The following is a 67,432-nucleotide window of genomic DNA, read 5'->3' on the forward strand; positions in this document are numbered from 1 at the left end:
TAAAGGAATATGAAAAAGCTAAAACGTTGAACTTGAATTGTAATGTCCTCGCAGTACTGTCTAATTTTGCTTTCTTCGCTGTCAGTCGAACAAACGAAGACTAAAGCGTGAATGACGTTCTGTATACGATTTTAACGCACTATAAGTTCGGACACTTTTTAGCGCGGACCCGACGTCCATATAATTGTAAGTCAATGATTTATTTAATAAATTGGATTTTTCGAGAGGCAGAGAATTGTTAATTAAATTCTTCACTGGTTTTGTTAAATGTACTCGTATACTATAGTATTATGATTGTGAGTAACCTCGCCAACAAACGCTCTTTCGCAGTTTGGTGAGAAATTGTATCATGTTCTCTTGTAAGCCTTGTTTGTATGAAATCAATAAAAAAAAGACGTTTCACCAGCACCCTTACCTTTCTAAACCGGAACGCAGTAATGCTCACTTTACTGCTTGGCGGCAGAAATAGGTAAGCTGGCAGTGCTTCCCTAGACGAACTCTTTCACTTGACTGCTGCTTGTCTTATGTAGGTAATAACAAAAATAAATAAATTAGTAAGTGTAAAAAAAATCAGAAAAAATTGTAATACAAATTTATTTGTTGTAATACAAATTTTTATTGAATTGATATTCAATTATTTTTTGTGAAATTACTCCACTAGTTTGTTATAATTATTAATACATGATAAATTAAAAAAGAAAAAAAAACGGGTGATAAATCTGTAATAGATTTCTCATAGATGGCGCTATGACTAAAAAGTCGTTGAAAGACCAAGTACAAAGACACGACGCAAGCACATAGAAAAATTCGTGAGGTCCGTTGGTTCGTTCCGTGGCTTAGTTGGTATAGCGTCTGGCACGGTATACAAGAAGACGTCGGCTCGAATCCGACCGGATCGAAGGAATTTTTTCTGAGTGTTCGATCTTTGTATTAATAATTATAACAAATTTATTTATTTATTTAGACCCAATAACAGCTTGCAACCATGTAAAATAAAAAATAAAATAAAATTTAAAATACAGTGAATAACGACATCTCTCGCCAGGGCTGGTAGATGTAAAGGTTTATCTAACTGGGTGATAAAACTTTAATAATTTTCTCATAGATGGCGCTACGACTAAAAAGTCGTTGAAAAACCAAATACAAAGAGACGACAACAAGCACAGAAAAATTCGTGAGGTTCGCTGGTTCGTTCCGTAGCTTAGTTGGTATAGGTACCACGAGTTTGGACTCAGTTCTAATTTTATGGATATCTTCTTAATGCAATTATGAATATTTTTATATTTGAGTAAATACACTGTGATGTTACCACAGTCATGATACCAGTCTCCTTAAACTTGTCTCTAAGATAAACCCGAGAACCTAAACGGTACACAGGACGACGTGTTTTTTTTAACCAGGGAAGTATGAGGAAATCCCAAACCAGGGAAGATGGGTAACTGTTTTAGAAAACATTATTTGTCTTTTTTTGTGAAAACAGACTTGATATTTATAGTCAACTGACGGAGGAATCGACGTACCCTAGCTCTTAGTGCTATTACGCACTCAATGTCATAAGTGACCATTACCACGATGGGCGTGTAATGCATGAACTATGTTTACTATGGTTAACTGTTACTTAACTGTATTACGGTTATTTCTTGAAAGGGTCGAGTAGCTTTACGTATTACAAAGGCATACGTATGAGATCAGATTAGAAACAATTCTTATTGATCATATCAGTATGACTTCATCATAAAATACGGACAGTAATGACAAAGAAAGATCATGGCCCACCAAAGTATAAAAGCTATACCCACAAACGACTTCAATCTATAGACAACGTCGTGTAGATACAGATACGAAATAAGGGCCATCCATCACTGGCAACACGTCCATCACTGGCAACACGTCAGGCAAATGGGCCTTTATATCATTTTTAAATATCAACCCTCGTTTGCACTGAAATCACAAATTAGAAAGCCGAAATAGTACAGCGCCAATAACTGACCTGTGTGTACGTCTCCGTATATTCCAAAAATGTTTGAATGAAAAAAATGTTAAAATTTTAGCATCTCGCAATCAATCGATAAAAATGTCGACAACAACTACATGACTGTTTAAATTTTTATTAAAACTGGCAACCGTACAAATGACAGGCTATAAAAGTAAAATACAAAAATTCCATTAAAATATATATTTCTGTTCTTTTCAACATCTTTAAATAAATTACTATTTTTAATTTATAAGTCGAACATTCGTGGATGTAATAAATAATATAATTATGTTTTTAGATGTAATATATATTTCGAACCAAGTAAATAAGCGCTCAGAAATATTCTATTTTCATTTACTTTGTTCAGAATGTTAAACACTTGCCTTATTATACAGTAAAAAAATTATTTTGTTTTACAACTTTAAAAAATTAGCTATATATTACATTTCTTTTTTCCTGTTATTTATGTGGAACATAGGCATTATCACACAATAATTACAAAATAATAAAATTAATTAACTATCAAAAATGGATACAAGTTTTTTTTTAAAGTTATGTAATTAAAAATTGCAAAATAAGAGGTGTTTTATGCATGGCCACGTAACACACGTGTAGGTGGTTTGTATAAAAATGTAGGTGGAATTATCCACATCGGCACACGCACACACACATATCCGATGAAGTATATGACAATGATGTTGCAGGACTTATATGACAATGTCTTGTGAAATATGTGCTACTACAGGTAGGCAGCTTTGTAAATATAAGCCTATGTTCTATAAGATGTATAATTAATATAATTTAAACAGCTCCAAAAATATTAAAAGCGTTTATTACGAACTTACGAAGTTTTTTAAATTTTCTAAGAACAATTTTGTCCTCGTCGTTTATATGTGTTCATAATGACCGTGGAACACGTGATTATAGTTTTTAGGAACGGTCTGAGTCAACCATTGTTCAGTACAGTAGGGCTGGCACCACGCGACATAATGCTATTCCTGCGCTTTACACAAACACTCTATCGCGCGTGATATAGCATCGTGCGCGATTGAGCCCACATGTAAGATGTTTCGCGCACGATTGCGCGTACAGTCTTTCCCGTGTGCAATCCTGTACGCTCCTAATGACGTTCGATAGAGTGACTGTAAAGGGGATTATTCTCGCATACGCTTTATGTCGCTCTCGCGCTTTATGTCGCTATTTAAGTCGCACCTAGTTGTGCTAGCCCTACACAAACGGGTTAATATGATTTTTCAAAAACACAGTACTTAATTTTAAAATTTTCTTAATATAAATAGTTTAAAAATAAAACTATACAATAACAAATATTAATTATGACCGCGAAAATCTTACAAATTATATATTAACCCCCTAAGGTCCAAAATATGTACATCGAAATGTACTTAATATATGAAGTGATTCCTATGACCATGTAAATGTGCATTGTAAATTGTAATGAAAATATGGCATTCGAATTTAGCGCCCATACATTTAGGGTACATACTTCCTTGGGCGTGAAGCATGTAATTAAATTTAAAACTTTATAATGTACATGTGTGCTTAGAAATTTTCCTATAATAGTTTGCCTAGTCTTTGATCAAGAAGTTATATTTGTTTGTTAGGACATTTTGTATAACACGCCACCATACATATTTGACAATATTACATTTTGTTTATATGTTTATAAAAGTTATTAAAGAAAATTATTTGTTCAGTGTTTTTATATATTTTATTTATTATTTATCAATGTTTTAAAGTCTTGCTATGTTAATGGCGTGTCATCTCTTATTAAATAAAGTTAAATTACCACCTTGCTTTTTTAATTAATTGATTAATTAAATAATAGTTTCCCTTAAAAAAAATGACAATGGAAAACATATCTACAACGCTCAATTATCAGTGAACCACATAATTTTCTAGATAGAGCAGAGGTAACGGTAAAGGTAAAACATGAACAAAGTTTTGATTATGACATGCCTATTTCAAATGAATTAATTATTAATTACTATAATTATTTTAAGCACACTGTATTAGTTCATCACCAATGAACTATATTGTTGTTGTCTGAATAAATAACAATTATTATTGTACACCTTTACTGTTTTTAAATTATTTATATACGTGTCATTATATTATAATTAACACAGCTTGCGTATTCTTACTTTAACATGCTTTATTTCTGAAATTTGTTAATTATTGATATTTGTATAAAAGTCACACACATATTATTATTTGGGATTTGTTTTTTATTTCATATAATTTGCATCAAAGGAGATGACAACACAAACTATTGATTTATAAATTACTTGAAGTGAATTGTTGATTTTTATCACCGCTCTGTAGAGCTAAAACGACTGGCCGCGACTTGCGCGAGAGCGACTTAAAGTTTTTTGTCACTCTCGCGCCATGTCGTGCTAACCCTACTAGGTCGTGGTTGCTTCAGCGGTGTCCATTGCCGTCCAGAGAGGTAATGCTACCAGTACAATGGGAACTTATGAGCGGGGCTTGATGCAGGGCGGGATTTTTATTAAGTTTTGAGTTTTAGAATTGTTGAAATTGACGCAGTCTAGTGCTGATCTTTAGATTGTATATTTAATAATTACACATGTAACTTGTTAACTTATGAAATGAATAAATTTTATCGAACTTAAAATGCTGTCGCTAAAATGTAATAAACATTTTGTTCAGGAAATAATATAATGCATATGTCAAATATATAACTCTGTTAACTGCTGGGGGACTTGGAAGTTAGGGCTAGTTAACCAACTAACAATCTGGGTGTTAATCGCTTAATAAATGGTGAAAGAGGACATTATGTGCTGTGCCGTGAGTTTTTAAAGTTAAGTAAATGCGTGTAGTTTCTATTATGTTAATTTGATAATTATTAAAAAAAATTTATTAAAAATATTCGAGATATTTTCAAATTTCATAACATTCTCGAGTCGATGAATTTCTTTCATTTTTTAACCAATACACTGTAATATCAAAATCAGCATTTTGAGAAAATACTGCAAAAAGGATTTTCAACTTTTTGGAATTTTCAAGGTTAATAACATAAAATGAGAAAAAAATAATTCTTTCCGGCCATTATAATTACTGTGCAAAATAAGCTATTTATATTGCAAAACGAGTAAATTCCTTTGCCTTGTTTATATTTGAAAGATTCTTGTAATGAAATTGCAAAACACTATATTGAGACTTGCAGTGTTCTGGTTTGACACGGTAGCACTGATATTCCTTAAATGTAGAGGCACTCAAAACAAGGTGATAAGTTTAAATTTTTCATTATTTTAATATTGTTTTTTTATTACGAAATATCCTCAATAAATTAAAACTTTTATTTGTTGTAAAAATCGTCAAAATCGTTAAAATCTTTAAATCGTTTCGTTAGTTTTTATATTTTGTATATTAAGTAAATCTTCCCTAACATTTTCTTTATATCGCGCCCATAATAAAAAACTAACGAAATTCCGAAAGGCGTTTCCGGGAAACTTTTGGTATGTAGCATCAACCATATATGCCATTTAGCTGGTACCAGAAAACGATAAATTAGTTTTATTATTGTTGAAAAAAAGTACTTCGATTTGGCTGGACTCAAACCTGCGTCTGTTGCCATGCCGGGACCACTTTTCGTAATAAAATTAACTACAAACAGAGTCAGAAGACCTTACAAATTTCTTTATGCGTTTGTAGTTGGGGTGAGAGTCGCTTTGTCGTTTGTCGATTGATGCGCTGTGACAGATATTTTTCTCAAACATTAATGCAAACGCTTTTAAACGTTTCTTCTACAGGCATTGACCTAGGTCAATGTCTATAGGCTATTAAACGAATGTAATAAATAATGATAATGACGTCAACAAACGACGACGTCTATATACCGCCCGCCGACGTTGGTTGCGCGTGTATGGCAGCGATCATTGGTGTTGAATACTTTGTATTTTTGTAGTTACCCGACTGCGGGAGGGTTAGGTTTTTCAAGTGTATGTATGTCCATTTCTATGTTTCCCTGTACAGCCTAAACGGCTTAATGGATTTTGACACATGAGGTGTCGTTAGATTAGCTTTGATTGTGGGAATGTAATAGGCTATAAAAAAAATCAAAATAATGAGGGGGTTAATTTTTTTATAATCTTTCCAAGTAAATAATTTTGCAGTTGCGTTTTTTTTTAAATAATTTTAAGACTTGTTTTTTTTAATTTTAATATATTAGGATAAGTAGATTTTTCGTCAATTTGTTATAATTTTTGAAACTAGGCTGAATTTGCATAAATCTAAGTTATTTTACTTGCTTGCCTTGCCTGCTACAATAAACCGCGTTAATTTTCAAGTCTTGTTTTTATTCTAAATTAGAAAAAACAAGTAGCAACTAGCCCTCTACACTTAACAATGGGTAAGTGCTTACTTAACCCGTCAAATTTCTCTTTTGGTTCCACCAGTGGGTCCAGTAGGACCACGGTACTGCGTGTCGCTAGAGATTCAATATGTTGATATGTAGAGTAATAAGGTCAGTATTAAGATTTTGTACGGCCAAATAACGTTCCCTTACGTTCTCCAATGAAATAAAAGAAAGTAAATTAATAGTACATTGTTTTACATCACTTACAACTGTTTGGTGCGGCATAGTAAGCAGCTTGCATGAATGTGTTAAGCCTGTAAATTAAAATTGCAAAAATGTATTTTTAAATTAAACGTTTTCGCATATTATTCTAAGTCTTTTACATGATTTTATGTCACCAAACTTATCTACTATTGTATTTTTTCCACAAAATAAAAAACCGACGGGAAATAACGCCATTTTATTTACTCTGTATATAACGGAAAATGCGTGTGTTCATTAAAAAATCAGCGAAATAATTTCTTATTGACTACACTTTTTTCGTTGTGTGAAAAAAAAACGTTCCAACTAAATATTTATAATCCTTCATAAGTAGATATATCAGTGGCTTAATATTTTTTGCAAATTTATATACAAAATATTCAACTTCCAAAGCGAATCTGACAACAGCGCACGTAACATTGCGAGCTAAATCGAAAACTTTCTGTTCGATCTTATAAAAATTTAATTTGTATTTTTTTAAATTAAAAAAAGAATCCAATTTAAAAATTTTCAAGAACATTTAATCAATGTATTTTGGTTTTTTTTATATGTATAATATAAATATATTTATTATTAATTCTTAATATAATTTTTTTCCATGTATAACTAAAAATTGAGATTACGATTCTGTCGCATACATTTTCTAAATAAACTAATTCGACAATTCGTGTCACGTTGAGATTATACCCAAAGTATACAGAGGTACGATTATTACTCAAAAATATACTAATATGGAGTGGATTTATTTCATATAACCGGCCACGGAAGCAAACGCCATGACGGACACATTTATAATACTTATGTTGTATAATAATAAAGTTGAACTCCAAAATTCAATGTTATTATTTTCTTGTAACGTAATTTTCTTGTACTAAACTTGATTATCATGAAATTGAATCACAGCGAATGGGTTGCTCAATGATTTGGCAATTAACTAATAGCCTTACCTTTAAGGGACTCTATAGCGAGGATCGGTACCTTGTGGGACTCTACAGTTTGAAGCGCGTACCTTGTGGGTCTCTAGAGTCGGGCCCGTACCTTGTGGGACTCTAGAGTCGGGACCGTACCTTGTGGTACTCTCCAATCAAAACCTTACCTGTAGGACTTTATATTCAGGACTTTACCTTGTAGGACTCTTTAATTCTTACAATATTAGCCGTAATAATTTTACTGGACATCGCTTGCAAATTGTGCTCACTTGCAAAGGACAATACATCTTACTGTGATGCTGCTCTAGTCTCTTCTAGCTAATGTAGCTTGTGTTTTTTTAGCTGGTATCCGTTTTCAACACGGCTTAACCTTGTAATTATGAATTGTTTAGTCCATGACTGGAAAAGTTTAGTACGGCACTAAAGAGACGAAGTGAAATAAAATTATTGCGAGATATTCCAAAATTCTATTCTATCAAACGTGTAGCATGGTGCGTGAGAAAATGTAGTATGATGGAAGTGCTATGGTATGCTATGTTAAACCTGTAACAGATTTTGCCACGTCACGCAAAGGAGGAAAATTTTGTACGGCGTAAAGTGTCAGAAGAAACCAGTCCGATCAATAAAATATCTAAAACTACATCTTAAAAGGGAACAATTTTAGTACTTTTGACATTAAGTAAACTAACTAAAATAATAATATCCAACACTACCATCTGCGCAACCAGTACAAGTCTCCCCCAAAAGACCAAGTTTATACCACTATCGGTAACACTTATTTGTCTCCCTTGTAACGTGACACAATGTGTAATTCAAGTTTATTCATATGACACACCGCTCTAGTGTTTACGAATTGCAGTAAACTTACCCCTTCGGAGAGCAAGGTTGTCTAGGGTACGCCTGACAAATGCTTTTATGTATTTAAAAAAAAAACAGTAAAATCGTTGCAAATTTTTGTTACTTCTACAAAAGTCTTATTATATGTAAAGAACCCCTTTTAAGAGGCAATTCTACCCCAGATCCCAAAAGAAACCACATCCGATTTGTTAACAATTTTACACACATTAACAAAAAAGGAATCATGAATGGCTTTCTCTATAAGTGCAATAGAGAAAGTTTTTCAGAAGTATGACTAGGGCGTAGGTACTCCATGATAAAGAAGTATTTTTTCTAAATGCCCCTAGCCAATAACCATGCAATGTAAAGAAATATTCAACCTGTATTACATAATATTCGTTATTAAAACTAATTAAAAAATTTCGAATTATGATACTGGTCTTTTTATGAACCGATTCTGGTAATCATCAATTGATGTTTCAGGACGTAATATTGAACAAAACATGCATTTGAATACGATAGATTTCGCATGGATTTGTTTGTCGGTTACCAATGATGATAATTTTTGGTGGTACATTGCAAAAACATTAACTAGCTATCCCAACCAAGTGGATAAAGGGATTATTTTGTATTCTTTCAGTTTCATTTAACCTAAACGTTTATGCGTTTAGAAATTCAAGGATTGTGTAAATTTTTCAAAGAATTCCTGAAATGCTGACTTTCGAGTTAGAGAAAAGATTATGTGTGAAAATATCTTCCAGACACTTCTACATTATACTTTTTGGAAATGGAGACGCAAAATGACCCCATTTGCGAATTAATTTATTAGAAGGTAACGACTATGTAATATTTTACAGTTGAAAGAAATGCAATATTACTTTCCAACTCGAACAAGATAGCCAATTAGAATAAACGATATAGCCAAGTAAGTCAGGACCTAAGCGTAAATCTAAAATTTTCTATATTGTATTTATAGGTAGACCGCATAAGTCCGTCCTCGCCCACGACGCTACAAGAGCGCGGGGGCGGGCTTACGTTGCAATGTGATGCACATGAGGTGAAAATTTTTGTGGACAGATCTAAAGATATGTCATGTTATGATTATGTTATATTCAACGAAGCATTAATGGTATATTTACGTACTTAATGTACTGTATAGCGCGGATGAATTGGATGTACCGGAACGTTTAATTTGAAAAAAAAACATGACTTCTATGGTCTTTACACTTGTGACCAGTGGTAAATTGTAAAACTATAACCAACCGTATGATCATAACAAGAGACTGATGGCGCGTTTAAGGTGATTGTCTATCGGCGATCCGAGACGAGGTTTGAAATTTATATGGCAAAAATTTTAATTCTTTCCTAGCGTATCTTCCGTCTCTTCGGTATCTGGATTGACGAGGATGTGCGAAACGAGAATTGAAATATTTGTTTTTGTAATATTGACTGTATTGACAAAGAGTTAATCTCTGCAATGGAAACACTATTCACGCGACGCCTCTCGCGTGCTTGCAATGGCTGTTAATATAAATTGATTAAAGATTTAAAAAAAGTAAATGGCTTTCCTTGGCAAAGAGTGAGATACAGAGCGCCCAACAGTCGAATTTTTTTAAATTTTCCTACCAAGTAAGTTACTCTATTGGTATTGAATTCCAACAAAGCGGCAGTCGCATCGCACCTGGATGCGCGTGCTGAGGGGGCCAAGGAATAAAATTAAATAGTCACGCGATTAGTTAGTTGAACTTCGGTGGCAGTAGGGTCGATGTAAACACGCCATCAGTTTTATTATCTAAAACATTATTAATTAAGAGCAATTACCGGTAGCCGCATTCAAATGACGTTTTAGTAAGTGAGAAAGAGAAAGCGGTCGCATTCCAATTGCTCTAAATACAACAGCCAAGAGTTGCAGATAGTGCTGCTCAGTGTCGGCTTTACCTATGGTGCATGGTGTTAAGGTGGTTTTCCACCGGCGAGGCGAGACGAGGATTCTCTCGTGGCCCATCTTGGGAACAATTGCTTCCCAACATCATTTATAATTGCACCATTTGCACTCGAATTTCTACTACCAGAGAGCGCACGGGTATTGATTACACCCGGCGCTACATTCGCTAGCGCCGAGACTGGTGCTGTTTTGGATTTGTCGAATTAGTTTACTTATACAAATGTAGCGACAGAATCAATTTGAATTAATATTTTAATAGCATATCCTGTAACGGGTCTTCACTTGTAAAAGGGGCTGTTTTTGTTTTTGAGGTAACCAAAATTACGATGGTGTTATTTAATCTGATATTTTATGTCTATTGAGCACTTAGTGGTTTGTCGGATTGTTTTGGATGTCATATATTTTATCATTTAAGTCGATAAAAGTTCATTCTTGTTTTTTTAGCAACATTTTTGTCTTTGCGGGATGGTCTTCGACTATTTTTGCCAAATAAGCAGCTGATAATAGTTGTGTATTATGACCTAAATACATTTGATTCTATTTGTCCTTAACCACCTATTTAGAGTTATAATTTTCACTACAAACTAAACATTTCTGACTTGTGGGTTCAACAAATTTCAGTCCAGAGAAAATCAATATTATAAGCTCTTTCTTATCAGTAACTTATCCGCAGCTTCTGACCACTTCTCTTCAATATTGTTGATGTATATTGCAATTCCTTCCTCTCGTATATTCTTGCCAATTAATTTGAATAAGAATCGTAAATTACTTCCAATATTATTGCCTAAATCACTACCTTACTAAACACAGCAAGAGATAATTATTTCAATGCTTTATTATCAGAGGTATCTGCAGATTTGGTTTCGTCGTATTCGTCAAAAGTAGATAAATCCGCATTCTTTGCACTCCTATCGTTTAGTTCTTTAAAAGGAGGCGTTTTGAACTTGGAGTCGGGAAGTATTGTATCCAAGAAAACACTGAACTCTGATTGAATATCATCAGGCTCGATGATCTTTGGACTTTTATGAGATATTTTAGATATCTTTCGAGAAATCGCCGACCCTTTTTGTGATATTATCGATCCTATCTTGGAGAGCTTTGAGCTTTTTTTGGCAATCGGCATTTCCGTCCCTGTTCCGCTTGATCCTCCATTTGAACTTGGATGGAGAATATCTGATTCTTTCTGGGACATTCTAAGCGTATTATCCAATTCCACTCGTTGCACGCAGTACGTTCCTGTAATTTTCGATGCTATGTGGTAGTTTGGCGACTCGGTGTCGAACCTTGATGGCCTAACTATGCATCCACAAGATATTTCCGGCTGAAGTCCGTCAGATTCATTATCGGACCATGGTGATCTGTTGTCCACTTCAACCTGTTCAATACACACTTGTAAGTTGTTCATATTAAATCTGTCATCTGTAAAATAGAAATAAAGAACGTGTCAACATCATCATCATCAACTCATTTTATATATCCCACTGTTGGGCACGGTTCTCACGGTTGGGGATTTCACACGCTTTCCGAGGGTTGTAAACCTTCTTCAACGTAAACGTTTAATCACGATGTGTTCCTATACCGAAAAGATTATGGTAAATTTAAAATTAAATTTCGCACATAAAATCCGAAAATCTCAAGAGGTGGCGGCCCCAGATTCGAAGCCACGACCTTTGCTTGAGAAGTGGTAGGTCAAACTATTAGAAAAGCATGTGTAAATGAAAAAAAAATATTATTATAAACACATAGTGTCAGTAAGACGCGGAATGCTGCAAAGCCCCAATTTCTTATATTGTATTTTTTTTATATAATTTGCGATGCAAACGAAACATCGATTTTTTCGAACATCGATATATCGTCCATGATGTTGAAACCCAAAACATCGTTAATCATGAGCCATATTTTATGAACGATGTTTTATCATTACGCCATCTTCCGTCCCGTCCATGATCTACAGCTACACATAGAAACAGATACTTCTCTCAGTCACAACCGTAGATTTTTCTGTTTTGCGTTTCGTTCGCTCTGCAATGCAAATTACGCACGCAAAAACTTTCTATAATAATATAAGTTTGATTATTGTACTTATTTATATAATTTCGGTTAAAAAAGTAGTATTTATTCGATATATGTCACCGTAAAATTGTAACGTGAGACTATAAACTAACGGCAGGTTAGGTTAGATTGTAATCTATCGACGTGCGATTATAAACTGACGGAATACACAATTTTACGATATATATATATATATTTAAATAGTGACAAAAACATAGAAAAAAATCGATACATCGTTCATAAACTTCCATGTTTTTAACATCGATGTTACACTTTTAAAAATATCGTTGTTCTAATATGTTGACCGATGTTGCATCCCTATATATATAATCAAGTGACGGTACGAACAAGTCGTGCTGGTGACGTTAAGCTACACGCCTGTCCATAACAATTGCAGTGCCACCCAGAGCTTTAAATCGCAAAGATCTGAGAGGCATTGCCACTGGGCCCATCACCCGGAGATATAAGTTGACAAGTCTCATGGGCAGAAATACGTAAGGAGCTCTACTGCTGCTTTGTTTCTCTATCTATCTATTTCTTGTTTTGTTTCTTGTTTATTTTAAATACTAACACACATGGACTCTTGTGGTCTGAATAAATAATTTTAATTATTAATACAAAGATCGAACATTTAGAAAACATTCCTTCGCTCCGGGATTCGGACTAACATCTTCTGGCAAAAAAGTAGTTTAAAATGGAAACAAAGATCTCCAACAAACACATGGAAAAGTTGGTGAGGCCCGTTGGTTCGTTCCGTGGCTTAGTTGGTATAGCGTCTGGCACGGTATGTTAGAAGACGTCGGTTCGAATCCGGCCGGATCGAAGAAATGTTTTCTAAGTGTTCGGATCTTTGTTGTTAATAATTATAAAAAGTTTTAATTTAATTTTAATTTTTGTTTATTTTTACGCGATTACTGTCGACACTTGTGATCCGATTTCATATCCGTAGGGGGGTGGAGCTCAATAGTGAACCCATTCGAATTTGAAGAAAATATCACTTCGGGTTGCAAATTAAGGGATGCAGCCGGTTTATTGGATTTCACCCACATTCCGTTAGCCAATTTCAATAAAACTTGGCAAATAGAAGATGTAAATATCACAAACTTTTGAAACGTCTTATTATACAAAAGTTATTAACTATATGCATGAAAAATGTTAATGGCCATACGAAGGCAATTAGTGTTACCTACATGAGCACACATTACGTCTGGAGCAATTATTTTCAAATTCAAGTTCTTCCAAATTAAAAATCAGGGATAGTGACACGTTTTGCAAAAAAAAAAAAAACAATTTGACCACCACAACAACAACGTTAACGTTTACGTCGCCGTTGAATGTGTGAATGTGTGCAAAGGTTTACTCGCTGCGCGTGTAAAATACGCCGTGTGCATGACTCTTAGCGCGCGTTTATTCGACACGGCAAAATATGCTCTATTTATTTAGCTTCTACGTTTCAACTTAAATGAGCGTATCGGACGCGCGGGTCTTGGCGTCTTCCCTTTCATAGTGCCAAAGCGGCTACAAGCGGGCAGATAAACACTTCGAAATCGCAAAGACTACACTAACAATTTGAAGTGAAACGTTGGGAGACAGCAGCTCAAACCTGTGCTATGAGTTTCGTGGTTTTCTACACCTGATCACAGCTGCAGAGGGCTTACTATAAGCTCTTAAAACATTATTACTTTAATCTTACATTGACTTTTCGTAACATGACTATGATGTGGTGGATTATTGAAGATGACATAGGCAAAAATAAAAGAAGAAGTATCTAACATATTTATAAAAAAAAAAATTCTGAAAACTTTGTGGTGCCATCCATTTGCCAAGTTTTATTGAAAGCGGTAACCGGAAATTGCGCGAAACCGGATTCACCCCTAGTTTCTCACACTTACAGGTGGAATATTTTCTTCAAATTTTAAATGGGACCAATACTGAGGTATCCTCTGTTCAACAAAAAAAGTCTCGTCAAAATCGGTCCACAAATACCGGAGTTATTGCGTAACATACATACAAAAAAAAATACAATACAATTTTCTCAATTCCTCAATCTCCTACATTTTTTGAAGTCTGTTAATAAAACCGTGAGCATTGGTTTTCGAGATTGTTACACTTTGGAAATGAAACCGCTTTTAGCCGACTTTAAAAAAAGAAGATTCTCAATTCGTTTGTTTCTGTGTGTGTAAGTTAAGTGATTTTGTGAATTATTTTTTTGTTGAGAAGAGGGTAGGTACCCTCTTACCCTCAGTAGTGGTCCCATTTAAATTTGAAACACTGTGAATAAGACCTTCGGTCTTCTTTGACGGTGTCCGCGCGGTTGTATTTGTAGTGTATTTATGAAGGTATTTCTGTATAAAGTGATGTCATTCTACCATTTTGTTTACTCAGGGTGATTTTAAATAAAACAGTAATTAACCAACATTCGTGTGTTTCACTACAGCGACAACGGTGCGAGTGTTTAATTGATTCACACCCTTTGGCCGGTACCAGTTTTTGCGCCTCCCCTACTACTACTACCCTACTATTTAGTTAAATTGTCATAATTATAAAAACTATACGTTTTCTAGCATACCGTGCCAGACGCTATATAAACTAAACCACGGAAAGAACCTGCGAACCTCACGAATTTTTCTATGTGCTTGTTGTCGTGCCTTTGTATTTGGTTTTTCAACGACTTTTTAGTCGTAGCGCCATCTATGAGAAATCTATGAAAATTTTATCACCCAGTTACCTTTACAGCTACCAGCCCTGGCGTGAGATGTCGCTATTCACTGTATTTTAAATTTTTATTGAATTGATATTCAATTATTTATTGTGAAATTACTCCACTAGTTAGTTACTTTGTTTTTCTGAGTGTTCGATCTTTGTATTAATAATTATAACAAACTAGTGGACTAACTTCATATAAAAATAATTGAATATCAATGGAATAAAAAAAAAATTAAATGTATACTACTTAAATTAGTAAACAGATCGAGTTCTTAGGTTTTCGCGATTGTTACACATAGGAAATGAAACTATTTTTCCGGATTTAAATCGCGTATATTTGTTTTTTCAAACAAACCGACGTTTCGGGCCCTTTACAAATATATTTCGTGAAAACTTTCGCGTCATGTAACTGGGCGTTTAGGCTTCGCTAACCCATCGAGTATCACGGATTTATATATTTCTTAAACTGAGTCGCGCACTTCGGTATACCAAAATTACAAATTTACACCTTATTGGGTTATTTATTTATTTATTTATTTATTTATTTATTTATTTATTTATTTATTTATTTATTTATTTATTTATTTATTTATGTTAAAATGTATTTTAAGTAAAAGTAAAAAACCGAGCCCCGTGAGATAGCTAAGTAGTGGTCTGTTTTGTTTTTTATTTATTAAGGCTTTGGCAAAGCCATCAGCCTAAACATGAAGTTTAAATATGTTTCTGTAAATATGGCCGCCACAAAGAGGATAGGCAATTTGAGGCGGCGTGTTTTTATTGACTCGGGATTCCTTAAAACGGGCCGATACGGGTATTGTAGTTCGAGATTCGTATAATTTCGCGTTTTAATCTTCGATTAAGGCACAATAGCACTATCCTATTCCACTTTAAACTAGATTTCACAAAATAATTGAAAGTCAAAATAAAAACGACACTTTTCCCTCCAAAAGGTCCAGAGCGAATCTCCGTAGTGGTCTGTCCTTGTTTAACAAGTTGCCAACGCTAAATAAAATCTTCTTAGGTAGTGTCTAATCTATTAACTTTTTTAAATTTTGGTTAATTAAAATTAGGTTAAAGGTTAATATGCTTTTACTGTAATAATACAAAGAAAATATATCAACAATAAAACCTTATATTATGAAGTAGCATATCAAATAAGTATACTAATTTGTATTGTGATATAATATTAGTAATTTCAGTCATCCATAAGCGGCCACATTTTCTGTAATAATCTTAGTACAGAGTACTATAAAACCCGACCTCAAAAGTACGTGGAATTACGTCTATTTGCTAAGTTTCATTGAAATATCCCCTAGTTCGCCACTATACAGGACTTGACACTGGAGATAATAAAAATCGGTTCTCACTACGACACTACTCAAAGTATATCGAGAGAAAAACGCCTTGAATTGGAGAAATAGCAAAATCAACTAAATAATTGCTAAAAGTAATTGCTCCTAAATTAAAGTTAGGCGCTATTTATAAAAATGAATCTGCATGCGTGAACAGCCACCCTTTGAGGTGGATGGTTTTCTTCAAAATGAAATGGGACCACTATGGAAATACCCCCTTTCCAACAAAAAAAGAATCATGAAAATCGGTTCACAAATACCGGAGTTATCGCGTAACATACATACAAAAAAAAGAAAAAAGAAAAGAACATACAGTCGAATTGAGAACCTCCTCCTTTTTTGAAGTCAGTTAAAAATTAAAAAGTTACAAACAATATGGCTGGCTGAAAAATGAATGAACACCCTGTTAGAAAGAGATGCATCACTAATTTGAAGCCTCTCACTCGCCTCGTTTTATTAACTTAGTACGCGGTCCAGTTTAATATACAAGTCCGTGTCGAGTATTTGTAAAAAAAGAAAGGTACTATACCTTTGGGTACTTTGTTATTGCTTTTTCGATCGCTGTCGTCATCTCTTTTATTTGTTTTCGTGCCGTTTTTTGACACGAATATATCCTTTATTGATTGACGAACAGTTTCTGCAAAAGAAGGAGTTGCAATGCAAAATTCAGTAATTTTCTTGATTTTTTTTTCTTAGTGTTCCACCTATGCACAGCAATTTCCATTGTAGTTTAAGTAAGGCAACATTGATCGTTAGTGATTGAATAAATGAATGCCATTCCACTGACACTCTATAGAGCCTCAACAGCCTTTGCAACTAGATTTTAACAGAATAACAAATATTATCATAAATGCAATATTATCTCAATGGAGTCTTATTAGAATTACAATGATCAGTGGTTTCATGAAAGTTAGAAGAATTGAGGCCCTGTTCTCTATTATGGCGCATGTACACGCTAAGAAAAGCCCCGGGTCTATGCAAGAATTCGTGTCGTTTCTACACACGAACTGTGTACAGTGCCTCGGACAAGAAAAAAATCTTGTCTACAACCGTGAAGGTCTAAAACTCGCCCGGATTATTTAAAAAACTCTTTACGATTAAGTCTGCACAACTATGGAACGAACTCCCGTCTGAAATCCGACATTCAAAGTCGCTTCCCATTTTTTAACCGACTACAAAAAAGGAGGAGGTTCTCAATTCGACTGTATGTTCTTTTTTTTTGTATGTATGTTACGCGATAACTCCGGAATTTGTGAACCGATTTTCATGATTCTTTTTTTGTTGGAAAGGGGGTACTTCCACAGTGGTCCCATTTCATTTTGAAGAAAATCATCCACCTCTAAGGGTGGCTGTTCACGCATGAAGATTAATTTTTATAAATAGCGCCTAACTTTAATTTAGGAGCAATTACTTTTAGCAATTATTTAGTCGATTTTGCTATTTCTCCAATTCAAGGCGTTCTTCTCTCAATATACTTGAGTAGTGAGAACCTATTTTTATTATCTCCAGGGTCAAGTCCTGTATATATTTCAATGAAACTTAGCAAATAGACGTAATTCCACGTACTTTTGAGGTCGGTTTTTTTAGTACAATGTACTGAGATTATCAAAACTGGATTGCGTAAATATCTTCTGACACTGTCCTAGTCTGCAACGTGTATTTATTTATTAGTAAGTATAAGTTTATTAAGGTATATTTATGTATACTAATATACATGTAGGTATACTATACCGTTATTTATTATTTGATAAAATATAATCGCTCTTAGCGACAAGGCCGCCTTTGCCCACATTAGTTTTAAGCTGTCTATGTACTGTTTTTGTTCCTGTTAAAGTGTAGGTACATCTATCTATCTATCTTGTCTACCCCCGACTCGACGCACTCTGCCGCTATTGTATGGGGCGCATTGGCAGTAACCGAACGTTATGCGCGTGGACTGCGTTGCAAAGTGCCACTGTTGCACCGCTAATTTTATTGGGACAATAAAATGCATGACTTACTTTATAAATTTAGTTTATAAACGACCCGTATTGTAGGACAAAACCTTAGAGATTTATAGAGATAAACGAAGTACTTTTGAGGCACGAAGAGAAATATTTATTATTCTTAAGGAAGATTTTCAAGAAATGACAAATACAGAAAAAAAGTACTATGGTAAATACAAACATTAATTTTTAAGTATTTCCTATTATTATTAGTACGTAGTCGTAGAATTATAATTAGTACTCGTCAATGCACTGACACGTTTACCCTACAAACGTCTGCCCGAAAGCATTCCTATCGTGTACATATTCATCATTTTCTTGTCTGCAACAGACACGACATGTTTTCGTGGCTAGATCCGAGAAAGTTCTTGTCGTTTACAAGACCATTCTCATCTTTTCTGTAGCAGACACGTCAAATTTCTTAGCTTGTACACGCGCCGTAAGAAATTCGAAGTGTTAGACGTTTAGAAGACGTGTCAGAAGTGTACGGATGTTAGACGGGGACGGGAAGCAACACCCGACACCGACAAACACAGTTAACACAATAGTTTTGTAACTCAAAATATGTGAAATTCATGATTATACTATTTAATACAATGGTATTATAAATCAAAAATTTTTTTTTTTGGAATTCATGAAAATCGAATTACACATTTCCGAGAAAAAATATTAATATTTATGTATAGGTTAAAGTTTATTTATTACAGACATCTAAACAATTTCCCACTACTTAAAAATAAAAGGAGAACAATAATTTCATAAATAATTTTGAATAAGGAATTATTTCTCCAAAACTTAATTTGTCTCATTTTGAGTTAAGTACATATCTTTTAATTGTTTCTTGCAATATTCTCGCGACGGTTTTATTGACATGTAGACAATCAAATTTTACATTCAAAAATAGTATAATCATGAATTTCACATATTTTGAGTTACAACACTATTGAGCGATATGTTGACTACTAAGCAACACCCGTCCACGCGCATAAGCGTCCGTTTACTGACAATGCACCTAACCCCGCCCCGTTACAATAGCGGCAGAGCGCGTCGTGACGGGGTTAGACAAGATTTTTTTCTTGTCCGGCGCCGAGGCAGTGTACACAGTTCGTGTGTAGAAACGACACGAATTCTTGCATAGACCCGGTGATTTTTCTTAGCGTGGACACGCGCCCTTAGACGCTTATAGAAGTGCAGCCTAGCGTCTCAAGGCGAGGCATTTCAACGCGAGGCTAGATTTCAGAAGGTGAGGTGTGCGGAGTCGCCTCTCGCGTCTTGCATTAATTAATATGAATAAAACAAGAACAGCCGACAAGCGCCTGATGGCGACTGACGGGGCAGCAGGCGGCGCGGCGTGTCGTTAAACCGCTGGGCAATTTTCAAGTTTTGAGATATATGTGGATTTAATAATTACAGGGCTTCAGTTGAAAACCAAAATTTAGCAAGTTGCCTGTAGTACTTAAAGGGAAATATCTCCATATAAAAAAACTATATACAGTATTAGATTCTTTATTCTTAAATAATTCATTTTAGACCATTATTTTAGCCTATTTTCAGGATTTTATATAATTCCGATTATATAAAAGTACAACCTATACTATGACAAATTAGCCCATTCTTTAGACAATGTTCTTATGGTGTATCGTATATTTTTCGTAAGACCTTTATTTAATAGTAAATAATCATCGAGTATATAACCAGAAATAGAGACGAAATAAGGGCCAAATATTCCTGGCAACTCCTCAGTGAAGCATCACTTATAAACATCAACTCTTGTTTGCACTGAAATATAACAGCTCTAACAAGTGACCTGTGTGTACGTTTCTGTATATTCCAAAAATATTCTGTATTTATTGTAATAAAGATAATATCTCTAACAATTGCGTGCTGTTTCATTTGTTGGTGTGGGGAAAACAGCAAAATATCTAATTACAAAACGAACTGAATCAAATTTGATCGGCAATTTTCGTCCATTATAGCAAAGCTCAAGCTAACTGGTCGATTTGAATTGAAATAATTGACGACACCCGTCAATTGTTTCGAATTCGGGCTAGCCAATCGGAGCCCAGTTGTCACAGTAATGATATAGCCTTTGACCTACCAATAAATGGACGTCGGATTCGCGCTAAAAAGTGTCCGCACCTATAGGGCGTTAAAATAGCATACAGAGCGTCAATCGCGCAACAGTCTTCGTTTATTCGACTGACAGCGCGCTTGTCTATCATGCAGTACCAATAATAATAATTTCTAAAAATTACTGTAATAAAGTGCAAATACAGAATTTTGTAAAATATTTTCACTAAACAAATACATATATTGTGTTATCATGGATCTCATTTAAATGTGTTATTTTGTACTGTTTTATAGTATTTAATTTATATATAAATGAATCGTAAATATAAATTACAAAAGCAAACAAAATAATCAAATAGCTAACTGTCCTTTTTCGACACATTGCATGCGCAAAAGTTGGTAAGAGACCCATTACGTCAATTTCAAGAAGCTTAAAACTTCTTGGTCATTTTCAATTGTTCGAACCACAAGCGATTGAAATAAATAGGACAAAGAAACTATAGAGTTGCTTTGATTTTAATCTTATTTCTAAAATATTTTTTTTATTAAACGTTAGCAATAACTAACAAAATATTGTTGTACTCCTTTTACGGCTTGGGATTACCTATCAGAAGTCAGAAAATACATTTGCCCGAAATAACGTTAGCTCGAATTTTCACAATGTCAAATGTATTTTTTTAGATACAAAAGACGAAGATAGAGACAAAAGCTAATTTTGTCTTTGGGAAGAGCATCAAAATTACTCGAAAGCGTAACGGTTTTATTATAAAACGGTTTTCGGAATTACGTATATTTGAGTTTACGATTAGCTGGAATATCGGTACATTTCTTATATATATACACGCTTATTTTCACATTTACAGTAATATGTGTATGTATGTATCTGCCCATTTCCCTAAGTGAATTTATACTATAAATAATATATATAAAAATTAATTAATATTTACGACAAAGGCTACTCCATTACTCTTGTGTTCAAGTAATTTTCAGTCGAAGCTAAATATGGTGCATTTTGTTAAATTTCCAGTAGAAGCTGAATATGGTGCTTTTGGGCCCTTAAATTGTTGCAAGCAAAAATAGGCACTACTGCAATGAGGTTACAATTTAAATTAAATGTTTTAGTTTTATACCACTATGTTTGTATGGGTTAACTTCAGACATTTTTTTCGTGGTTTTTGTATTAGACCCGACGTCCATTTGTTGGTAGGTCAATGGATATGGCAGAATAATTTTCAAACAAATTAAATGACATTTCGTCTCTATTTATACTCGATGAAAATACTCGAACCCTTTGATCTAGGAAAACAGATTTCCCGCTTCTCGGCCTGAGACTCCCCTTAGGCGCTTAAGCAATTTTTAGTTCAATTTTGTCAAATATTGCCAAAGAGGCGCCTCTAAATATTATACGAAAATAGTAGTTGCGTGGCTTCAGCGCCACAGTGGTGCCACTGCAGGGCTTATATAAGCATTTAGTTTGAACGCGCCCTAAAACCAATTCTTGTGTTAAAATAACTTACTCTTTTTCTTCGATGCCTCCGCCAGATCCTCATTATCTTTATATTTTGGCATTGTGTTTTAGAGATAGATGTTTTGTGGCTTATAAAAGAAACTTTATTGTAGAAGTGTTTCGAGTTTCCTACGTCTAATTATCATTTCTTTTAATATGGAAGTAAAATAAGTATAAATAGTGTAAGAATGAAAAATGTTTGAAATATATATGGCAAGAATCGGTTTTTGTTTACGGAGCTTCTCCATGTCATAGAATTTTTAGTACATCTCAGCATTTTATGTTAGAGGTATAGGTTTTCCGAGGTACAAGTTTTTAGAGGTAGATTGTTTATTTAGAGGTAATGTTTTATTATTCTTACGTCTCTTAGAGAGGGAGATATTTTATATTTGGAATCTAAATAAATTATATCTTACGTGTGGTAAATAACGAAATTTCAACAGGCAACTTGTAAAAGTCATGAGTTTAATTTTCAATTTGAGGTTTAGATTTCTGCATAGGTATTTTTACAGCTTCCAAGGATTGTTTTTCTTATTTTTAAGGGTAAATCTTTTAAAACGTTGAATGAACGATAGGTTTGCTTTTCATTTCAATGCATCTTTGTCTATTGTTTAGTAAATTGAAAATTTTCTTCGATGTCTTTACAAACCACGTGCAGAATTGGTTAATAATAGATTTCGAGGAAGAAGTTTTCTTTTCAAAGATGCATTTAGAAGTGTAGCGTTTTAAACTATATATTTTGTTTCGTCTAATTTTCGAAGAGGTGCGAAGGTTTTTAAACAGCTCCGAGGTTTGGAGGATTAAATCGACGCAGCAATCATTTGTGTCTGACCAAAGCATTAACCTAACTATAAAAAAAGTATTTATATATGTTAAAAAATAGTACAGAAATAAGCTAGTTTGTTGAACGTGTGTTAGAGTGATCAATGTAATGTAAATATACAGGATGTTAAAATGTATTTAAACGGCTTTTTTTCTTGATAATCAAGTATTCTTTAACGAGATTCTTGTAAAGAGGCAGTGTGTACATCAGTTCGGTAATTATTATTTTCACACTGAACATCTGAAAACAAAAACATTATTATTATTTACAATAGCAAGTGACGGGACGAACAAATCATGCGCCTGATGGTGAGTTACGCGCCTGTCCATAACAGTTGCAGTGCCACGTGGAGCTTTAAATAGCACAGATCTGAGACATAATTTGACAATTCTATGGCAACACACACACTGTCATACACACACCAACACACATACGTAATAAGATTCAAAATAAAGAATGTTGAAAATTGTTAAAAATTGTTTGTTTTGACGTTGTTTGGAAATGTAAAAATTAAACACAAAATTAAGTATAAGTTAAAATGTTACATGTGCATTTATAGCTATGGAAGAGCGGTGCCTCCTAACACAGGCTTGATAAGCTTAATAGGAGGTACCATCATCATTTTATTATTATTATTATATGGGATTTTTAGTGCACCTTAATGGGTGTCGATAAAAGCAGTGTGTGTAAACACACACACTTTTGAATTTTGTATACAAGGGTTGTCGGAAGGTCCAGCTTCTCCAAACTCTCCCACAGGCTTCTTAGAATAACGCCAGTGGTGGACAAAATGGACAAAATTATTATTGTTATTTAATTTTTTATTTCTTTTTCTTTTTTTTTCCTGTACTTTGGAACCAGGTACGGGCCTAAGTATTCTGGTTCGGCTTTGATATTGTGATGAGATGTGAGTGAGTGTTGATTTTTTGTGGAGTTTGTTGAATCAGGTGTATTTAAGAAACGACAGACTATCGAGCTTGTGTCTAGGCGGTATGAAGGGTTTTCGGTATGATATCAGTTGACAAAATCATAATGGGGACTACGTTAATGGTTTCTTGGTGCCAAATCTGTTTGATTTCGTCTGCTAAAGGTATGTATTTTTGTGTTTTTTCAGTGTGTTTCTGTTTTAGGTTGTTTGTATTGGGAACGGCAATATCTATGAGGTAGGTGGTCTTTGTAGATTTTACAGTTAGTGTTATATCAGATCTGTTGCTGGGCTGTTGCATCGGTGATGTCTCGATCCCAACGCATATTACTGCTTGGCAGCAGAAATAGGTTAGGTGAGGCAGTACTTCCCTGGACGAACTCTTTCACAAGGAGCTACTGCTTCTAGTATATGCATATGCAAGATTTGACGTTGGCTCCGCCCAAATTTGTGAAACAAATATATGCCTGAAGTTCGCGTGACATGCTTCAGGAGATGTTGAATTTTGCGCATTAAAAGTACCAAATTCGTTTTAGCGGAATAATTCTAAAACTAAAGGGATTAAAAAAATCCGTAGTGACAGTTGTCGATCATGCATAAATATAATTAATTATCTAATTTTTGTCCTAATAACCTGTAGCATTTCGAGGATAAATCGAAAAAATGTGAAAATTAGAGGTCATTTCGTGATTTTTATCTATCGAGGAAACTTTATTGTTTTATGTTTCTGATTAATGTCTATGCTTGAATATATCGTGTAGTTACTCATACAATATTTTATTTTTAACTGTAAAGTGGATATACCCCTCTAAAATCAAATCGAAGATTAGGAATTTTTCCTCTGCTCCCTCTTAAGACTTGAATCAATGCTCAAGCAATGCTTCATTGATTGATGATCGCGGCGATACTGGAGTCACGTTCTGGAATACGACCCTGACAGTCCTTCTACTATTTTTATGTTAATCAGTATTGCCATTTTCAATGATAATTCTGTAACCATTCTAAAAGAGGAATATTTCCCAAGAAATATACTATATTGAAATAAATAATAATTTAAGGTCTGCACAAAAATTACTAAAACTTTACAACGTGTAAAGAACCTTGGTTGCTAGAAAGCATGGCTCCTGGTGTAAGACGGTCCTCGAATGGCGACCTTAGAGACAAAACGCCCCAAAGGGAGATCGCAGACGCGTTGGAAGGCTGACATAAAGAAAGTGGCGGGATTGAATTGAATACAGGTGGCACAGAACCGAGAGAAGTGGCAGAAATTGAACGAGGCCTACACCGGTATGGTCGAGAACGGATAGGAAGAAGAAAGAATACTGAGGTACCCTCTTTCCAACACAAAAAGAATCTAAGAATCTAATCTCTAAGTCTAATTCTGAGTGTCCGATCTTTGTATTTATAATTATAACAAACTAGTGGAGTGAAATTATTCCACAAGAAATAATTGAATATAGATTCAGTATAAATTTAATTACAGATAATACATCTCTAGCCAGGACTGGTAGCTCTAAAGTTACCTAACTGGGTGACGAAATATTTTCATGAATTTCTCATAAATGGCGCTACGGCTGAATAGTTGTTGAACACCAAATACAAAGACCCGACAACAAGCACATAGAAAAATTCGTGAGGTCCACTGGTTCGTTACGTGGCTTAGTTGGCATAGCGTCTGGCACGGTTTCCTAGAAGACGTCGGTTCGAAGGATTTTTTCTAAGTGTTCGATATTTGTATTAATAATTATAAGAAACTAGTGGAGTAATGCCACAAAAAATAATTGAATATCAATTCAATACAAATTTAAGTACAAAAAGAAATCACACTCGCAGACCCGCACCAGGGAAACTCTGTATCGCGGGGCTGTACTACGAGAGTGCGAACGCCGATTACGCGAATGACGATAGTGCGAAGACGGTTGCGCGAAATCTTAAATGCGCGATAGTTCATTTGTGCGAAAGCTTGAATGCACGATAGTTCATTTGCGCTAATGAAGATAGCACGAAGACATATATGCGAAAACTGGACGGCAATTTAATTGTTGCGAGTACGCCATAATAAAGTTTTACAGAAGTGAACGTATACTTTTTATGAAAGCTTTTGAAATAATTGCAACAACCGGCAGCCATGGGAGTCAAATCTGACTTTGTGCTATCGTCATTCGCGCAAATGAACTATCGCGCCTTTAAACTTTCGCGCAACCTTCTTCGCACTATCGTCATTCGCGTAATCGACATTCGGAATTTGCGGAGTACACCGCGATACAAGCTTTTCCAGAATTTCTATTTATAAGTAAAACTGTTACTTACTGTTATTTCCTAAAATGCCGCCTAATAAGGTGGAATATAAGCAAGGAAATCATTTTTTATCCGTGGCATCGCCGACTCCGGCGCGTGATGGCAGTATCAAATGTATTGTTAAAAAATAAAATTATAGCAGGTACTATTTACATCCAATACAATTTCTTTATAATAACTCCATGAATTTTCACGATGATTCTGCTAAAGTCAGGGTTAAAAATGACTATGTATGGTAGTTTTGGTAAAAATAATATAAAAATTCAGCTGACGGTTGTATGTACTTTAAATTTTTTTTCGACTTTTGACAAAATCATGTCTAATTATTATTATGTCAAAATCATTTGCTCTTCTTTGTGTCAAATTTTTTGTTTCGACACAAAGAATTTTTGCGAAAGAGTTTCACAAACCTAAGTCAAAGTCATATAATCTTGATTTCATAGGTAAGCAAATTACACACAATATTGAAATCGTCATACTGATTAATCTCTATTGCTCATTCGTAATGCAGATTCCCCTGAGAAGAATAGCCAAGAAACTCTAGTGGTTGCTCTTTGTAAATAAACATTTGAATATATTTATTATTACAATATTTAATTTAAACATCTTAGATCGCGAATACCTGCAAGAGCTAAACAGGCCACAGATATTGTCATCCAAGTACGCAGAACCTGTATAATAACTTAATTAGTATAAAGTTTTGTTTCACTATGGTTTTCAATCAATCAATCAGCCTATTGCAGTCCACTGCTGGACATAAGCCTCCCCAAGTGTACGCCATAGTGCCCTATCACCCGTTTTCCGCATCCAATCACTACCCGCGACCTTCTTCAGATCGTCGGTCCATCTTGCGTCCTACGTTACGTTTGCCGAAACGCGGTCTCCACTCGATAACCCGGCTACTCCATCGCTCATCGGTTCTGCAACAGATGTGGCCAGACCACTGCCACTTCAGCTTGCTACATTTCTGGACGATGTCCACAACTTTAGTCTTATGATAACTTCGTTCCGGACTTTGTCCCTTAACGAGATACCTGTAAACAATGATCTTCAGGCACTGCGGGAGTGGTGACGAGAAGACATGGCGCAGTTTCCCAAATGCTGCCCAGCCCACTATGGTTTTCAACCTTGTAAAAGGCATTTGAGTATCTCCTGGAACCTTATTATAGAAGCGTATACGTTACCCCTTAAATGAATTTGTGACTGTGAAAACGACTGAACAAGAACAGCTAGTTTGTTTTTATTCCTCATATTAATGTTACTTGTACAATTAAACAGAGAAGTTGTTTCCAGCAAACTGTTAAATATAGAAAATCTGTTTTTAAACTGTTATATAAAGAAATTTTGCACAAAGAGACGCCTAAAGTACAAGTACACATTTACTTAGTTTAGGCATCGCAATTACACATTAGGTTCTAATATTAAAATGTATACTATGCTATAATTATTAATACAAAGATCGAACACTCACAAAAAACACTCAGATAAAATTCCTTGGATCCGGTCGGATTCGAACCGACGTCGTCTTGCATACCGTGCCAGACGCTATACCAACTAAGCCACGGAACGAACCAACGGACTTCACGAATTTTTCTATGTGCTTGCGTCGTCTTTGTACTTGGTCTTTCAACGATTTTTTAGTCGTAGCGCCATCTATGAGAAATCTATGACAGATTTATCACCCAGTTAGTACCTTTACAGCTACCAGTCCTGGCGAGAGATGTCGCTATTCACTGTATTAATTAAATTTTTATTGAATTGATATTCAATTATTTTTTGTGAAATTACTCCACTAGTTTGTTATAATTATTAATACAAAGATCGAACACTCAGAAAAAATACTCAAGTGTGTGTGAGTGAATCAATATAAAAATAAAAATATACTATGCTATTATACTATGCTTATTATGAAGATTTATGCTATACTATGAAGATTGTATAATTTCGGTTCCGTTCTTAATGCTTATTTTAATGCTATAATAGCTTTATTTACGTTTGTTTTAGTCGTATTGTTTTAGATTAAGTTATATTAAAATAAATTTATCTTTATCTTTATGTCTGTCACTATTTTTCATAAAAATATACTTCAAAGTCAAAGAATCATTCATTCCATAGGTAAAATAAATTTACACTTGAAAACGTCACATTTAAGCTACTGCTCGTTCACTACGCTGACCTCCCTGAGAAGAACGAGCAAGAAACTCTAGGGATTGCTCTTTTCAAATAAACTTAAATGCTATGGAGTGCACTTTGAATCAAATTTGGGTGGAATCTGGAGCCATGTCGCTTTCCATACATCTCTATCTAACACGTAATCTTCAATTTTGTAATATGATTTTTCGATCAAAATATTTTTAATGTAGTTTTTAAACTTAGGAAATGATAAACTTAATATATGCTCCGGAATCTTGTTGTAAAAACGTATACAGTTCCCCATAAAAGAGTCGTTTACCTTGGTTAAACGAAATCGTGGTACCATGAGTTTGGATTTAGCTCTAAGGTTAATGTTATGGATATATTCTTTCTTATTGAAATTATGTATATTTTTACGGGCATATAAAATGTTTGAGTAAATGTACTGTGATGCCACAGTCATGATACCAGTCTCCTTAAACTTTTCTCTGAGAGAAACCCGAGAGCTTAGACGGTACACAGAATGAATCGCTCGTTTTTGCAATGCAAATATGGTTTGAATATCTGCCGCTTTACCCCATATATCTTCTTGCTTATTGAAATTATGTATATTTTTATAACATAAATTACATTTTCATAAACGTACGGAAACGTTATTGTAAGAATGTTAATTTCTTTAAACTTATTCTACCTATAAAGAAAAAGGGTTCGTAGCAATTCACTGGTAGATAATAGAAACATGGAAACTTGAGAGTTTGTGGCCTATACACACGGCGTATTTCATACACGCTGACGACGCGCATAAACGTGATTCAGTCGTAGCCAGTACACCTATGCACACTGTCACAAATTCATACGCGCCTTATTGCAGCGCGTGTGTATCGCGCATTTTTATAAAAGATAGATTTAATTTTAGTTTTGTTTGTTAATTTCAGTTAATTTTTTAAATGAAAAAGTCTTAATGTAAACTCCAGTTGCAGCTGCAAGCAGATGACGCGCGTTTACGGTGCCCTAATAATGGCGGCGTGAACGCGCGCCCCTCCCCTGCCCCTTTCCTCAGTATTCGATGCAAAGGCGCTTTGAACAGGCGTTTGTATAGATACAAACGCAACATTCTGCTTTTCGAACATCTTCGGCGCCGTAAACGCGCGTTCAACACGCGTTCAAAGCGCGTTCGTGAAACGCGCATGGGACGCGCGTATAAAATACGCCGTGTGCATAGGCCCTTATACTTTCATTTGGTATTAAGAACGAATTTTTCGAAATTCAACCCCTAAGAGGGTAGAAGATTATCCTCTTTTACCTAGAAGATTTTTAGTAGAAGTAGAGCTCATTGGGAAATTTATTATATTTTGTAAAAATTCATGGAACAAAAGTTGTTGTCTATGATGCCAGTAATGTAATCTTGCGAGGTTATTAATATTGTACAAATAACCCTGATCAATTGTAAATGCTTAATAAGATATGAAAGTGCAGAATATTACAACTATGCACACAAATTAATTGGTACCACATATGAACACTCGTAACATCATCAAAAGATCCTTCCATCTGTGATCGACATCATTACTATAAGTGAAGTTTTTCATTAAACAAAAGAGACCCCTATTTAAAAAGGGCAGTTTCATTATTAGTAAAGTCATTACGTTAATTGTTTGTTAGACATGTGTCTTAAGTTTCTTTTTTATAATAAGCTACGCGCCTCTCCATAAATTTACAGTGCCACTCGGATCTTCACATCGCAAAGATCTGAGGGGCACTGCCACTCGTCTGTCAACCAGAGACATAAGTTGACAAGTCTTATGTGCTCATATTACTGCTTGGCGGCAGAAATAGGAAAGGTGGTTGTACTTCCCTGGACGATCTCTTTCAACAAGGAGCTCTACTGGTACTCATTTTAAGTAGTAACTCGACAACTACCACCCCGCGCTCCTGCGTTTTGCATCACACGCTACCACACTGAGTTAAGACCGTTTATAGCGACTATTCAGATAATTTTAACAAGGTTATAAACCACTATGCACCGTGACCTGGATCATGGCAATAAAATAGAAATGTATTGAAAAGTTGAACATAAAGGAAAGGCGGTAACTACGGATTACCACAGCCCAGACACTTACCCCAAAAGGGCCGAGTTATGCGGTATTGCAGAATCTGGTAAAAGAATCAAAATCAAACCATGTTGACAGCGTCTGTAGCATAATCTCAGTACAGAGTACTAAAAAAACCGACCTCAAAAGTACGTGGAATTACGTCTATTTGCTAAGTTTTGTTGAAATATCCTTAAATTCGCCACTATACAGGACTTCACACTGAAGATAATAAAAATCTGTTCATCAAAGATTACATTTTTGAGTTATAAATGCTCGTTCGACATAAGTTCTATTAGATATGATTAATCCATAACGCGGAACCGACGCGACGTAGCCGTGGTAAGCAAATAAACAAATTTTTTAATAGTAATTTGTCTTAACCTACGAAGGACAAATCTGTATACAAATCTACATGTATACAAATCTACTTTGTATACAAATCTGTATACAAATCTGTTCAGTTTTAACATCTTCAAAAAAGGAGGAGGTTCTCAATTCGACTGTATGTTTTTTTGTTTTTTTTTTTGTATGTATATTACGCGATAACTCCGGTATTTGTGAACCGATTTTCATGATTCTTTTTTATTGGAAAGGGGGTACTTCCACAGTGGTCCCATTTCATTTTGAAGAAAATCATCCACCTCGAAGGGTGGCTGTCACTCATGAAGATTCACTTTTATAAATAGCGCCTAACTTTAATTTACGAACAATTACTTTAATGGTTGATTTTGCTATTTCTTCCATTCAAGGCGTTTTTCTCTCAATATACTTTGAGTAGTGTCGTAGTGAGAACCTATTTTTATTCTCTCCAGAGTCAAGTCCTGCATATTGGCGAACTAGGGGATATTTCAATAAAACTTAGCAAATAGACGTAATTCCACGTACTTTTGAGGTCGGTTTTTTTAGTACTCTGTATTGAGATTATCTTATTTCCTTGTCACTCTTTTGCTTGTACTTCCTTGTAATATTTGGCATTATAATGTTTGTAACTAAATCTTCTATTTATTTAAAATTAGTACGGACGTTAAAATTAAACGTTATCTTAATATGTTTCTTGTTTAATAATGTCACCTAATTTTGAGATAGTTTGCAATTGTATAGACTCAATTGAAAGCTTTGTAAAATGTCGTGAAATTTTAGTTGTGTATGGAAGTAAATTCTGATGAATAAATTAAAAGTAATGGAACAAAATTTGTTGTTTATGTTGTTAATTAAATGTTTATTGAATTGATATTCAATAATTTTTTTGTGAAATTACTCCACTAGTTTGTTATAATTATTAATACAAAGATCGAACACTCAGAAAAAATTCCTTCGATCCGGTCGGATTCGAACCGACGTCTTCTTGCATACCGTGCCAGACGCTATACCAACTAAGCACGGAACGAACCAACGGACCTCACGAATTTTTCTATGTGCTTGTGTCGTGTCTTTGTACTTGGTCTTTCAACGACTTTTTAGTCGTAGCGCCATTTATGAGAAATCTATGACAGATTTATCACCCAGTTAGTACCTTTATAGCTACCAGTCCTGCCGAGAGATGTCGTATGTTGTTAATATTATAAAAATATCCCTGTATAAATCGTAGACATGACAGGTGTTCGACCTCTCTCTGGACTACGATGCTGAATTACTGTTGAAAAAATATTTGTTGGCACTACAGGCAAATTCATATTTAAAAACTGTAGTATGGTGTAGATACGATATTGTGTATTAGATACGCCCGTAACCAGTTTTTTTCCTTTGCTTAACGAGTAGCACGAAATTGCTTTTCTAAACTAAAGAAACGCGTAATAATTTCTTGCGGTATCTGCGAAAGACGTTCAAAAAACAACCTATTTATTAATATGGAATTAAGTACGCAAACTTGTTAAGCGCCTAGACAAAAATGCGAGCAATGTTTTGACATAGCCGTATTGCGTTGTTTTTTAAAAAAGGAAGGTTTTAATTCGACTGTATTTGTTTTGTGTATTAATTATTCTGACACAAATGTGAACCAATTTCGGTAATTCTTTTATTGATCGAAAGGGGGTACCCCATGATCCCTTTCAAATTTGAAGAAAATAATCCACCTCTAAAGGTGACAAATTAGGGGTTGAATCATATTGGACCAATAAGTCCGTATTTGTTTGTAATAGTCTTATGAGCCGAGTTAGTAGAAAGAAGGAGAAAAATTATAATATATTTAACTAAATTACATTGTTATAATACATTATTACGTATATTATTACGTAAAATACATCATTAAAAGTTTAAGAAGACTGGTATCATGACCATTGGCTATGGCATTACAGTATATTTACTCAAATACTTTGTATGCCCGTAAAATATAACTATATAATTTCATTAAGAAATAAGATATCAATAATATTAACCTCAGAACTAAGTCCAAACTCATGGTACCACGATTTTGTTTAACCAAGGTAAACGACTCTTTTATGGGGAACTGTATACGTTTTTACAATAAGATCCCGGAGAATATATTAAGATTATCATTTAAGTTTAAAACTTACATTAAAAGTATTTTATCGACACACATATCATAAACACTTTACGATGTGGTCAAATATAGTTAAGTTTGTTAGAAGAAACTTCTTATCTGTGAAAATGTTATTATTGCTTCCATTGATTTACAAATAAATGGACGACGGGTCTAATATACAAACCACGAAAAAAATGTCCCAAGTCAACCTATTTAAACGTAGTGTCATGTAAAGGAATATGAAAAAGCTAAAACGTTGAATTTAAATTGTAATGTCATCGCAGTACTGTCTAATTTTGCTTGCTTCGCTGTCAGTCGAACAAACGAAGACTAAAGCGTGAATGACGCTCTGTACACGATTTTAACGCCCTATAAGTTCGGACACTTTTTAGCGCGGACCCGACGTCCATATTATTATAATTGTAAGTCAATGATTGCTTCATAAAAATTCGATTTTAATAAGACATTCAAATCTCGAACATCTCTGAAAAACAAAACAATTTCCTTCGACCTCAATTCTAACATCAGTCGAGATGAAGTTTTATTCGAAATGAAATGTCAATAGCAAACAATTTTGACGAATTCCACACGTTACTTGATATCGAACGATATGATAGTTGGGGCCGATTCTAGTTTGTCAATGAATTAAATAAAAACTACGATTTCGTGTTTTGTAACTGTACATAATTAAGCATTGAAACACTCGTGTGATGTTTTAAACCCACACTCATCTTTTAATGCCTTTAATTATTTAACAATCACATAAACTACTGTTAATTGAAAAGATATATTACAAAATTGAATAGTATGTGTTAGAAAATATGTATGGAAAGATGACATGAATCGAGATTCCACACAATTATGATTCAAAGTGTATTCCATGTCATTTAAGTTTATTTGAAAAGAGCAATCCCTAGAGTTTTTGCTCGTTCTTCTCAGGGAGGTCAGCGTAGTGAACGAGCAGTAGCTTTAAAAAATGCGTTTTCAAGTGTAAAAATTTTACCTAAAGACAGCCGAGTCCATTCTTCTTACTACCACCCTCAGAATAACATTAGGGCTCCCACGTAGTCGCAACATTTGTGACGCACTATTTTGCGCATGACTCAACACACAACAATATCTAACCACTATTTATTTATAGAACAAATACTGAATACCTATAAAGAAAACGAATCCAAAAAACTAACATTAGAAATTCTATACCAACGAAATAAAATACTTTCGGCCATTTTGTTTTTCCATGTCTTTGTTGTTTCTTTTGTTCTACTTTTACTTTGATGAGCTTCGTTTAAGATTAGAAGAAGATTAAATTACTTTAATTACGTAATTATTTGTGAAATTTGTCCTGTTCCTGGTCACAGTTAGCACCACATTACATTAAAAACACAATGTCAACGATAACCTAAGAATTGTAAGGTTTTCGCCATTGTTATATATTGAAAACAAAACTATTTTATCGGGTCTATCACCATCATCACCAACCCATTTATAAGTCCCACTGCTGGGCACGGGTCTCCTCCCAGGCAAGAATTAGACCATAGATCACCATGCTGGCCCAATGCGGAAATGAAATATTTGGTGAAGGCGGGATGACGATGTAAGGAGATCACATCGTCACAACTGTAACTTATTTTGAGCTTTATCAAGCACAATAATAATAATAATAACATTAATCATCCGCCGCCATCTTGGCGTGCAATAGCTAGGTATTATGTTACAAGTGGAGGTGCGCGTTTATACGAAAAACAATTTTTAATGTTTGCTTTCTGAAATAACAAAAGCACGCTTACAGTTTTGAGTAATTGTAAGCGTGGCTCAGTTCAAGTAACTTTGCATCAGTAGAAGCAGTAGAGCTCCTTGTGAAAGGTTTGTCCAGTGTTTCTGCTGTCAAGCAATCATGTGAGCTGCGTTCCGGGTTCAAAGGGTAAGGGTGCTGGTGAAATTACAGGCACATGGGACTTGTCAATTTACGTCTCAGGGTGGCGGGTTCAGTATCCGTGGTTTTTGCGATCTAAAGCTCTGAGTGACACTGCAACTGTTATGGATAGGCGTGTAGCTTGCCACCAGGCGCACGACTTGTTCGTACCGTGTCACTTGATTGTGATATCATATTGATTACTATATTTATTTATTTATATTCTTTTTATTTCATTGGCTAACTCTAAATTTGCACCTTGTATGGTTTAGTACGAGTAGACCTCCTTGTGAAAGAGTTCGCCCAGGACAGTACTGCCACCTTACCCATTTCTGCCGCCAAGCAGTAAAGTGTGCATTACCGTGTTGTTGGTGCTGGTGAAATACCAATAGTATTAAATACTAATTTGAAATGTTTTGTGTAGTTTTGTTAATTTCCATGTTAACTCCGTTCTGATTGTGACAATCACGCAACACTGCATAAATAGATAGATAGATAGATAGATAATACGTTTATTCAGCACAAATACAAACAGAAACAAAACATTTACAATCACTTCACAGAGTATAACATAAGAGCACATAGAACATTCATTATTAATTTTATACACACTTATACAAAACACATATTGCGAGAAAAGCAAATACTGTGAGAAAAACAAACAAATACTATAACAACTGATAAAATTTTATTTTGCTTATGACATTGACTTACAATTATATGGACGTCGGGTCCGCGCTAAAAAGTGTCCGAATTTATAAGGCCATAGTATGGTGTTTTTCCCACTTCTTTGTTCATTGCCGTTGTCACAGTCAGGGGAGCAAACCGTGGACTATTGTTAACTGGACCAATGGGTATTCCAGGATCTGAGATTCCCGGTACTTTTGTTACCACTCTCCGCGTCGGCTGGCCCGAGTCCAAAGATCGATACCGTACCCTTGATGTCTATTCAGCGGACGATCGTCAACCCGCATTTCGGTGGACGGATCCGGTCCTGTTCCGGTTCATCCAACCCCCGACGTCACTTCGGCGGAACAGCCAGGGGAGTACCAGCTGCTGGTCGTAGGAAGGCAAAAGTGCGGTGTATAACTGTTGGGGTTTAAACGAATAAAAAAAATAAATTTGTTTACAACGGTAGTTCTTTCTTTTATTTAGAACTCAACCGTAACACTGGCTGGCTAATAATGCAGACACGTGAGACTCAGGGTGACGGGCACAGTGGTACAGTTATGGACAGGAGTGACACTTACCACCAGGCGCACGACTTGTTCATTCCGTCACCAAGTATCATAAAAAACGCTTATTTCATAAATTCAACGTTTCAAAGTTTATAAACGGTTTTTCCCATCTCTAGTTACCAATTCGGCCCCCATTGCCTCAATCATCACAATTAAGGTATACCAAAGGGTTTTCCATAATAATAACAATTCTCATCTTCTCTATAGTTTGAAATTTATTCGGTCTTAAAGAAACCATCTACCACAGAATAAGAAATACAGTAGAAATTCTCTGTAGCCGTAGCACGCGAGCCAACAGTTTGCGGAGTGCCTCAGAATTGAGCTCTGTCCGCCATTTTCTCTTCGTACGTCATGGTCATGTCAATTATCTCGCGCAAAACCTCGAAAATCGTAGAAAAATTAAAGAAAGATAGAAAAATAGTTTATTTGGTAACCTTAGTATAAAACTCAAACTAAACAATTACATGCAAAACAGTTTCACTTAGACATCTTTCATGTAGAGAACACTAAACAGCAAGCAATTGTTTCATCCTTTATAACTATTATGGCTGTAATTTTACATTTTTAATTAAGATTCTTTTATTTTATACTATTCTTTTTATTTCATTGGCTAACCCTAAATTTTTAGTGGCACCTTGTAAGGTTTAGTAGCAGTAGAGCTTCTGAAAGCGTTCGTCCAAGGAAGTACTTCCACCTTACGTATTACTGTGTTCCGGTTTTGAAGGATAAGGGTACCTACTGGTGAAATTGAAGGTACATGGGACTTGTCAACTTATGTCCCATTCTTTGCGATTTAAAACTCTGAGTGGCACTGCAACTGTCATGGACAGGCATATAGCTTACCATCAGGCTCACGACTTATTTGTCTCGTAAATTGATAATATAAAAAAAAATTTAAATGTTACCAAAATGGACTCCACTCAGCTTCTTGTAACGAGACGTGAGTTAAGCTCTTTCGGAGAGCTTTCATAAAAAAAATATAATTTTTAATAAAAGAAAAGTTTATTTTAATTCACAATTTTAGCCTTTATTCTCATAAGGACAGATTCTCAATAGGACGGATTCTCAAGAAGACGGATTCTCATGAAGACAGATTCTCAAAAAACCGGAAATTGTACAGGTGCACGCAAAAGTATTTGAAATACGCCTCGGTAACATAAGTTTAACGTATGTCTGCATGTTCCTTGCGCGTTGGTTACTTTTTGTATGGGCCTTTAAATAGTACTTTTTTTTGTCGTCGTGGCGATAATTGAGGATGCCTATCATTGAGGGACGTGTTATTACTGTCTTAAATCTATCTTAATACTAATTGTCAGGATGCATCAATGCTCCGGCGCAGAGCACGTTATCGGACAGGAAATGCAACCTCATGTCTGGACTCTATGGCGTCGAGGCGTTGATGCAGGCCAGGCTTACTAAGAACTAGCTAGAGTTTACATAACACGTGTGATTTTTAGCGAAGCCGAATGCCGCTCCTTTCTCTATGGTGGCGTTCCGTATGATCACTAAGTCTTATTTTACTCAATTTTAAGAAATTTTCAATTTTCCGTTTATCATAATAGTTTATTTGTTACAAGAAACGAAAGTAAGTCTTATACCGCTGAAATATGGTCACGTGATTCTTTTTTGGAGAACTAAGATCTCGGATTCGTCGTCGTTCTGCTACTAACCGCTAGATGGCAGCACATTAATCGAAATTTCATTATAAAATTAAAACGTTGTAATTTACATGAATAGGTATTGTTGGTATTGTACTTTCAACGATGTAACAACAGGGTAAAGTTTAAATTATGTAAACAACAACCTCGAGCTACTTGATCTGGACTTACCATCCAACCGCAGCTTTGGGCGCTACATCGAGCAAAATTTGCCAAAACCTAGGCGTACTTTACAAGGTCAGGCGGTACCTTACACCAGAACGGCTTTTAAATCTGTATAAAGCATAATTTCGATCGTGTATGGAGTGCTGCTGCCACTTTTGGGACGGCTCTGGCCATTACTAGTTAGCTACCTTGGATTCGGTGGAACGAACAGCAAAAAGACTTATTTAACAACCGTCGCAGAAAAGTAGCCTCCCAGTCGGTTTTCTATCGGATACAATGCATGAGCAGGAACTTTTCTTTTCAGTTCCACCCGCACCTCAAGTTCGGAATTTGTTATTTCTTATGATTATCAAGATTTCATAGTATTTTAAATTATGAATATGTGAGTTTTTTCGACAGCGGTTTGATAATAGTCGAGGCTTAAAGCACTTCCATCATTGACTTACAAATAAATGGACGACGGGTCTAATACAAAAATGACGAAAAAAATGTCCCAAGTCAACCTATTTAAACGTAGTGACATGTAAAGGAATATGAAAAAGCTAAAACGTTGAATTTAAATTGTAATGTCATCGCAGTACTGTCTAATTTTGCTTGCTTCGCTGTCAGTCGAACAAACGAAGACTAAAGCGTGAATGACGCTCTGTATACGATTTTAACGCCCTATAAGTTCGGACACTTTTTAGCGGGGACCCGACGGCCGTATAATTGTAAGTCAATGACTTCCATTGTTTTTTTTCTTCCGTGGAATCTACTAGGCTGCGATCGCTCACTCCACACGCAATCAAATTCACCCTCCGTGAAGGCGTACTTTATTATTTTTTGGTAAGAAAGGAAGAAGTTGATATATTGTCAACTTTATGTGTAAATTCATCATCTGAAATGAATTTCAATATGTTTACTTAAGTGGAAATATGAAAGAAACTATCAATGCAAAGACGAAGTCTTTGATATATAAGTTTCAAGATATTAACATTCTTACACTAGCGTCACAGGACGTATATGAAAATTCAATTTATGACAAATAGTGACAGATATAACATTAATACAAAGGAATGAACAGAAACTGGCTGTTCTTGACAGTGGTATTCAAAAATCCAAATGGTTTAGGTATTTACTATTAAATATTATAAATTATATTCTTACAAAAATATATTATACGCTTAAGGATATTGCCTAAAGAATATGCTAAAATGTTACACGATAAGGTGTACTTTATCCGATCGTATAATAATAAACCATTTATTTCAGGCCATAGCCCATAAGATAATGGTGTTAGTTACAAAAAACCTTAGAACCATGTTAGTATGATTACAATGAATTTTGAAAATTTGATAATAAACGTAAAATATTAAACTACAAAAATTTATAAAACTAAGAAAACGCACAAGTTATTACTTAATTTGACCTGTAGCCATTGACTTACAAATAAATGGACGACGGGTCTAATACAAAAACCACGAAAAAAATGTCCCAAGTCAACCTATTTAAACGTAGTGACATGTAAAGGAATATGAAAAAGCTAAAACGTTGAATTTAAATTGTAATGTCATCGCAGTACTGTCTAATTTTGCTTGCTTCGCTGTCAGTCGAACAAACGAAGACTAAAGCGTGAATGACGCTCTGTATACGATTTTAACGCCCTATAAGTTCGGACACTTTTTAGCGCGGACCCGACGTCCATATAATTGTAAGTCAATGCCTGTAGCCATCTTAATCCAAAACTTTAAATTGTACAGTTAAAACGATGGGTAAACCTCTTCATCAATTCCCGAAAACAGTCAAGAATAAATGTCTAAAATGAATAGTAATCCAGGTCTAAGGTACTTCATGAGCTCTGCCTTTGTTTTTCTTTTCTTCCGTTGCTACTACCATGCTGCTATACTTCGTTTCAATACAATTTCAACAAAATGTAAACAAACAAGTCACTGACCCGACCATAGATGGCTTAGTGATGGTCAATTGTAATGCCAACTACAAATCGATTAATTAATTGAACGAATCGATTTGTTCAATTGATTCATACTAGCGGTTTTCCCTACATAATCTATACGTGGGGCGCACTATAAGTTTCCGGAATGAATAAGAAAAAAATACTATAAATGGTCAGAAATAAATTTATTGTTTCTCAATAATTATATTCTCCGTTAGCGTTAATGCACTTTTTCATACGAATGAAACAATTTTGAAAACATTTATGCGACTCCTCCGGGACAATCTCTGAAACGCACTTTTCATACTCTTCGACAGCCTCTTCGGGTGATGAAAATCGTTGACTGCGTAACTGGTTCTTAATTTTTGGAAATAAATAAAAGTCACAAGGTGCCAAAGGGACTGTACGCAGGATGGCTCATAAGGTTAAAAATTCATTTGTCTGTCTGGCCGTGTGAGAACTGGCATTATCGTGGTGCAAGATGATACGGCGTTTACGGTTATTTTTACGGAGATTGATTGGAGTGATGTATACAACCAATTTCTAAAATGACGCCACAAAATAAAAACAAGTGACAGTCAGATGAAACAAACTGTATTCTACAGCCAAAGAGTTCCATTGTCAAATGTTGTAATTACTTTTTAAATATTGTTTATGTAAGTGGCCAGTTCCGGAAACTTATGGTGCGCCCTATGTATAAGCATATTTAAAATTTCCAAAATCCTAATTTTAAGTCCTCTTCCAAATCCTTACACTTTCATACACGTTCAATTGCGATTGAAATATTCGATTTACTAATCGATTACAAAAACTTTAATTGAATGAATCGTATCATAGATGTATAGATGAAAAATAACCTCACTTTTGGACTACCATTTTTCAGATCTAATTTTACGATGCTACTCAAATAAATATTGTTGGAAAAAGTGCTGAGATATCAAGTTGAAATCTTCGAAATATACGTGACAGTGTTACTTATTCGATATATTGAGTGATTGCTTTAGAATTTTAATCAAACAGTTTTGTTTACTTTTTGTTGAAAATTGATTGGAACAGATTTGACCTTACATTGGCTTTGAATGGTGAAACTACAGGCAAGTGGGACTTGTCATCTTTGTGTCTCAGGACAAATAATCTTCTTCTTCCATACAGTCCATATTCTCCAATTTAGTTCTTTTTCACTTCGAAAGAAGTTACCATCTAATTATTCGTGTAACTAGTCACCGAAACTATGTAATTTGTGTGTCGAGTACCAATTTCATACGACATTGATTTTAGTATTGACGAATGGCTGTAATTTGTTATTCGTCTAAACAGAATAAAGGCCACCCCATGATTTATCACACATTTCCCCCGCAATGGATGACTTATGAAGTTCAAAATAAGTCTTAACATGTTCTGTTTCGGGAACATAATGGGTGTAATTTATTTAATAAAAGAACAAAGCTCTGATAACAAATTTATTTTCCGCTAAATTTAAACCAATGACACGGGAACGCCAAGGTGCCTGTTAAAACACTATGAGCAAAATAACTTGTGTGAATATTAAATAATTTAAATGTTCTGGCGTTCTTAAGTGTCTATACTACCTCAAACTTTGGTTGAATTCGCAACAAAAAAAAAACGATTTCTAAAATTTTCACATATTCATAGGAAAAAAACACAAACTTACCTTGAAATTTTACCAAGAAAACCGCTGTATTCAACATTTACTTACATTATATCATTTTTTTTATCGTATAGTAGAACACCTCTACTATACGATATACACTTTTCAAATAGCTTTATTTTCGTTTGTAAAAAAATAATTTCCGAAATAAAACAATTGTCCCTGCCGTCCTAAGCAAATGAATCGTATTAGTACGGAAACATTTAAAGTATTTTTGTTGTTCAATTGTGACTCGTTCCAATCCTTCAGTCAAACTGAATATGGATTTTGATAGGACTACCTTTAGCTACCAAAATTACTTTAAACAATTGAATAATTCTGGTATGTGCCTACCTCAATGATAGACAAGCGTGATAGTATGTTTATAAGGTAGCAAACACCCGAGTCATTTATATGACAATGATAAGGTAAATTTTGTTGCTACATTCAAATGATTGGAACAACATGTTTTGACACGATACCGTGTTAATAATTAATGGTCTGAAGATGAGTATGTTGTGTGGAGTTCCATTGTTTCAAGGATTTTGTCATGTCATAGATAAATGGAGAATTTAGGCAAACATTGGCAAATGTGTAATTAATTAAACAAAAATTTAAAACTTTCAACAGTTTATTTCGAAAAATTACCAAAAGTTATTTCACATGACTAAAGCTAAAATGTTTATGTTCTAAAATTATGCGCCTTAGTTTAGTAACTTCCAACCACAGCGACATCTTAACATAATAATTTATTTCAAAATCTAGTATATTTAATTACACAACTTGAGTGAATTTCCAGAAAAAGTAAGTTCACAAGCGCTCTTATTTCGTACCAGGAAATATATGGTCCGAAGAAATATATGTAAAACGGCCCTATACAAAAATAGCGCTGTTGATATGGCACCCAAAATATTTAATAAAATTCCAGACGCAATAAAAAACCTTAGTGGAATGCAATTCAAGCATGTATTAAAACAATTATTAATTGACAAGTGTTACTATAGCATAGAAGAAAATTTTAATTACAGTTTCTTAGAATAGGTAAATGCTGACAGTTGGGTACCATTTAGTTATTAATATTTTTAGACTTTTTAATTATTATTAGTTTTTCGACATTGTATCCATTTTTCTTTTATTTTTATTTTGACATTACATTTTTATTTAATTGACTTCGTATGCCACTTTGGCTTATTGCAGAGATTCCATAAAATTATTATTACCATCTATATCAAGTACCAGTAATAACGAATGAATAAATGAATTGAATTAAATTGAATTGAATTCTTGTATAATATTACTCCCTATCCAAGTGTCGTCTAATCAATCTGAACATTTGCCAATTGTAATGCCAACTACAAATCGATTAATTAATTGAATAAACCGATTTGTTCAATTGAGTCTTACTAGCGGTTTTCCCTACATAACCTATACGTGAAGCGCACTATTAGTATCCGGAATGAATAAGAAAAAAATACTATAGATGATCAGAAATGATTTATTGTTTCTCAAAAGATTCTCCGTTAGCGTTAATGCACTTTTTCATACCAATGAACCAATTTTGAAAACATTTATGCCACTCCTCCCTGACAATCTCTGAAACATATTTTTCATATTCTTCAACAGACACAAGGTGCCAGGTCGGGACTGTACGCGGGATGGTTCATAAATTCATTTGTCTTCACCTTCAAAAATTCATTTGTCTGTCTGGCCGTGTGAGAACTGGCATTATCGTGGTGCAAGATGATAGAGGCGTTTACGGCTATTTTTACGGAGTTTGTCAATAACTTCCGGCAAATAAATAGTTGTGTACCAATCACTATTCACGGTACAACGATTCTCCAAAGCAACAGTATTAAAAAAAGAAGCAATCATCCGATTAGAAGCACTTTGCACGCGCGCCACTTTGGTTGGTTTCGGCTTATCTCGAAAGATCCATACGCTCGATTGCTGCTTTGTTTTGGGATCCAAACTATAAATCCATGTTTCGTCACCTGTTACTATGTCCCACACCAAATTTGACGCCCCTTCGTTGAATCTGGTAAGCGTGGCGTTGCACCAAGTGACGCGATCTGTTTTTAAGACTCAGTCAAATTGTATGGGATCCACCGAGAGCACAGCTTTTTCACACCCAAATGTTTGTGTAGTATTGATTGTAATCGACTATTGCCTATGCCTAAAGATGCCCGAATCTCATGGTATGGCTCAAATTCAAGGCGTTTTTCTCTCAACATACTTTGAGTAGTGAGAACCGATTTTTATTATCTCCTGTGTCAAGTCCTGTATAGGGGCGAACTAGGGGATATTTCAATAAAACTTGGCAAATAGACGTAATTCCACATACTTTTAAGGTCGGTTTTTTTCAGTACTCTGTACTGAGATTGTGATATATCCATAGTCAATACCGCAGTAATCACTGAACTCGAATGGCAATTCTCGCAATCAAAACGGTTCAAACCGATTTGTACGATAATCGTATGAACTTGGAAAAAATATCATACGAGATCGTATTTAGGCAAGTCGAAAACTCGTAAGCAAGAATCTCCTTACTACATATTTCTCTGTGTAAACAGTCGAGGAGGCGATTAAGTTGCTTGCGAATCTCGTATAACATAATCGTAGGCGATATTTTAGTTCTTGCCTGAATGTAAACATTATGATACGATAATGTCATGGCGATTATTGTTTACGATAATCGCGTACGATTTTTCGTCACGAAGCGTGCGATAAACTCTCTCCATCTCCTTGTCGTTTGCACGACATAAACGTTAGAAGCTGCGATTATCGATCGGAAAGTGGGTGAAATCTAATAAACCGAATTCAACCCCTATTTTGCCACACTCGGAGCTGGAATATTTCTTCAATTCTTCAATTTTAATGTAACTACTACTGATGTACCCCATTTCCAACAAAAAAAGAATCATCGAACTCGATTCACAGATATCGGAGTAATCGCGTGACGTATATACAAAAAAATGCATTCGAATTGAGAATTTCCTTCTTTTTAAGTCGGTTAAAAACATCTTTTGCCAACTCTCTGTCAATAACAAAGACATTTGCTTCCCAAATTACTTTGCAGTAACTTTAAAACCGTAAAGTTTTTCTTTATTCGGTTCACAAAACTGGATACAGTTCAGATATAAACTAAAAGTATATCATTTATACAGTGACATATCATTCAGGTATACGATACCCACTGTTGGGCACAGGCCTCCCCCAACGATCTCCACGACGATCGGCTTCCCGCTACCTTTACCAGTTCGTCGGTCCGCCTGGGCGAGCGACACGATGTAGTATAAGAATTGTTATTGTTAAGCACCATGTATTTACATCAATGTTATTACTTATTATATTCAGTGTTAATCAAGCATCGAGTTGTCTCATTCGTCTCCGTCGTACGCTCTCCCTACATGGCGACCCTGCCATTTTTGGGATGTAGCTAGTGCCCGGTTACAGCTTGGCTCAACGGACTTAAAATGTATATTATTTATTCTAATCGACACTTAACGGACGTGGACGTAAATTTTAGTGCCAAAAATGTGTAACTCAAAAATACCTGAAAAACCGGAAGTCACCGCACAAGTCGGTGTTAACAACCAAATTACAAACAATCATATCGTGACCAATATTGGGATCATTTCGTGGTCCATGGTGGCAATTATCATAATACTGTTGATGGTTGGAGCTATCATTATGATCCGATATTGTGTGAGGTGTTTCAATAAAAGAGTGCAGCGAGGCGTTGATGCAGGTATAATACGGTTAAACAAAATGTAAGAAGGAGCGAGCATTCCTTGTAACGACGACGACCCCGATTCCTTATGAAGAAACCTGAGTCGCAAGATGTTCCTGTCACGAAGCAAATTGCTTTGATAAACTAGTACAGTAGTGAGTGAAAACCCCATTCAATATCAGTGTAAGTGTGGTAAAAATGATGAAAATTTAAGTGCGAAACAAAAAAAATTTTTTTTTTAATAAACGGTTATACTACATTATAATATGTACATTATAGACTTTAAGTATATAATATAAATAGTATAAATATATAGGTAAGTGCGATTTTATGTATGTCAGAATATTTGGAAAATTTAAATGAAGAGCTTTCAAAGATTAGAACCTACTTAATTAAAATTGGACCTAAAAGACGATGTGGAAAAATAATTGAAACTAAGCTTAAAGAGGCAAATGAATTATTAGAACAATATAACACTTATATAGATGCTATTACTAAGGTATATCATTTAAAAAGTAAAGAAGAAAAAATTTTAATTGATAAATATTGTCAGGATTTTAAGTTATTGTACAGTGAAGTAAAGAATCTTTGCAATGTAAAAAAAGAAAGTGAAGAAATATTAAAAATGGCAACGTTCGATCTGAAGGTCGCGTTAAGTCTTCTGCCAGTCATGAGTGACAAAGAAGAAAATACGAAAGAATTAATTGATAGTATTGAGTACTATGCCACTACCTTAGATAACGAATCGAATAAAAAATTAATTTCCTTTATTTTAAAAACTAGGCTGTCTCAATCGGGTAAGCTAAAATTATCTAGTAAATACGAGAATATATCAGAATTACTGACCGATATGCGCAAACAATTATTACCAAGAAAATCAGCATCGGCCATACAAATGAAACTTCAAACATGTAAGCAAAATGAACGCACTGTTGCTGATTTTGGCAAGGAAATTTCTGAATTGTTCGCGGATTTAACTATTACCCAATCGGACGGAAATTCTGATCATTATAATGTTCTGCGCCCGTTAAACGAAAATTACGCAATTAAACGGTTTGCCGACGGGCTTAGGAACCGTAGAACAAGTACAATAATTGCAGCGCGTGATTTTAATACACTAAAAGACGCCATTCAAGCAGCGCAAGATGAAGAGATCACGATGATTTCCTCAGCGGATGTAATGGGCATGTCCGCTCAACCCCGTGGGTTTACACCCCCCCACCGAGCAGCGAAAGCGCGCGGAGGACACAGAGGATACGCGCGAGGGCAGTCCGCCGTAAAGGTAAATACACCAAATTATTATTACAGACGGCCACAGTACTCATATCATCCAAGAAACCCAAGAGTGTTTTCTCGTGGAAACTCGTACAGGGGTAGGTATCAGGGCAATCGCCGTCAATCATGCCATAGGAATGTGAACTTTATATCCACAACAGGTGACCCCTGCATGGCAACGGAACGTGACCGCGATGAATCAGAGCAAGCAAATATGTCACATTTGAATCATTTTTTTCGAGTCTGACTATGTATGTATGTGCAACAGCTTATGTAAAGTATGTATTAATTTGGACAGGCATGAGCACAACAAAAGCGAATGGCTAATCGACACCGGCGCTTCGATTTCAGTTGTCAAGCACGATAGAGTAAAATGTTTACGCATTCCATTCCATAAAGAAAAACTTTGCGTCAACGGCGTTGGTGGAAGCGTACAGTCAGAAGGATATATTTATTTACAGCTCAAAATTGATACCTACACTATAAAACATAAATTTTATGTATTTGATAAATTACCATGCAAAACTGATGGAATTTTAGGGCAAGATTTTTTGACAAAGTACAAAGCAGTTGTAGACTTCGAATTAAATGAATTAAGAATTTGTAATTTAGAGAGACCTGTCACATTACCCATTACTTATTTGAGACAAGATAGTTCATATTTAACAATTCCAGCAAGAAGCGAATCAATTCATTATGTTGACACGAAGTTAAAACAAGAATGTGTCATTAGTTCTCAAGAATTATGTCACGGAGTATACATTGCTAACATTATAGTACAGCCGCATAATGGTAAGATACCTTTTAAAATAATGAATACACGAAATGAGGATGTAATTTTGAATTATTTTAATTTAAACGTTTCTAAGTTAAGCGATTATTATTTATGTCACTTTAATAAGTCGAATATGAACGCAGAGAGGGTCAAGTCTTTGTTTTCTTTACTAAAATTTGAAAATCTAAATGAGGAAGAACAAAAGTCTATTGAAAACATTTGTGCCAAATTTCCAGACGTCTTTCACGTACCAGGAGATAAATTGACAACGACTTCATTATACGACCATACTATTGAATTAAAGCCACATACTACTCCTGTTTACGTAAAGCCGTATCGTTTACCACAAAGCCAAAAATCGGAAATAGATAAACAAATAAAAAGTATGCAAGACGATGGAATAATAGAGGAATGTAGGAGTGCCTGGTCGAGTCCATTATTACTAGTACCTAAAAAGCTAGATTCAACGGGTATTAAAAAATGGCGTGTAGTAATTGACTACAGAAAATTAAACGAAAAAGTTCAAGATGACAAGTTTCCTCTGCCAAATATTTCAGACATTCTAGACTCGTTGTCTGGTGCAATGTATTTCACTACTTTAGATCTCTATCAAGGATTTTATCAAATAAAATTAAATGAAAACAGTCGACAATACACGGCATTCACAACAACCAAAAATCAATATCAAATGACTAGATTACCAATGGGACTAAAAACTAGTCCCAATGCGTTTTCTAGAATGATTACGATTGCTATGTCGGGATTAAATTACGAGCAGTGTTTGGTATATCAGGATGACCTATGTGTTTTTGGTAGAAACCTCGAAAATCATAATAAAAATTTAATGGACATTTTGTCTCGGTTACGCAAAATCAATTTGAAATTAAATCCAGCAAAATGTAAATTTTTACAAAAGCAAATTTTGTACCTTGGCCATGTAATATCAGAAAAAGGTATTTTACCTGACCCAGAAAAAACTAAAGTATTAGAAAATTACCCAAAACCAGCTAACACAGATGACGTAAAGAGGTTCGTGGCGTTTGCGAATTATTACCGTAAATTTATACCCAATTTTGCAGAAAAAGCTTATCCTCTTAACAGGTTGTGTTGTAAAAACGTAACATTTAAATGGACTGAAGCGTGTGAACATGCTTTTCATTCATTAAAAACAGCCTTAGTTAGACCCCCTGTTCTACAGTACCCAAATTTTCAGGAGAGTAATGAATTTATATTGCAAACAGACGCGTCGGGACACGCCATAGGATCGGTGCTATGTAATAATGACGGCAGGCCTGTAGCATACGCTAGCCGTACTCTAAATAAAGCCGAAAAGAACTATCCCACTATCGAAAAAGAGCTCTTAGCGATAGTGTGGAGTGTAAAATATTTTCGACCTTATTTGTACGGCAGAAAGTTTAAAATCCAAACCGATCACAGGCCATTAGTATATTTATTTAGTATGCGCGACCCTTCTAGCAGATTACTTAAATTTAGATTACAAATAGAAGAATATAATTATACAATAGAATACATAAAAGGTAGCAAAAACTCAGCCGCGGATGCCTTATCAAGAATACTGATAACGTCTGATGATTTAAAAATGTTAAATGAACGAGTTTTAAATGTTATGACTCGTGGGCAAGTGAGACGCATGCGAGAGAGCGAACGAAAGAGAGATACGCCAAATTTGGTGGCCGATAATCATCCCCCGAACTCAAGGTCTGATCAACCGAGAGTTGTGGAGATAATTAAAAAGCCAGAACATTTGGTTGAGTTAGAATTAGTAAATAATAGGAAATTGAGAGACATAGAGAGAAAAGAAATAATTATGGAAAGGTCAAATTATTTTATTTATGTACCAAGTAAGAGTAAAATTTATTTTACTGGAATATTATCTCGATCATCGATTACGCGAGACGTGTTGGTGAGAGATCTATGCAACTTGTGTATGAAAACAAAAATAAAGGAATTATGCATAATAAAGAGTCAGAATAATAAAAGTTTTATTGCACAGATAATAAATGAAATAAGAGAAACGAAAGATTGGTCCGGACCACGAATCTGTGTATTGAAAAGCGTACAAAGAATAAATAACGTAGATGATAGGCGAGTAATAATCAATGACTTTCACCTGTTGCCCACTAGTGGCCACGCGGGTATTAGGCGAATGTCAAATAATATAAAAAAGTTTTATTACTGGCCTAGTATGGATAAGGATATTCAGGAGTTTGTAGCAAAATGTGACCTTTGCCAAAAACAAAAATATTCAAATAAAATCAAACAGCCTATGGAAATAACCAGTACGTCAAGTTATGCATTTGAAAAGATTTATTTAGACATAGTTGGTCCTCTGCCTACAGATAATGCCGGTCATACTTACGTTCTCACGTTACAGTGTGAACTATCAAAGTTCATAGAGGCATATCCGCTACACACAAAAGATGCTAAATCGGTTGCATCTGCTTTTGTAAATAATTTTATTTTGCGTTTTGGTATACCCAGGGAAATTGCAACAGATCGTGGATCTGAATTCATTTCAAACACAATGGTCGAAGTTTGTAAACTATTAAAAATTAAGAACCTTACTTCAACAGCGTACCACCACCAGTCCATAGGAGCGCTCGAGAATACACATAAAACTATGGGTGCGTATTTACGTATTAATTGCCTTAACCGAACATGTTCGTGGAGCAGCTGGCTGCCGTTCTGGTGCTTCGCGTACAATAATACTGTACATACAGAGACAAGGTACACACCGCATGAACTGGTATTCGGAAAGTCGTGCAAATTGCCGAACAATTTAGATTCCGGTATAGATCCTTTATATAACTACGATAGTTATCCACTTGAATTAAAATATAGATTACAGGTTGCACAGCAAGATGCAAGGAAGAACTTATTAGGAAATAAGTTAAAACGGAAGAAGGCCTATGACGTATATGTTAATCCAGTGACGTACACTAAAGGTAATTATCTGCTACTTAAAAATGAAACAGGCAACAAAATGGATAGTACATATTCGGGTCCATTTTTAATTAATGAAGATTTAGGATGTAACGTTAAAATCATGAGAAACAATAAGGAAGAAATAGTACACAAAAATCGCACAAAACCTTATATTATGTAAAATACATAAGTAAAGTAGGTACTCACATAATTAATTTAAGTACCTTATTGTATACAAAATAATGATAATTATTATTAAAAAATTAATAAGAATAATATATTGCTTTTTGACTACTAAACAAAATAAAATGTAACCAACTATATTACCCTTTGTAACTATTCTATAAGAAAATATATTCGTATGTATAAGTATTTCTTTTGTATAACGATAGAAATAAAATAGAAATTATATAAATTTTATTTTATTTTTGTAACGGGGAAAGTGTAGTATAAGAATTGTTATTGTTAAGCACCATGTATTTACATCAATGTTATTACTTATTATATTCAGTGTTAATCAAGCATCGAGTTGTCTCATTCGTCTCCGTCGTACGCTCTCCCTACAACGATAAGAATGTATCCTACTTGATATGAACACAACATTCAAAACAGGCCAAATGAAATAACTGCATAAACATCAAATTATTAAATTAGTGACAGTAAGTCGAAATTTCAAGTATTTTAAGAAAACTCAACAAAGCCTGTCGTATAGTTAACATAATAGACACTGTCTAATTGAGTTCCTAGCTGAGACCACAGAACCAGAGAAAATATCGAAATCAAAACGGATAGCATTGTAAGAAAAACACATGCGATACAGTGGACAGTGTTGACCGACGTTAGTTCTACAAATAGGGAGCGAGCGTTTTATCTTAAAAGTTAAAACATTAAACTCGAAATTAACTCCCTATATGTGTATAAGAAGTTTTTGAACTCTTAGCGATTAGATAGATAGAAAGTAAACAGACGCATTAAAACTGTTTGCAAACAGACGTCTGCAATTTTAGAGGGGAGCAGTGCCCACCAGTGGCAGACATACGGTGAAATATAATTGATTAAAACAAACTACTTAACGTCTTAGAGTGAATACCTCGCGTGTAATTTCTATGTAATTATTCAGGACTAAGATTTTAAAAATACAGTAAACATTTTAATGTTTTTCTACTCCTGTACTTATAATCTGTCAATTATCATTTCATAAACCATTATCATATAGGCGCTCTGTTTAGTTCTGAGTCAAAATTTTATATACATCCAACTCTTTCACTGTGTCTGCGATCAGACTGTGGTGTGACTCCCAGAATCAATTCAACAATCCCTTTCTCATGTTTCCTTCAAACAACGTGTCTAGGATCATTTCCTCAATTCCTAAGTTTCGTCTTTTTTCCACTGCCCCTTCATTTATCTCCTGTGTTTGTATTGTTATTTCTCCTCTACAAAAGCGTCTATGTATTTAATATTATTTATTGTTATGTATTAAATTTGTATACATTATATTTATCAGTATTCCATCTACATATATATTTCATTAGTACTTTTTATGTAGTGTATTTTTGAAAATATTCCTTCGTGCACCCCTTTTACATATCCACAATTTTTGTCCTAAAGTTGCCGGGAAGAAATTGCTACAGAGCAATAAAGCCACCTGTTGCACTTACCATTTGTATACTTACTTATGTTGCTGTTCTATGACGTCACTGTAATTTTATGTCCAATAAAGAGTATCTCATTCATACATTCAAGAATGTCGTATTTTTTATAATTAAAAGAGTCTCCTTAAGCGCGTCACTGTCTTTCTGAATAGAATAACGTCAATATATTTGTGAAATTATTGAAAGTCAAATTATCTACACTCATTGCCCCACACTAGGGAAACCCTGTGCCGCAAGTGCCATGGACACACACATAAACAAACACAAATTACACTCAAAACGCACGAGAGTATAAACGTGGGCAATATAAATATTTCTCCCGGTCAGGGAATCGAACCCGGGACCTCTGCGTGGCAGACCAGCACGGTAATCGTTCGAGGCAGTTAAAGTTACATAACCGGTACAAAGGTGTAACCGTTTGGCAAAAAATAACTATTTAAAAACAATATATAATATCAAATATGTCGCTACTCAATCGCTCTACTGCCTCCTAAATAGTTAGAATATAAGCGGTACTTGGCCAATCAGGGACACCTCTATTCTATGTCTTTGGTTCTTTTTTGTTTTGCAGTGTTTAAATATTGGTTGTGTTTTATTATTTTAATTTACTAGTAGAAAAAAGTATTACTTAGGCCCTCTGAGAACCCTCATTATAGCATTTTATTTAGTTAAATTATGCTTCTTTCACATGCTTTACTACTTAACAACACATTTAATTAAGAGGTTTGTAAGTTTTGCTTCAACAAACATCAGTAAAAAAGAAACTAAGTAAATATGGAGTGGAATTCCCCGCCTGCAGACTTGTTCCCTGAACGTTATAACTTGAGTCTTTTCAAGGCGAGGGTGAATAGGTATTTTTTAGGTGCGCATGCTCCATCGTTGGTGAGATGGAAGTGAAATGCGCACTTACATTTTATAAAAAAAGAATAATAATAATCTCAGTGCAGAGTACTAAAAAAACCGACTTCAAAAGTCATTCATCCCCTAATTTGCCACCCTTTGAGGTTGAATATTTTCTTCAAATTTAAATGGGACTAATACTGAGGTACCCTCTTTCCAATAAAAAAGAATCATCAAAATCGGGGTAACCTATCACAAAATCGAAAATTTTTTTGTCCAATATAACGTTTATTCGAATTTTCATTACACCGAAAACCGAATTATAACGAAACAGTTGTTCTTTCAGGATATGTTGAATGTTTATCGCAAAGACACAATTAGGTTCGGTTAAGTTAGGTTTAAAAGAAAAAACATTTTCCTCTCAAATTACTTTCGAGGTTATGAAATTTCGACCAAACGTTATTTCTGAAAAATGTCATTTCGTACTACTGATAGTAGCTACCCATTATCGGTTCACAAATGCCGAAGTTATCGCGTAACATACATACAAAAAAAAACAACATACAGTCCAATATAGATATTATATGGAATTTGAAAGACCGAAAGAACAGAATCACGTGGTCGCAAGTTCGAATCCTGTCGAATCGAAATAATTTTTCTTTGTTTTGCAGTGCCACTCAGAGCTTTTAATCGCAAAGATCTTAAAAGGACACTGTTGCCGTCACCCTGACTCATAAGTTGGGAGTCTCGTGTGCCTACTAATTTCACCAGTACCCTTACCCTTCCCGGATCGCAGTTATCCTCTTATTCCTATTACTGCTTTGCGGCTGAAATAAGGTGGCAGTTCTTCCCTGGACGCGAGCTACTATTAACAGCTAATAATAAATAATGACAAACTATTATGGTTATTATAAAAAATTCAAATTTTATGAAATTTTAAACCTTTCTGCTGAAAAGTTGTCAGTTTGCAGATGTGACTTTATTGCAAAATAGAAATAACAAAAAAGGGCATCGAAGTTACTTTCGTTTATTTTACCGCCTTTTTAAAGTATGTGGTGCTGGTAATATTCGTGTATCCTAATTAAATGTAAAGTGATATAGACATAGACATCACATTTATTGGCATGAATACAACAACACAAAACCACACTGAAAACAGTTTACATACAAATAACTATTAAATATACAATTACACTTAAAACTTGTTAATAAAGGCAAAGTAGGGTATGTTATAGTCTGTGTTGTAGCGTCATGCCAACACGGGACTTATCTCAGCATATGCTGCAGTATTCTACCACAGCGCTGGTTTTCAGTAAGCCCGCAGATCTCAACGCCAGCAACCAATTAACAAAAATTACAAAGAAAAAAAAGAAGCAATTTTCCAATTGCGTTGTTAATAATAGCATAATAATATTTTATTATTAATATAATATTGTGATTATTATAAGGATAAATTAATTAAAATATATATACATAGCAACATAAATAATTAATTAGAAGAATGCATACAAAAACAAAAGTAAAGAAAATCCGAAATCTAATGGGATCATACTACGTCAACGACTCGTCTGTCTAGAAAATGCAGGAACAACACGGCCCGTAGGAAATTCGGCCTGGTACGATGATAATTGCTCTTTCAGTTTGATTTTAAAAGAGAAGACCGACTTAAGTTCCCTGAGAGGCGGCGGCAAGTTATCGTGTTCGACAATTTTTTTAACCGACTTCAAAAACAGGAGGTTCTCAATTCGACTGTATTTTATTTGTAGATACATACAAAAAAAAATGCGTTACGCGATAACTCCGGTATTTGTGAACCGATTTCCATGATTCTTTTTTGTTGGAAAGAGGGTACCTCCATAGTACTTCCATTTGATATTCACGCATGAAGATTCATTTTTATAAATAGCGCCTAAATTTTATTATAAGGAGCAATTATTTCAATGGTTAACTTTGCTATTCTCCAATTCAAGGCGTTTTCTCTGTCAATATACTTTGAGTAGTGAGAACCGATTTTTATTATCTCCTGTGTCAAGTTCCGTATAGTGGCGAACTAAGGGATGAATCCGGGTTTAAACTTGGTAATGATATGTAATTCCACGTACTTTTGAGGTTGGTTTTTTAGTACTTTGTACTGAGATTATTTTAATTTCGTATTTACGAACACTGATGCCAGTGAGCAGTTCGTGTGACAGTTTTTTTTCTAGTCTGTTTACAATAGCTCTTTGATAATAGATATATTTAAAAGTATTCAAGTAGAGTTCATTATTGGATTTTCATACTATAAATGACAATCTGTGTGGGTCCTTTTTTCGAAAGTGTTTAATGTAAACATTTCCAACCTTATCTTAAAGTTATTTTAATTCCTCATAGAGAGCGCTGTAGTGGCGTGAGCTCGCAGTTGTCATAAAATAACTTGAAAAGGACGCCCACATTTTATTGGGGTAGTTTTCTCCCAAAAACCATTGCAATAAGTATTGCATTTAATTAAGAATGTAATAATAATAATGAAGCGGTACGGTAGGCAGAAACACGGCGGGGCGCCGTGGGTGGAGCTAGAACAGTGGCAGCGCGGAGTTGCCTTACATTTTTTAAATGATCGTTGATATAAATAAGAATAAAATAAATAATAATAATATAATCTTAATAAATAATAATAAATAACGCACACACTCAACATAGCCCCGCACTAGGGAAACCCTGTGTCGCGGGTGCCATGGACACACACACACAGACAACCACAAATTACACCCAAACTCACAAGATAAATAATTGTAGGCCATACAACTATTTCTCCCGGCCCGGGATTCGAACCTGGGACCTCTGCGTGGCAGTCCTGCATGGTAACCGTTCGGCCACGAAGGCAGTAATCGTTAATCGTTAGCTTATATAGTCCCACGGCTGGACACAGGCCTCCTCAAACAATAAGAGGGTATCGAGTTCTTAGGTTTTCGCGATTGTTACACTTAGGAATAGAAACTATTTTTCCGGATTTAAATCGCGTATATTTGATCATTACTGCATTTCGGTTTTGAAGGGTAAGGGTTACTTATGACTCTGGGTTTTTGCGACTTAAAGCAAGTGGTACTGCGACTGCTACAAAATAAAAAATAATAATAATAGTAGGAGGAGGTGTGTAGGGTGGTGGAGATTCGCTCGACTAACTGGTGCCCCCTTACTGCGTCCAGGAATCAAACGACGAAATTTGGTGAAGAAGACTAGGTTTATTGTACAACAGCTTAGAATGCAAGGGTGTTACAATGCAATAATGGGGATTAGTCCCGTTGGATGCCAGCGCAGCGCAGAGTCCGCGACAAGGCGGTGGGTGCGAATATTACAAAAAGGCATTTACTCAGAGGTGTTCTCGTAACCTGCCACTATTACAATATTGAGAGAGAAAAACGCCTTGAATAGGAGAATAGCAAAACCAACCATTAAAATAATTGCTCCTTATAATATTTAGGCGCTATTATAAAAATAAAACTTCATGCGTGAACAGCCACCCTTAGAGGTGAAATATTTTTGCAAATTTAAATGGAGCCAATGTTGAGGTACTCTCTTTTCAACAAAAAAAATCATCAAATCGGTTCATCAATAATCACCGGAGTGTTCGAGAACTGAATGAATTGAGAACCTCCTCCTTTTTGAAGTCGGTTAAAAAGAGTAAGAATCACAATTCAAAGTTTAATTTTATATTTACCTTTTGGTTTAGTTTAGGATAGAAATAAGTTACTCGGAATGAGGAGAACATCAGTTTATAGTTTCGACATTTAAAAATTTTTAGAGCGAATGGAGCACCTACCGCTGTGCCGTATCAACCGCGTTGTATATAAATGCGAAACGGATGACCGTACGGCATTTACGGCGCTACGCACGGCGGGTAAGTCTGTTTTTCTACCAGTTTCTGTGTGACTCTATAATTATTATAATATTTATTATAACAAAAGAAAACCGAAAAAACAAAATCGAAAGATAAAAGTATTTTGAACTTTATAGTTGAAAATTTTCAAAGTAATAAGAAAAGTGTTCATATTGCTCTTTAAATTGAAAAAAACTTTTTTAAAACGTATTAAAACTAAAAATTACTGTTTTAGACAATTAGTTAAAATACACAATAAAAGCTTAAATACTAGATAGTAAAACTCGGATTAAAATATATGAATAAAATTTGGTCACCGCGACAAGGTGCCCAAGATGCTGGTAGCGTTCCCCTTTTGTATGGCTATGCTAACGCGTTGGGCAAGGTGGCTGCCGGCCCTAGATTTCCCTGACAGTCTGTTAATTTTTTGGATAAAATTTTGTACACGGGCTTTAGGACCCCACGGTACAAAATTTTATCCACCAACCAAGTTTAGTGGTACTAAGTGGTACTAAGTCAAGTGATAGGTACCCTTTTCTAAGTCTAAACAACAGAAATACCATACCCAGTATGTCCCCTCAAAGCGACGAAATAGATACGCCTTTCCATCTACCGTATAAGATTAAGCCATTAAAAACCCATATTTAGTACGTCCACTGGGGGATGAATTAGGTACGGCTTTTCCTAAGAAGCGGTCGTAAGAAAGCGTCTCTGGTTCGCCACGTCTCGAGTAATTACCCAAAAAAAATCTGCTATAATATAGCATTTATGTATTTATTAAAGTTAAAAGGAATACAATTACAAAATTAATCATTATCAATATTTATATATTTAAACAGTTTATATCAAATACAAGATAAATTTATTAGGAAACAAACAAGTGCTATTACAGTCAGAAAGAATTTTTCGAAGACAAAAATTAAATGTTATCCATTAAATCTATTACAAAATACACTATAGAAATTAAGTAAGTGTATAGTAGACACTTTGAAATTCTCGTCATTTGTTTCTTAATACTTCAATAATTGAAAATCAGTCACTGGTTTACTAACTAGACCTGTAAATTGTTCTTCATCCATTTTAAATAATATTAACTCAAACCAAGACCAAGCGTGTTAACTCAGAAGTAGGTGGTTACAGTCCGGTACTTATTACTCTTTATTCTTTCCGCCTGCTCAGCTGCGGAAGTTAAATATTAAACTGTAGTTTTTACGTTCGCACATTATTAAGTTTTGTTTCAAGAACTTTTACATGTATTTAGACCGAATCGCTTTCTAGCATTTGTAAATTCACACAATTATTAACGTCGATAAATTTAAAATTAAATTTCACACCATTGACTTACAATTATATGGACGTTGGGTCCGCGCTAAAAAGTGTCCGAACTTATAGGGCGTTAAAATCGTATACAGAGCGTCATTCACGCTTTAGTCTTCGTTTGTTCGACTGACAGCGAAGCAAGCAAAATTGGACAGTACTGCGATGACATTACAATTTAAATTCAACGTTTTAGCTTTTTCATACTCCTTTACATGTCACTACGTTTAAATAGGTTGACATTTCGGCTATCACGGCTTCGTTATTCCTCGTATTAATGTTACATTTATCATGAAAAAAATCTCTATTCTTGATAACATATTTTTTTTTATAATACCAAGTGACGGTACAAATTTTGAATTGCAAAGATCTTAGAGGCACTGCGTCCGTCACCCTGAGACATGAGTTGAGCAGTCCCATGTGCCTATAATTTCACCAGCACCCTTACCCTTCAAAACCGGAACGCAGTAATTGGCGGCAGAAATAAATAAGGTGGCAGTACTTCCCTGGATGAACTCTTACACACGGAGCCTCGACTAATACTGTAGTTACAAGAATTGAAGAGGACGTGGGTTATATTTTTCTGTATCTAATGGAGCAATAAACATTTTTGACGTAACTCCACTTATGCTGTTCTTCCATGAGGGGTGTGAAATGTCCGTAAAATAAAACTTTATTTAAAATTAACAAAACCCCAACACAATTTGGCCAACTTCAAATAATATTTTATGAAATCGCTGCATAGTGAGCGTTCTTAAGGTAGAGTACCGTGTTTAGGCCACGAGAATTTGCAGAGACGAGATTTTAAGACTAATTAAGTAATAATAAAATTAAAATAACGAAACACAACCAATATTTAATAGTAGTTATTTTTTGTGACTGTTACATAATGAAAGGCAGGCAAGACAGGCGAGTTTCATAAAAACATCCCACGAATATATAAAAACTTTTCTCACGCATATTACACAACCGTAGTTTTTATTTTTAATTCATAGACCAACTAGAATCGGCCCCAACTATCAAACCGTTCGATATCAAGTAACGTGTGAAATTGTCATTTCATTTCGAATAAAACTTCATCTCGAGTGATATTACAATTGAGGTCCAATCTAATTGTTTTGTTTTTCAGCGATGTTCGAAATTTGAATGGGTAATAATAACAACGAATGTTATTATGAATCAATAATAACATTTTCACAGATAAGAAATTTGTTCTAACAAAGCAGTTTACCTTTATGCTGGTCGTAATTTTCGGTTTTTGAATACATTATAGAGAGTTTATGATATGTGTGTAGATAAAGTATATATTGTTAACAATCCACGACAACAAACAAAAAGAAACAAAGAATAGAAGAATCCGTGATTGGCCAAGTACCGCTTATATTTTAACCAATCAGGAGGCTGTAGAGCGTTTGAGCGTTAACGTCATATTTGATACTTTATATTGTTTTTAAATAGTTCTTTTTTGCCAAATGGCTACGCCTTTGTACCAGTTACGTAACATTTTGAATTGTTGCTTAATAAAATAATTTGAATTTTAATAATTTCACAAATCTAGTGACTTTTGAACATTGATTTACAATTATATGGACGTCGGGTCCGCGCTAAAAAGTGTCCGCACTTGTAAGGCGCTAAAATCGTATACAGAGCGCGACACTCCGCTTTAGTCTTCATTTGTTCTACTGACAGCGCGATACTGCGATGACATTACAATTTAAATTTCGAATAGGTTGACTTGGGACATTTTTTTCGTGGTTTTTGTATTAGACCCGTCGTCCATTTATTTGTAAGTCAATGCTTTTGAAGTTCTTTTTTTTGAAATTCACTATAGTTTTGTGTACAGAACTGTAATATAACACAATATTTAAGAAATTACTAACGAGATTCTAATAAAAGCCCGAAGCCGAAGGCTGAGAGCTTCAGTGACTAGAGGTTTGGAATTTTTACATACAAATCACATTTGCGAGGACATAAACATAATGATAATTTTTTTCTTTTATGACTAAATGTCACTTTACAACCCAACAATAACGGATTTTGCAAAAAGCTATTCTTCCATAGACAATACAACTCGAACTAAAATATTGTAAAATGCATACAGCCATCAAAACACTAACAATGCTGCAGAATTTTAATTTACAAAATAATTTTGCAAATGTTTAGTTTTTTTTCTACATTTCAAGTTTACATGAAATAATTCAGATTTTTCGAACATTAAAACTTATTACTTAATCTTAACGTCTAAAAAAAGAAATGCAATTAGATTTAAAAAAAATAATTACCTTCATAAGGCGGTAGTATGATGAAAAACCCTTGGGCGTAATTCAGCACGTTACAGCCGACTTTGCCTGCATATTATGACACTGTTTACGAGCAAGTGTAATGAAAATAATTTTTCTGTTCAGTAGCGAGTACCATAGACAATAGAATTTTGTTTACTAACGTTAATAAAAAGTGCACCTGTGTGATGTGGTTTATGAAATTATAATTGATAGATGGAATTGAATAAATTGATTGTATGAATTGATTGCTGGTGACATCACAGGCACATGGGACTTGTCAACTTACGAGTACGTCACAGGGTGACGGGCAGTAATCTTTGTGATTTAAAGCTCTGAGTGGCACTGCAACTGTTATGGACAGGCGTGTCGCTTACTACCAGTCTCACGACCTATTCGACCCGTCGCTTGATGACACAAAAAAACCTCTCTTATATCTCATAGTAAATAATCTCAGTACTACTCAAAAGTTATTTATAGTTTGCCACCCTTAGAGGTGGAATCTTTTCCTCAAATTTTTATGGGACCATTTCTGATATACCCTCTTTCCAACAAAAAAGAATCAACAAAATTGGTTCACAAATGCCGAGTGAACATACAATAATATAAAATACATACATACAAAAAAATACATAGAATAGAATAGAGAACTCCTCCTTTTTTTGAAGTCGGTTTTAAAATATCAGGCAATTGCTTCTAGAAGTTTCCGTGCCTTTTACGGATATACAAAAAAATAAAATAAAATCCGCGCGTAATCGGCCCGACTTATTATGAGCACCTACCCGTTGACTTAATAATCAGACCAGAGTACTAAAAAAACCGGCCTCAAAAGTACGTGGAATTACGTCTATTTGCTAAGTTTTATTGAAATATTCCCAAGTTCGCCACTATACAGGACTTGACACTGGAGATAATAAAAATCGGTTCTCAAACGCCTTGAATTGGAGAAATAGCAAAATCAACCATTAAAGTAATTGCTCCTAAATTAATGTTAGGCGCTATTTATGAAAATGAATCTTCATGCGTGAACAGCCACCCTTCGAGGTGGATGATTTTCTTCAAAATGAAATGGACCACTATGGAAATACCCCCTTTCCAACAAAAAAAGAATCATGAAAATCGGTTCACAAATACCGGAGTTATCGCGTAACATACATACAAAAAAAAGACCAAAAAAAGAACATACTCCTTTTTTGAAGTCGGTTAAAAAAAGCTATAAACTAAAGAAATAATAATTATCGTTCCGAAAACGGGTTTTTAAATGGTACTTTTTTAATTATGTGAGAATTGTAATAAAAAAGGTAAACAATATGAAGAAAAAAAAAAACACAGTATTAAACTTTTGAACAAAGAGAGTTTTGCAACAGTATTCTTAAAAAACCTAGTTTTGTAATTGTTCAGAATTAACCCCCTTTCCAACAAAAAAAGAATAATGAAAATCGCTTCACAAATAAAAAAAAGAAAAATTACGTAAACTTTATGCATACAACATTATATTGACATAATTATTATTATATTATTTAATATGTTCCTACATTATTTCACATAACTACATTAACTATGTTAAAATTACGTAGTACAAAACTTGTACTGGATATTTGTAATTTTTTGAAATATAACATATATTACTATTTGTAACGATTCTTGAAATACAATATATTGTAAACAATAATGTAAAGTGTGCAAGATAATAAATAAATCTAAATATAAATCTACAAACCATATTTGTGTTGCAAAAACGAACTATTCGTTCTGTGTACCGTTTCCGGGCTTCTCTCAGAGAAAAGTTTAAGGAGACTGGTATCATGACTGTGGCATCACAGTGCATTTACTCAAATATTTTGTATGCCCATAAAAATGTACATAATCACATTACGGAAGAAGATGTCTAATTAACCTTAAAACTAAGTAATTAGTAAGTAACTGGGTATAATTTGTGGTTGTCTATGTGTGTGTCCATAGCACCCGCGACACAGGGTTTCCCTAGTTCGGGGCTATGTTGAGTGTGTGCGTTATTATTCTTATTATATCTATTTTAGACTCTCGTCTCTCCTAAGGCCTAAAACATTAACTTTGAACTTTTAAATGTACCAACCGTAAACGGTAAACGTTTCTTTAAATGGAGAAATGTGTACGTTTTTACAATAAGATTCCGGAGTATATAAGATTATCATTTTCTAAGTTTAAAACTAAATAAAAATATTTTAATTAAAAAGTCATATTACAAAACAATCCGTTAGATAAAGATGTATGGAAAGACGACATGACTCTAGATTCCACACAAATTTGATTCAAAGTGTATTCCATAGCAATTAGTTTATTTGAAAAGAGCAATCACTAGAGTTTCTTGCTCATTCTACTCAGGGAAATCAGCGTAGTGAACGAGCCGTAGCTTAAAAAATGACCTTTTCGTTTTCAAGTGTAAATTTATATTATCTATGGAATAAATGATTACATGATTTTGACTTTGACCTTGTTTGTGTCATGTTAATGATTTTCTAATCACTGTCATAGAATACACGTCAATGATAGAATATTTAATAATAATAATTTCATGGATGTCAATATTTGAAACGTTGTATTGTACCGTACTTTTCCTGTAACTATACAAGCCTCTTACTAGTGCTAAATTGCTTCCAAGCCCACGTAATGTGAAACAGACCACAAATGAATGATATTGCTTCATTGGAAGAGACCCGTGCACAGCAGTGGAACGTAATGGATTTAAGATCATAGCTAAACATATTTGCATGGCATGTACGTGGTTTCTATAAGCACAAAATCAATCTCAAAATATAGTCTGTCTTTTTTGAAGCTTTTTCCCCGCTTGCGAGCAACTAGTGATTGCAAACGATAATTATTCTATCAACTATCGACTGAATATTGGTCGTGCTTATGGAATAAATAACCGGACTTGTTTCATTTGAATAATTCACGTTGACAATTAGCGCTATTGGCCCCCTGGTGGCGCAAGTAAGCATACAGTGCGTTTATTATTTGATCGCTTAAATTCTGGAAATTTTTATTTCAACAATGAGCCCCGTGGCCGACTTCGCACGAAAGTAAAGTCGGTAACGATGACTTGAAAGCCATAGTGGAAGCAGATACATCTCAAACCACGTCTTAATTAGCAGCAGCCTTCAACGTAAGTGATAAAACGACATTAATTCGTCAAATTGGGTGCCGTATGAACTCACTGAACAACAACAACAAAATAGCAGCGAAGCTTGCCTTAACTTAACTTTATATTGAATTGATATTCCATAATTTATTGTGGCAGTGGCAGCTAAACCATGTCCCAAACAAAGCAAATTGAGTCAAAAGCAGCTGCTTGTGAGTGTATGGTGGACCTATACCAGCATTGTTTATTACAACTTCTTGAAACTTGGCGCGACAATTACTGCAGAGGTATACTGTGAAGAATTACAGTGATGATGGACAAGTGGGCTGTCAAACACTAGTCAACTCCTTCTACGTGACAACCCTCGCCCACACACCAGACTGGACCGGTTACCTATCGCTAGTCCGAAATGACATTTTCCAGAAATAACGTTTGGTCGAAATTTCATAACCTCGAAAGTAATTTTGAGAGGAAAATGTTTTTTCTTTTAAACCAAACTTAACATAACCTTTTTTTTTTTTTTTTTTTGACGGAGGGGAAGTCTTTATGGATACCCCTGAGCCCAGGGAGACTCAGGGGTTATGTGGGGACTCTCCCTCCAGACTGGAGGGCCTACCCCACTAAAACCCCCCCGGGTTTCCCTCTCGCCGGTTGAGTCGGCGCCGTGGGATCAGTGAGCATTCACCACGACGCCGCCCGGGAACTTAACATAACCTAACCGAACCTAATCGTGTCTTTGCGATAAACATTATACAAATGCTGAAAGAACAACTGTTTCGTTATAATTCGGTTTTCGGTGTAATGAAAATTCAAACAAACGTTATTTCGGACAAAAAATTTTCGACTGTGATAGATTACCATTACAAGTGATGATGGACAAGCTGGCTGTCAAACTCTCCACGACAACCCTCGCCCACACACCCCACATTGCACCTTCTCATAACTGCAGGAGTTACGACTGAAAACTCTCCGTCACCCACCATACTTATCAAACCTTATTCCACTGATTTTTTTTTCGGAATTTGGATAACTTTTTAGAGGGAAAAAATTGCAAAATCGAAGAGGCGGTGAGAAATTCATTTAAACAGTTTATCGATTCCCGTCCCCAGGATTTCTATAGTAGAGGCATCGATGAACTTCCATTAAAATGGCGAAAGTGCATCGACAATAATGGTCAACACTTGTTATTTAGTAAGAACCATATATTTATTGAGATTTTTTGTGAAATAACTGCACTAGGCAACAAATTATAAATCAGTTTTAATTATAATTTAAATTTATTGAATGTCATGATGTTCAACTATCATGATATTCAATTATGTTATGTTACTCTACTATTTTGTTATAAAAATATTAAGACAAAGGTCCAACATTAAGAACGAACACTAAGAAAAATACACAATAGAACACTTTGTAAAATATTACAAAATTCTACAGTATTTATAGAGATGTTTGAAGCCACGATTATTTATCGTCAAACTTTTATCATGACATTTTATTTATCGTCGAACGACTGTCGTTCTAGCTCTTCCCATTGTCACGACAGTCTGTCGTCGTAACGTCAAAAATTAATTAATTATCTATCTTAGTCTACAGTATTTATAGAGCCAGATCTTAATATAGCGTCTGTTGCATATCATGAAGTTTACTGCCTGCTATATAATTTATGTTCCGAAGATCACGGCTACCTGTCGTCACATTTTTATCGTCGAACTGCTGTCGTTCTAGCACTTCCCATTACCACGACAGTCTGTCGTCGTTGTCAAAAAAGTCGTGGACCACACTAAATCGTGTTGTTATATGTGCGAACAAGTTCATTTAAATATAAATATACAAGCCACGACAATTTAAACTGCACGGTTATCTTTCGTCACGACATATTGGGATCATGCCCTAAGGGTTATATTTTTCCCAGTGACAATTGTAAATGGTGCAATTGTAAATGCAATGCTATTACGCAATACTTCGTATTTTATAACCTTCTTGTAATATATGTAATAACCACTTTTGACGTATAATCACATATATAATCCTTATTTAATAGAAACAGAATAGAACGGAATAGAAATATTTTTTATTCCAAAAAGACACAACACAGCACTGGTCCACATGCATTTATCAATAACGAAACACAATTATAACGTGAAAAAAAAGTAATAAAATAAAACATCATAATTAGAATTATCTATTAATGCACAAACAAGAAGCAATAAGTACAATAACAATATCTCTAACAATGGGGGCTGTTCCATTCGGTGGTGTGGGAAAAACAGCAAAACAATTAATTACAAAACAAACTGAATCACATTTCATCGGTAATTTAATATGTAATTTTTCAATTTCGTCCATTATGGCAATGCTCAAGTTAAACTGATCGGTTTGAAGTGAAACAATTGACGACTCCTGTCAATTATTTCGAATTCGGGCTGGCCAATCGGAGTGCAGTTGTCACCGTAATGATTTAGCAGAATCGTTTTCAAACAAATTAAATGACATTTCGTCTCTATTTCTGGTTATATACTCGATGCAGGGAACACATGGTACATATTATCATATTTCAATCGTACAATCAAACTTAGACGAAGAAAAAGTACATTCACAATAAAAGTTTATTTAAAGTGTATCACGCAACATGTAATGCTCAATCAACCGATTTTGTACGTGCCGCACGCATTTTGTGAAGAATAAAAAATATAATATCGGCTTCAGTTTTATTTCGCGGAAATTCCTTGCTTTTCTTACATTTCATTTCCAGTTTTATTTAATCTCAACATCGTATAAAGGATTTTTTCTGAGTGTTCGATCTTTGTATTAATAATTATAACAAACTAGTGGAGTAATTTCACAAAAATAATTGAATAGCATAGTGACGAAACATCCTGACATTCAATAAAAATATTTAATTACAAGTAAATACTCGCATCTATAGCCAGGGCTGGTAGCTGTAAATGTTACCTAAATGGGTGACGAAATACATTCATAGATTTCTCATAGATGGCGCTACGGCAAAAAGTTGTAGAAAACCCATTGACTTACAATTATATGAACGTCGGGTCCGCGCTAAAAAGTGTCCGAACTTATAGGGCGTTAAAATCGTATACAGAGCGTCATTCACGCTTTAGTCTTAGTTTGTTCGACTAACAGCGAAGCAAGCAAAATTAGACAGTACTGCGATGACATTACAATTTAAATTCAACGTTTTAGCTTTTTCATATTCCTTTACATGTCACTACATTTAAATAGGTTGACTTGGGACATTTTTTTCGTGGTTTTTGTATTAGACCCGTCGTCCATTTATTTGTAAGTCAATGAGAAAACCATATACAATCGATCCGATAGAAAAATTCGTGAAGTCCGCTGGTTCATTCCGTGGCTTAGTCGGCATAGCGTCTGACACGGATTGCTGAAAGACGTCGGTTCGAATCCGTCCGGATCGAAGGAAATTTTTCTAAGTGTTCGATATTTGTATAAATAATTATGACAATACGTAAGTAGTTAAAACATTTAAATACAACTATGAATACAAAGATCAAATACCAAAAAAGAATTCCATCGATCCGGCTGGATTTCTCACAAGATGGCGCTACGGCAAATAAGTCGTTAAAAACTAAAAACAGACGAGTAATCTACTTGCAAACAGCGCTACGGGACATTTTTTCATTATTTTTGGTTAATGGCGTGAAATGGATAAATATTTTAAATACCACATACAGTGTCAAAACTTGGTAATTCAAATTCTGGCTGCTCTTGCAAAAGTCGCTATCTTTCTTAGTTTTACACTTTCAAAAGTTGCCATTTTGTCGTTAAATGCTGCTCTATTAAGTAAAAACTGGTGCAACATCCGTTATATTGTTTGATATTTATTATTTTGTCATTCGAGAGATCCCTCGTGTTCGTTTATTAAAACTTAATCGTCAAACATTTTGGAGAAGATTGATTTGCATACGAAATTTTGAATTGTAAACTCAAAGTACAATCAAATTTGACCAAAGAAGAAGAAATTACAGATGAATAAACGTATAAGAGTCTGAATGAAAATTAAAATTAGATTTAAGTTGTATTTTTTATTATTATAACAAAACTATAGCCATGTTATCATAGTGTTGTTGCAAAACTATTACGTTAACTCTGAACAATTACAAAACTAGGTTTTTTAAGATTACTGTTGCAAAACTCTCTTTGTTCAAAAGTTTAATACTGTGTTTTTTTCTTCATATTGTTTATCTCTTTTTTATCACAATTCTCAGATAATTAAAAGAATACCATTTAAAGACCCGTTTCCGGAACGATAATTATTATTTTTTTAGTTTATAGCTTTTTTATCCACACACATAGCGCAGTTTGCTAGTGGAGTACTAAATCTGCAACAAGCAAT

At 34.7% G+C, this 67,432-nt stretch overlaps 1 protein-coding gene across 1 annotated transcript; it reads right to left on the reverse strand.

Moving 5' to 3' along the window:
• Positions 1 to 10,889: 10,889 nt before the first annotated feature.
• LOC113234585 lies at positions 10,890 to 22,717 on the reverse strand. The gene is made up of 3 exons (XM_026469938.1): positions 21,966 to 22,717; positions 16,923 to 17,030; positions 10,890 to 11,702 (listed from the first exon to the last, which is right to left on the reverse strand). Exons 1-3 carry the CDS (start codon positions 22,015 to 22,017, stop codon positions 11,104 to 11,106), a joined length of 759 nt encoding a protein of 252 aa, XP_026325723.1. The 5' UTR covers positions 22,018 to 22,717; the 3' UTR covers positions 10,890 to 11,103.
• Positions 22,718 to 67,432: the final 44,715 nt, after the last annotated feature.

The sequence above is a fragment of the Hyposmocoma kahamanoa genome, unplaced genomic scaffold, assembly GCF_003589595.1.
Source record: "Hyposmocoma kahamanoa isolate Upper Pololo Valley unplaced genomic scaffold, ASM358959v1 85, whole genome shotgun sequence".
NCBI classification, from domain to species: domain Eukaryota; kingdom Metazoa; phylum Arthropoda; class Insecta; order Lepidoptera; family Cosmopterigidae; genus Hyposmocoma; species Hyposmocoma kahamanoa.

What these genes read in the sequence shown, in the direction of transcription:
- LOC113234585 (XM_026469938.1), bottom strand. Translation starts at nt 22,017, where the DNA reads ATGCCAAAATATAAAGATAATGAGGATCTGGCGGAGGCATCGAAGAAA. An exon ending in GGAGGCATCGAAGAAAAAGA is followed by an intron (nt 17,031 to 21,965) that starts GTAAGTTATTTT and finishes CTTCTTTTGCAG; the next exon opens with AAACTGTTCGTCAATCAATA. An exon ending in CAATAACAAAGTACCCAAAG is followed by an intron (nt 11,703 to 16,922) that starts GTATAGTACCTT and finishes TCTATTTTACAG; the next exon opens with ATGACAGATTTAATATGAAC.